Source organism: Eublepharis macularius, chromosome 5 (assembly GCF_028583425.1).
Source record: "Eublepharis macularius isolate TG4126 chromosome 5, MPM_Emac_v1.0, whole genome shotgun sequence".
Taxonomy (NCBI): domain Eukaryota; kingdom Metazoa; phylum Chordata; class Lepidosauria; order Squamata; family Eublepharidae; genus Eublepharis; species Eublepharis macularius.
Window position 1 is genome coordinate 117461142 of NC_072794.1, and position 67889 is coordinate 117529030.

General features: G+C 41.9%; 1 protein-coding gene across 2 annotated transcripts; it reads right to left on the reverse strand.

Annotated features, from left to right (window-relative positions):
* Positions 1 to 23898: 23898 nt before the first annotated feature.
* On the reverse strand, positions 23899 to 60094 carry CD34 (CD34 molecule). 2 transcript variants are annotated; one of them, XM_054981577.1, is made up of 8 exons: positions 59815 to 60094; positions 42012 to 42170; positions 41301 to 41536; positions 39449 to 39529; positions 30635 to 30770; positions 29792 to 29841; positions 27802 to 27963; positions 23899 to 25826 (listed from the first exon to the last, which is right to left on the reverse strand). In XM_054981577.1, the coding sequence occupies exons 1-8, from the start codon at positions 59891 to 59893 to the stop codon at positions 25635 to 25637; spliced, it is 1095 nt and encodes a 364-aa protein (XP_054837552.1). In that variant the 5' UTR covers positions 59894 to 60094; the 3' UTR covers positions 23899 to 25634. The 2 variants fall into 2 exon arrangements, with proteins under 2 accessions (XP_054837552.1, XP_054837551.1); XM_054981576.1 differs by having other exon boundaries at positions 42012 to 42173.
* Positions 60095 to 67889: the final 7795 nt, after the last annotated feature.

Genomic DNA, 67889 nt, shown 5'->3' on the forward strand with positions numbered 1-67889 from the left:
TTTAACATGCCAGAGTTTCACAATACATATGCAAAAATCCTGTTTCCAAGAGGGCAGTGACTGCAAGCTCAAAAGCTACCCGTTTTCTCTGGATGGTCTGTGCTTGAACTGTTTTGCTGTTGCACCATAGTCCTAGTATTTATGGTGTTCCTTGACTTGATACTCACTGAAAGACTTTAATTCAACTAGCCATTCCAAGCCCAATCACATTTTGTTCTTAAGTACATCTGTTAGGAAATAACTTTGAGTCCAAACATGCAATTTATCATAGTGCAGATGTGGTACTAAAGATATGGCCGTCTTTGTAGTTGAGCCAGAGTGTGTGAAGGAAAACAGAATCACGTGCTCTTTTTAAAAAGTTCCATCCCTGCGGCACACCCTGTTTCAAACTTTATGTGAAGGATGACAAGGACACAAGTAACTTAGTACCTCTTGTCTTCAGATAAAAGCAGAGGGTGTGCTGGAGCAGAAACTGGCAGGAAAAGGTATTCCTTTGGTATTCCTCATTGATTTCCATTTGTAATTAGCCTTCCCTTTCCTCCTCCCTCCCACTTTATTGCCGTTGCCATTCATTGTTATGTCCTTGGATCACAAGCTTAGATTTGGCAGGTTGCTTTCTGGCAGGGCTCCTGTGACTTTAACTCCTTCCTGGCATGCAGAAACTTAGAAGGGACAGTTTTTCCTGGCCTAGAGATGAAATGGTGGAGTAAATCTTCTAGATGCATGCAAGTTAGGCATATGTTAAAAGCAGTGGATCTCTGCCTGGGAGGTAGGGTTGCCAACTCCCAGCTAGGACCTAGAGTTCTCCAGGAATCACAAATGATGTCCAGACTACTGAGATCAGTTCCCCTGGAAAAAATGACAGATTCAGAGAGCAAATTATATGGTATGCCATAAAGTCTAAGTGAAATCCCTCCCCAGATTATCCCATCCACATGCACTATTCCTAAATTTCCAGGAATTTCCCGAGCAAGAGCTGGCAACCCTACTGGAAGCTGAAGGATTAGCAACTATGTTCAGACTTGGCTAATAGGAAGCAAAATTGTTAAATAATCCCATAAAGCGATTTGATGTTATGTTGAAATACTGCAGCAAGGTGAGTAAAATTATTAATGTGGCACATGAGAAGTACCAGATGTGATAAAATTAAAACAAAAACACAGATCTTTGCCCCTCTAAAACTACACTGAAGTTTCTTGCCTACAATAAGTCCAAATAAATATGTTTCCTTAAAGGAACTGACTGCATTCCTGAGCATACTTACTAGAGTCTTCTTGAATTCAGTGGAGCTTATGCTTAAGTAAGCATGCATTGGATATGCATGTATTCAAACAAAGACTAGTAAGATGAACAAAATGAAATGTGCAGTTTAATAAGCCCATCTTGTGGCGACTCTGGCAATCAGTTTGTTGTTTTTATATGAGAATCCCAAACACCCTGTTCACACTAGCAAGGGGCGGAGTGTTTTTGCACTGCCGGAAACCACAGTTTATTAATGGGTTTCAGACTGGAAATGGTTCCTTAGAATGTGTCATTAGCAGGCTCCTACAGACACACATTTATTCAGTTACACCCAGCTGTGAAATCTTAATAGCATACAATCCCACCAATAGGGAGGAATGATTATTAAGAGTTTCCAAAGTAACAACACACAATCCATTGATGTTAACAGCAGACTTTGAGTCAGGCTCTTATAATATTATTCTGACCAAATGTTTAATATCTCTTTGCAATTGTCAGTCAGTTATGGAAAATTGATACCATCTAGAGTAGCTGTGGGTTTGATTTTTGAAGGCCACCATTTAAAGTTCTAGAACAGGCCAAAGGAGCACATAATGTGACTCCAGAATCCAATCCAAAGATCTTCAACCAATTTCTGTCATCGCTGAATGAACAGTATTCATTAAATCATAACATCTCATGTGACAAAGTCCAAAGTTATTTATTAGAGATAAAATTATTTGATAGCTTTTTCTAAAAACCAGAAGCATTATTATTATAAAAACAAGAGGATGGCCCACAAAGATTTCCTCTTTCCCTTTCCTGAAAGCCTCCTTTACCAGCTTCCTTTTCTCCTTCCCACCCACCAGCCAACCTAGCTTTATCTGCCTCCCTGACTTCAGTTTTCCCTCCTTCCCTCCCTCTGGCAGACTTTACTCAGGAAAACTATAGCCCAGTTCTAGCCAGCCACTGGGCCAGGCCCAGTTGCATAGAGGGGAATTCACAAGGACTTGCAAAGGGCACTTCATTTTCCCTGCTATCCCCTTCCTCACATTTTTTCCTCTTTGCTTCTTCCATCAACATTTCCCTGACTCCTTCTTTCCTTCCCACACACCCACGAACCTACATTTTACTATGTTTATTATTTACTTAACCCTTTCTCCACAATGGGGACCCAAAGCATCTTACATCGATCTCCTCTCATCCATTTTATTCTCAGAACAGCATGAAGTAGGTTAGGCTGAGAATGTGCAACTGGCCCAAGGCCACTGAGCATGCTTCCATGGCAGGGTGGGGATTCAGACCTGGGTTTTCCAGATCCCAGTCCCAAATTCCAGCTAGTATACATCACTAGCTTTTGTGAGATGGCTGCTGTTGAACGGTAGCAAGGAGTAGAGCCTGGGTGAGTCATGCAAGTTGTGTGGTAGCAAGTTCCCCAGTGGTTGTTGCCAGGTCTGGCCCCAATGAGTTCTCTCTCAAAGGCCAAAACAGGCCTGGAAAAGGCCTTACCCCTGCCTTTTACGGACAGAGGCTAGGACTTAAAGGCTGGCAATACTATTATGGTTGCCTAGCAACCCTCACAATAGTCACTGAGGACATTTGTATTTTAAAGCTATAAGTGCTGCTGCTATTGGGGGTGGGAAGAGTGTTAACCCTCAATGTATTTTTAGATTTCAGATTTTTCTGCAAACCTGGGGCTTTTCAGTTTTGCAAGAAAATCTGTTTTGTCTATTCATGGCTCCATTCTCTGGATTTATCTACAGATTTAGATAATTAGATACATTGATTGATAGTTGCTGGTTTAATCAAAGCAGAAGTCATCAAGTATTATTATTATCTTCAGACTTATATTTCCCTCATGGATACACACTTTAACATGGTGAGAGGGTTTGAGTTTATCAGTAAAGCTGAGAGCAACATCATCAGGAGTGCAGGCTTGGAAGAGTCACTCAATGAGGAATAGTCAAACCTGAGACTGTTCCAATGGTGATGGGAGCAGAGGAATTCTTCAAGGCTAGGTACTGGGCAGCAGCAATAGTGGAAGATGACACTGATGGAGGATATTTCATAGACAACAGCAGTATCACTTCAGCTAACCCTAGTTATTCCTGCACAGAAGGCGGCAATGGTAAACCACTTCTGATAATCTTTTACCTTGAAAACCCTATGATGAGACAATGCAAAATGAAAGAAGATATAGTGCTGGAAGACAGAACCCCCATGTCAGATGGCACTCAATTGGCTACTGGGAAAGAGCAAAGGACAAGTATGAATAGCACTGTTCTTAATGATGTGACTGAATTAAGGCTGAAAGGACATCCAGTTACAGATGTAAACAGATGCAAAGGTAACATCCAAAGCCGTGCAACACTCATAATATGAACATGGAATGTGAAAAGTATGAAGGCAGGTAAGTTAGAAATCGTAAAACAAGAAATGGAATGTTTAAACATTGCAATCCTGGGTGTGAGTGAACTAATGTGGACTGACTCAGGACATTTTCAGTAAGAAAATCATAAAGTGTTTTACTGTGGAAATGGCACACTCAAAAGAAACAATGATGCTCTCATAGTGAGCCAAGACATGGCACAAGCAGTCAAGAGCTACAATTAATATCAATCAGACTTCATGGAAGGCCTGTTAACATAGTCATCATTCAAGTTTATGCCCCAACTTCAGATACTGAAGAGGAAGAAATTGAAAACTTTTACTCAAATGTCCAAGAAGAAATTGATCATACATCTAAACAAGATATGCTGATACTCATAGATGGCAGGAACACAAAAATAGGAGACAAAGCAGAACCAAACATGGTTGGAAAATTTGGACTAAGATCATGAAATGAATCAGGTGAATGATTCATAGAATTTTGTGAAGCCAACAATCTGTTCATTGCTAACACATGCTTCAGGCAACCAAAAAGATGATTGTATATGTGGTGACTAATATAAGAATCAAATAGATTACATAATTGGAAGCAGAAGATGGAGAAGTTCTATTCTCTCTGCTAAAACAAGATCTGGAGCTGATTGTGATACAGATCATGAGTTGCTAATATCAAAAATTAGAATAAAGCTGAAGTGAAACACTAAAAGAATCATAGTGCCAAAATACAACCTAAATTATATTCTTGAAAAATTTAAAGATCTGTAAAGAACAGATTTGCAATGCTAAGTTTAATTGATCATGAACCAGAAGAACTATGGGCTGAAACCAGAGATATTATCAAAGAAGAATGTACAAAGACTATTCCTGTAGCCAAAAGATAGGAGAAGCTTAAATGGATAACTGAGAAAACTCCTAAAATGGCTAAAGACAGACAAGAAGCAAAAGCAAAAGGTGACAAATAGAGTCAGAATTTTAAATGTAGCTTTTCAGAGACTTACACACAGAGACAAAGAAATCTGTTATAATAACCAGTGCAAAGAAATAGGTTATAACAACAAAAAAAGGAAGAACAAGAGATCTTGTTCCACAAGATCCTGGAAATCAAAGGGAAATTCAAGCCACGTCTTGGGATGCTGAAAGATCAACACAGAAATACAGTATCTGATCAGGACAAAATAAAGGAAAGATGTAAACAATACAGTGAAGAACTATACTGAAGAGATGAAAAGATGACATACCTTTGAATAAGAATCTTTTGATGAAGAACCAGAAATCTTAGAAAGTGAAGTAAAAGCTGCACTCAAAGAAATTGGGATAAACAAATCACTTGGAGTAGATAGAATACCAATAGAGCTATTTCAAGTGACAGAAAGTGAGTCCATCAAAATCTTTACAAGAATCTGTCACGAAAACAAAACAATAGCCCACAGACTGGAAACGCTCAGTCTACATTCCAATTCCAAAACAGGGAGATGCAAAAGAGTGCAGCAACTATTGGATTATCATGTTAATGTCCCATGCAAGCAAAGTGATGCTCAAATTCTACAGCAAAGACTTTTACCATATATGACATAAGAAATGCCAGCTTTTCAAGATGAATTCAGAAAAGGAAGAGGCACCAGAGGTCACATTGAAAATTTATGATGGCTAATGGAACATACCAGGGAATTTCAGAAGACAATCATCTTGTGTTTTATAGATTACAGCAAAGCTTTTGACTGTGTGGATCATGAAAAGCTATGGAGTGTCTTAAAAGAAATGGGGGTGCCATGACATCTGATTGTTTTGATATACAACCTGTACTCTGGACAAGAGGCTACTGTTAGTACAGCACATGGGAAAACAGAATGTTTTCCAGTTGGCAAAGGTGTCAGACAAGGATGCATATTATCTCCCTACCTGTTCAACCTCTATGCAGAGCATGTAATAAGGAAAGCTGATTAGATCTAGAAGAAGGTGGAGTAAAAACTAGTGGAAAGAAAAGTAACAATTTGAGATATACAGATGACACCATTACTGGCAGAAAATAGTGAAGACCTGAATACAGATAAAGGTTAAAGAAGAAAGCACCAAAGCAGGATTACAGATGAACATCAAGAAAAGTAATGACTACTGAGGAATTACACAATTTTAAAGATGACATTGAGGAAATGGAAATTGTTTAATTTTTTCCGATAAAGTAAAAGCGGACTCTATGTTTTTGCATCAGTATATTAGAAGAAGCCTTTTCACAATCTGGAAGAAATACAAGGACTATATGGAAGATGGTATCCCCTCATGGGTGGTACCATACGAAGTAATTGATCCGAGAGCTGTTTATAATGAACAACAATGTTTAACCTATAAAGAGATAACATTAATGGAACATAAAATGTTAAAAATAAAAACGGAAGAAGAGTTATCTCCCCATTATGGATGGTTTCAATATAGGCAAATCAGAGATCTTTACAACTCGGACTGCTCAAAAGGAGGAATAAGATTGGAAAATTCGGAACTAGAAGAAGTGATTTTTCAAGAAGGTAAAAAAGAAATCTCGAAAATTTATAAAATACTTCTAAAATGGCACACGGAAGATGAAACAGTTAAAGTCCAGATGGTGAAATGGGCAATAAATTTTCATAAAGAAATAACAATGGAAGCCTGGGAGCATTTGTGGAAAAATACACTGAAGATTTCAAATTGTACGAATATTAAAGAGAATGTATATAAAATGATGTATAGGTGGTATTTAACACCAAAGAAAATTGCACTAGGAAATACTAATATGTCAGACAGATGCTGGAAATGTAAAAAGCATGAAGGATCATTATACCACATGTGGTGGACTTGTGAGGTAGCTAAGCAATACTGGGGAGATATAATTGAAGTAATTAATGAGGTTTTGCAAATCCAAATAAATAAGAACCCAGAATTGCTGCTACTGAACTTGGGAATGGAAGATGTTCCAATGCAGTACAGAACATAGTTATTTTACATGATTACAGCAGCAAGACTTTTGTATGCGCAGAAATGGAAAGTACAAGAAATACCAACTATAGAAGATTGGATTTACAAATTGCTGTACATGGCTGAGATGGACAAAATGACAAGAAAACTCAAAGATCTTGATCCAGGAGAATATATTGCAGATTGGGGGAAATTGAAACAATATTTAGAAAAAAAATGGGATGTGAAAGGAGGACTGTGGCAGTTTGAGAACTATTAATTTGTGATGTTTTAAATAGAACAGAGAAGTAACTTTACCATTAATGGGAAAATTTAGCTATTAATTAACCTAAGCTAGTATTACTATTAAGGAGACTTTATCAAAAATATACAGTTTAAATAGTGATGTAGAGAATGGATATATTAGTGGATTTGATATAGAATATATAAGAGAATTTGAATATGCTTAGAGTAAGAGATATAATACATATATGATTTAGAAGAATATAATCGAAAATAAGTTAAGTAATAAGATAGGTTAAGGGTTGGAAAGCTGTTGGAAGTCTACAAGGAGGGGGGAGGGAAAAGGTGGGGGTTGAAATAAATTAGGTATGATGGGGAATGTATGTATTAACTATGTACTCATCAATGAAAAATTTTCAAAAAAAAAGAAAAAGAAATTGTTTAATTGTTTCTATTCCTTGGTTCAATCATCAACCGAAAGGAAGACTGCAACAAAGAAATCAGCAGAAGATTGAGACTGGAAGAGCAGTTGTGAGGGAACTAGAAAAGATCCTTAAAGATAAAGGTGTCTGGGGACCAAGAAGATCACGATAATCTAAACTCCCCATTACTATGTATGGATGTGAGAGTTGGACAATGAAGAGAGCTGACAGGAAGAAAATTGATTCATTTGAAATGTGGTGCTGGAGGAGAGTTTGATCATGGATGGCCAAAAAGACAAGTAGGTTCTCTATCAACTCAAGCCTGAATTTTCCCTAGAAGCTAAAATGACAAAACTGAGGCTATCGTACTTTGGTTACATCGTGAAAAGACAAGATTCTCTGAAAAAGTCAATAATGCTAGGAAAAATGGAAGGCAGTAAGAAAAGAGGAAGACCTAAAACGAGATGGCTTGACTCAATAAAAGAAGCCACATCCTCCAATTTGCAAGGTCTGAGAAGCCACATCCTCCAATTTGCAAGGTCTGAGCAAGTCTGTTAATGATAGAACGTTTTGGAGAGCTTTCATTCATAGAGTTGGAGGAGACTTGACGGCACATCACACACACGTGCAGACATATCCTTTCAGTACTAAGTGCTTGCAAAGCAGCCCACAACCATCAAAATTACACAAGATTACAAAATAAAATCTTTTAAAAAAATCAATGAACTAAAAGCCTAGCACAGAAAGGCACTAATCAGACTGGAGAATAAAACACAATCAGCCAACCCCTCTCAGAACAAGCAATTCATACACACTCTTAACAATCTAAAAGATCACAGAATTGAAAAAAAGAAGACACACCAAAGCAACAAGGAGAAATTAAAATCAACAAACATAAAACAGCAGCAATTTAACATCAAACAACTCACCTGCAGTTAATTTAAACCAAAATCCATGCAAAACAACTTTTCCATCCTCCTAAAAGGTGTGAGGGAATTTGCCAAGTATACTTTTCAAGAGTGGAAGTTCCTTGAAAGTGGTTCAGGATCAGGACTCCATTAGCAAGCCACAGAAAACTTTTGCTTGGGTTGTCATTCAACAGTAGATACTAGTGACAGGAAGACTAGATATGTCAAATATACTTGTAATGATCTGGTTTGAAATGCAAAGCAGATGGAATTCTGAGCTTACGTTTCCTTTCCTGTTTGCAGGTATTCAAGTGTGGGTATAGGCAGAGCCAGAAGCCTAAAGACACTTGCCCGGTGACTCACACAGCCTGGAGCCCTGAGTGAACCAGCCAATTATTATTCCAGGATGTAGTCTGTTGCAATTTATTGTAGTCTTTATTTTTTTTTATTATTGTATTTTTATTTTTGTAACTTATATTTTTCTGTTTGTTTATTTAAATTACATTTCTATAAGCTCCTTTGCATTCCAATTGGGGAGAAAAATGGGCTAAAAATGCCAAAATAAATAAAATATAGCTGGTTATAGCTGGCTATGTTGACTTGTTCCTTTTTTTCTCTGCAAATTTCTTCTTTGTCTTGGAATGTAAAATTAGATTCTTCATATGGGCCTTCAGTGTTCCACCAGACTGGACCACGCTGTGTTGGATCCTGCAATCTGTCAGCAGAAAGTGTTGATGGCATGCCCCCCCACCCGAAAATGTATGCAGAAGACTGTGATTTTCCCCCTTCCCCATCTTCACAGACTCTTTCAGATCCATGCGGATAGTCTTATGACTCCAGGAATAAGCTTTCTGGGGGCTGGAAATGACTGTTGGAAGAGGGGAGAGCCAAGAAGATTGAGAGTTCTTGTGTGAATAGTGCAAGGTCCTTATACTGGATTCAACTAACTGCTTTGGAGGTATACATGCATTTTGTTCTTTAATATCCTCTTACTCTCAGTGAAACTCTCACTGATCTCTATAGAACTAGGCAAACTTCAAAAACTTCTGCTTTGTAAGCTCAGAAGTTCTTTCAAGTTGTCAGCCCCTTACTCATTAAAAAAAACCCTTGTTAATTTCTGTCAACTGCATGGTCAGAAGACCCAACCTTTTTTTTTTTTGGTCTGTATCTTTTCTATTTTTGATGGATTCAATTTGTCTCTTGCAAATGTTTTATGTAACTGCTGTTCCTCATTAGTTCTGCCTTAGTGGTGGAAGATATAGCTGGGTTCAAGTGATTTCTCCTATCCACATCTAGAAGCAAAGCCGACATTCAGAATTCAGTTCTAGGATGGAGAGAGTGTTCCCCAGTTCCAGTGCAACCTCCACTAATAAGGCAGAAGTCAGGGCCTCTGCTGTCCCAGCATTTCTTTGTTTTCTGTTTTAATGCTGTCTAGGCAACTCTTTTTTTCTTTCTCAACTTTCTCTCTCCCATTTAGTTTCAGTGCAGGGAAACAGATCCACTCATCTGAGTCACTGGCTCAGTAGCCCTGAGGAATGTGGACAAAGTTGAATGACATGCCTCATCCTCCCCTGACCATAATGTCCATGAATAGAGGAAAATAGCTAACACAGCAGATCTTGCTTCTGCTTGTCTAACTGAATCCCAACAAATCAGAGGTGCTACTGATGGAGGAAGATTGGCCTCAGCATCTTGGATATTTCCTGTTCTGGATGGGGTTGTAATCTGCCTATAGGAGCATCTTGAGGGTACTGCTGGACCCAGGCCTCCTGTTGGATAAACAAGTGGCAGTGATGGCCAAGGGTGCCTTTTACCAGCTTTGGCTGGTGAGCCAGATGCAGCCCTTCCAGGGAGGCTGCCCTCGAAGGCTGTCTAGAAGCTAAAGTTGGTACAGAATGCATTAGTCAGAATGTTGACTGGAGTGGATCATAGGCACCACATCACTCTAATCTTGTTCTATCTGCACTGGCTCCCAATTTACTTCAAAGTGCTTTAAAGTCCTATACAGCTTAGGGCCAGCATACTTTAAGGTCTGCCTACTCCCATATGAACCTACCTGTTCACTCTGGTCATCTTCAAAGCCCCTGTTTTGGGTGCCCTGCCATCTCAGGCTAGGCAGGTTATGGCACCAAAACTGTTTCCCCCAAAACAATTACTCAAACCTCCCCCCGCCCTGTGACAGGCATTGTCATGGAGAGCTACTAAGAGATAGCATCACTCCAGGAGCCCCTCTTTCCCACTCTAGGATGGGGGGAATTACCAAGTCCTCTAATTTCGAACATGAAACAGAAAGTGGCAATTAAGGATCTTGGTACAGACCAAGGTGTTAGGAACCAAGCATTAAAAGATGTAGAGGTGTGCATACAGAAAGTTTTCATTTCAGTTTCGGGAGTTCCGGAATCATCCCATTTCATTACTAGCTTTTCATTCATTTATTTATTTTCAGTTTTTATTCTGCCTTCCCCACATTTCCAGCAGGCTCAGGGTGGATTCGGTTCACCTGGTCCCAGCTCAGAGCTGATTCATTTGGGGTGGGGAAACAAGGCTGAGTTTTCATGTTTAACCAAACACAGCACCAAGCATTAGTCCCCTTCCTATGCTAAACCACTGATCATCTGAGTTTTTCCTCAAACATAGTAACACAAATACAACAATAACAACAATGGACCCATAGAAGGTGAGTGTTGGCTGGTGGAGAATGGGGGAGTTCCTAAGTAGAAGAATGCTGCAACAAGTGCAAAACACAAGCCTGCTTCATGTTCATTTTTTTCTTTTTCTGTAGTGCCAATGAAGAACCCCGTGGCACAGAGTGGTAAACTGCAGTACTGCAGCCCAAGCTCTGCTCATTACCTGAGTTTGATCCCAGCAGAAGCCAGGTTCAGGTAGCTGGCTCAAGGTTGACTCAGCCTTCCATCCTTCTGAGGTCGGTAAAATGAGTACCCAGTTTCCTGGGAGTAAAGTGTAGATGACTGGGGAAGGCAATGGCAAACCACCCTGTTAAAAGTCTGCCAAGAAAATGCCATGATGCGACGTCCCCCCATGGGTCAGTAATGACTTGGTGCTTGCACCTTTACCTGTATAGTGCCAATGACTTTTGCATTCTACTCTTGTCTTGTTGCCAATCTTCTTCATTGCCCAAGTGCAGGCAAGCAGACAGACAGAATGATTGGCTGAATTCCTTCCCCTTCCACAAACATATCTAAGTTTTTCTTTTGCTGTGGGGGCAGGTGGGATTGTTTTTTAAAGGGAGGAGTTAACATGTTTGCCAATTGATTCAGAAAAAGCCCTAAACAGGTTGTAAGTCCCATGCTATTAAGTAGGGAAGTCTTTTTAGAGTCGCATCTTATGAGTGAAGTCTTCCAAGGCTTTTATCAAGTTGGATGAATTGAATTGAATTTACGGCACTTTTCCTCACAGTGATTTCAAAAGCTCTGTTGGGGGGAGGGGGAGACAGAACAGTGTCTGGGTAGCAATGCAAAACAAACCAAGATGCACACCAGCAGGTCTACTCAGATATAAGTCCCATGTTATTCAATAATGCTTACTCCAAGAGAGGTGTCTTTTAAATTGCAGTGCAGCCCATTCCTTCCCAACATTTCCAAAGCTGATAGGAGAGAAAGGGGTCTCCTTGGATTGGTAGGAAGGGAGACTCTTGGATAGTTGCGGGGTGGGGAGTGGGAATATGCACTCACACCATGCACATTGGTTTCAGTCCCCCTCCCAGCCAACAGAATTAAATAATAATATAAGGTCTCTTTACCCTTGGGATCTGATTAGCACTGTTCAGGAAAACACCAGGAAGGTATGAACTAAAATGAAACACACAAACTTTTTAGCAGGAGAGGCTTGTTTGAATTTATTTTCCTGGGTTTGGTTCAGCATCCTAAGGCTGCTTTAACAAGCCAAACCAGTGAATTCTGTGTGTAATTTTGCCTTGTTTTTCCATTATGCGCACTCCTCAAAATATGTTCCACTGACAACACAGCACCTCTTCCACCTCCTCCTCTACTGATTCCAGCTTCAAAAGGTTGAAGCAATCAGTCCTAACCCCATAGGTCATGGAGCAGATAAAGAAGTTGTTCCAGGTACTCAGATACCCAGCTTTAGTGTTCAGAAGGGGCAGAGGATGCTCCATAGGCAGTAACACAAGCTCCAACTTCCAAAGAAACGTGTTATGGTAGCAAACAAAGACTGAACAGAAGGGTGGGGCACTACTGCTCTGTACCAGGAATCCTTTACTTCAGTGCTAAATTAAGGAACACTGAAATTCCTGATTGCAGAGAAAAATCCAGTATCTCACTTATGAAGAGAAAACTGGATTATTTTCAGGCTAGGGTGTTCCAAAGTCATTTTAAACCATTGTTTCCACCTTCATTTTTCTGATTCCCACGCCCTTTAAAAATAATCTGAGTTTGATTTATATAGTTAAATATGCTTTCTCTGGCTATGCTTCCCTGCAGAGGCCTAACTCTGAATACTGGCGCTTCCTTTAAAGGTGGATGCCAATAGAAAAAGTAATCCAATCCAAAATCTTTTGTTTATTGAAGAAAATGCCTACAATTAGTAGTATTGATCTCTCTAGGTATGTGGGTTTGAGGAATTGAAATTCCAAGAGTCTCCCAGCTATGACTGATGACATCCTCCATACACATGTGCTATCACTGCAAGGTGAAGACACTTGATAAAGAAGACATATTTTCCCTGAAAACTCAGTGAGAAAGTTCACAAATACCAAAGTGTTGTGAATTAAGTTGAAAACAATTCATTTATTATTTTTAGATTGGTATTGACATGAGTCCAAAAAACATACAAAATTCCATCACTATAGATGCCGAGGAGTAGAAACTCAAAGGAAAAGAATTGCACGTTCACTTTCACTATGTATGGCAGGAAATGAAATTCTCCAAGAAAAGCATATGAGCTAGTGAATATTCTTCACAATGCATTAAAAAGAAGCTTTATAGGGGATTGTCAATACAATGAACCCTGAACAATGTAGAGCATTGTCCCAACCTTAATTGCTGGCTGGACATGACTTAACCAGAGGAGTCAGATGAGCGTCTTTCCCAGTACCACATCTTGAACTCCTTTAATCAGAGATTCAAGGGGCTAAACGTATGGCCTTCTGGGTGCAAAGCAAGCTCTTTACCACTGGGATAATTGGTAACATAATTGAAATTGAATAAAATATTTACTGAATAACTTTTTTCATATATGAAGTAATAGGTAAGTACAATATTATCCTTTCCACTTCATATTTAAATAAGAAACTGGACCCTAACATTTAATCGAAGAGGGATGTTTTAAAATTCAAACGAGATGCTTCTGATTGGTTCTCCCACATTCTCCTAGCACCACAGGAACTTAGAGGTTAAGCAGGGTTAAATAGTAATCTGCATCAGTTCAAAAGCAAGAGGTTGAGGAAGAATTTTTCCAAGGAAGAAATGAACGAAGGTTGATAAAGCAGGACTAATGGCCGTCAGTTTTGTTCAAATCAAGCCTGTCCATGTTTATACACTTGGAGAAAACTTCCTGAAGTTATGAGTGCAGCCTTTCCGGGCTGGAGTTCTCGCCTGTTCTGCCCTTCTTCTGGCACCATACGCTGCATTTCCTTTGGCTTTGGACAGTTTGGGAACACCTTTGTTTTCATACCTCACAATAGATGAGGGCACTTTATTTCTAGGCTGAGAAATTTGCCTAAGGTGGGTTCAATCGAAAAGAAACTGAGCCATAAATTGAGTCTACCAAAATAACAAGCCTTTTTTATAAAGTTATGTCAAAGTGTTTACTAATCTGCCAGGACAGGAAAGATTAAAACTTGTAATTGCATTCATTTTCTACATTTATTCTAGTTGCAGGGTAGTGACAGCAAGCAGCAGCTCCTGACGGCCTCAGGGGGCCTATCTTTTGGGCATCATCTTATGTCTTCCTCAATTTAGTAAGGGGCATAACTAGTCTGTGGAAGTACTGGGCACAAAAAAGGGAGGGAGGGAGGGAGAGAGAGAGAACAAAAGCTCTTATCTACAGGCTGTGGGAACCATCAAAGCATGCTGTCTTTTTGGAAGAATCTCACAGCATTCCTGCTGTGAGTACCAGGGGCCTCCCTCTCCCTTGTCTCTGGTATTTGTGCAGAGATCATCTGGCAATCCTAGGTAAGACTACTGGAGTAGTAGGAATGCAGCCTTTTGTGAGCCTTTAACTAGTTTCATATAAATGGAAAATAGGTGAGGCCCAAGTTACACATAATGAGAATAATCCATCATCCTTTGCTCCTGTACTTGAAGATTCACCACTAAATGAAACTTCCTGTTACTAGTTTCGAGTCTTCTCTTACATTATATTCACAATGTGGGAGGTAGATCCTGGACAGTGAAAGAAAAGTCCACCTTCTGTTTAGTCTAACCAGCATGGGCCTAGTTTCTGGGAAGGTTGACGCAAGTGTGGGGAGGAGCCTAAGCATAGATTTTCCCAGCTTAATTAGTAATACAGGAAGGAATCTTCTTTGCTGCAACTCCCAAACAATGAATATAATGTGACAAAGTCAAATCATGGCCCATCCCTCGATCAGTACAGCTCAAGGAGATGCAGTTTTTAGATAGTTCTGTGCTGCCACAGGCTCAGGTGTAACGTGACTGCTGAGCAACCCATGCATTGAGTTTTAGCATTCAAACACTACTGAATTACTGCCCAGAAAGTCTGTTGAGTCTGAGAACAAAATCTGAACAACACAGATTTCTCTGTGAGCCCATCTGCAGTCATGCTGTAGCCTCAGCCGGTGGCTGCACCTTATGAAATTACACCTGCAGATTGCTGGTAGAATTACTAGATTAAGAATTCTGTAGCACAGTAATTCAGGTAACTTTTTTGTTATCTCTCATGGAAGTAACAAGAGCACCTGAGAGTTTGACCTTGGATGTCACCCCAAAGCTAAGTCCATGCGCAGAACTACTCTTTCACAGCTGTTGCAAAGCAAGATATACTGAACGTACACAAGATTATTCCATTTTCTTCTCAGACTTGAGCAGACCTCAGGGCTCCAACAAGCTAATTAAAACCCAAGCTTGACCCTGATAGGTTTGCTTGTGTTGATTTGTGCCCAAACCATAATCAATTACAATGATGTTGCTAATATAGCAATTTTCAGTCATTTACTATGCCAAGAAAGGAAAGTTTTTGCTTAATGGCTACCTTAGTAGCTTTTAATTGATCAGTCTTCTTAAGATACTGTCTACTAGAACATTCAGGACATTATGCAAAACAGAGTTATGTGGAAAGCCTTTTTATAAGTAGATATGTTCTGCTGTGTTATGGCTGTGATCTGTTTATAATAAATAGTTATAAAGCAGTATGTTATAAATGGGTTGCCAGTCATGGTCTAACAACTGATGGGAGATTAGGTAGGTGGAGACTCACAGTTTGGAGGGGGTGATCAGCAGCCACAAAGCAATGATGTCACTTCTTGCACAAATGATATAATTGTGCCGGGGGTGGGGGGTGACACTCTAGCATTTGCCCCAAACTCTATGCTTTAACCACAGTTTTGAGAAAATACTAAAACATTATCCAGCATGATGGTGTCATTTCCAGGTTGTGTTGGAAACGATGTTGTCACTCCAAGCAACGCCACTCATGTCCCCCCTTATTTCACCAGGGAATTTCCTCCCACTGCCAAGCTGAGCAGTGGTGGGCCACAATAGCAGGGGGTAGGAGGTCTCCTGGCAGCCCGAGTTATAAATGCTGTTGTCTGTGATTGTTTTTAATTACTCTGAGCCATCTGGGTTCCTCAGTAGATAGAAAAGGGCAAAAAAAGTTTTAAACAAATAAAATAAATTCTCTTTTTTGGGAACTAGCTGTCACAAATTTGTTGGTGTGTACCAAATTCTGAGATCTTGAACATTTAAGTGATTGAGATATTACATGCTGTGTTACACAGAGTTTACAGATAAATGTATTATAAGTGGCTTTTTCACAGGCACAAGCCTGATAGGCACAGATGAGTTCTATAAACAAATTTCAACTCCTGTGTAAGCTAGGGAATTTGATTATGGTAAATTTGTCTAGTGATAATCCCTTCATGTCTATGAGCAAAGCTACAAGTGACTTTCTTCACATGGAGAACACTAGATTTTTCTTGCAAGATTACCTGGGAAGTGAAGTCCGAGTGGTCCTTCCCCTCTTTGCTAGAATCACTGCCTGAAGAGCCACAAGAGGGTTTGGGGGCGGGCAGCTGCTGCTTTCTCTCAGGGCATCCTGCGGGCTGCCTGCTCCCAGGGAGCTGCTCTGGAAGTGTCAGCGTTAGTGAAGCTTCTGCCACAGCAACAGCGGAAGAATCTGCAGTAGATCCTTCCACTGTCATTGCGGCTGGAGCTTTACCAATGTGGTGGCTTTCTCCAGAGCAGCTCCCTGGGAGCAGGCAGCCCGCAGGACGCCCTGGGAGAAAGTAGCAGCTGCCCGTCCCCAAATGAAGCCCTCTTGTGGCTCTTCAGGCAGTGATTCTAACAGGGAGGGGAAGGACATTCGGACTTCACTTCCCAGGTAACCTTGAAAGAAAAATCTAGTGTTCTCCACGTGAAGAAAGTCACTTGTAGTCACACTCTATGTTCTCAGCATCCCTGGTACGAATATAGCTAAAGGTAAAGGTTGTCCCTTGTGCAAGCACCTTGTCATTCCTGACCCATGGGGGGGACATAGCATCACGACGTTTTCTTGGCAGACTTTTTGTTGTGAGGTGGTTTGCCATTGCCTTCTCCAGGCATCTGCACTTTACCCCCAGGGAACTGGGTACTCATTTTACTGACCTTGGAAGGATGGAAGGCTGAGTCAACCTTGAGTTGGCTATCTGAACCTGACTTCTGCCAGGATCAAACTCAGGTTGTGAGCAGAGCTTGGGCTGCAGTACTGCAGCTTACCACTCTGTGCCACGAGGCCCCTGGTATGAATATACTATTACATAATTCAGGAAATGTTCTTTGTGTTGCAGAAATATATCTGTTTTGAAAGATGTTGAAAAAAACCATCCTTGGTGGGTTAAAATGTTACCCCCCCCCCAGGTACTTTCACCTATATTTCAGAAAGTAACATATGCAAGAGCTATAAAAATGCCGATTCCCAATGGCTAGCAAAACTGGGTTTCTTTTTGAGTGAAGGAATAGTTTCCTTTATATGTTCCTGAGCATTATCCATTATGTTGCTAGTTGCTAGACATTTTTGTGAACTTATTATCTTATCCAGATATCTGATTTCAGTCCACATGTCCAATATGCCTTGAAACTAGTGGTTAAAATAAGTAGCCATGGCTGGTTCTTTCAGCTGCACCTGTCAGTGTTCTAGTTGATATGGCGCCTTTTCCCTCACACATGCAGACATGTAGTACCTTTGCCTTGATTAAGTCTCAGGGACAGAAACAGATATATTCATGTGCTCTCTCTTTCTCTGAGAATCCTCTATGCTTTTTTCTAGGCTTTTCTAGACTCAGCAGGTAAAGTTTTTCCAGCATGCAGATCAGGAACAGAGTGGCCATTATATCTGCTGGGACTTTTCTCACTGGGCCAGTGACCTTCCCCCCACAAAATCTGGGTCAGGCCAGCCAGTGACAGAAGTGCCACACGTAAGCTTTTTGTGGTGAGAAGGATGTTCTACCCAGCTGCTGGGCAGGCAAACTGCCTATCCCACCCTTCTTGCTTTGGGTGGGTGGGACAGGGGCAGAACAGGCAGGCTGCCCCTCCCCCCTACTTTGGGGGTATGACTGGGTCAGGCTAGGGCCATTTCCCTCTCCCAGTCCATCCCTGATGGAGATACACTGATGAGGAAATGCCACCTGAGTTCTACCCTTACATAGCTAAGACATATAACATCTACCTGCGTAGCGTTTATTAGTTCCACCTGACTTCTCTTTTTTCACTTGCCTCCCCTCCCTTTCATTGTCAAGGATGAGTGTGCCAATGGGGGAAAACATCAAACCAACAAACATACATATGTGATCTCATTATGAATTTAGAACTGCAGTCTAGGAAGCCCACTGACTCAAGGCTGGATGTCTTTACTCCTACTTGGAGCCACAGATTTTGTGGTATAGCTTACTGACATTACTGGGTTCTTACAAATGTTATGATTTGAGATCACAGCCAAAGACTTCATCATAATTGCAGGTTTCTGCCACCCAAATCCAGTCCATATGTTTATTCATAGTCCTGTTGTCCTGGCTCCTTTGAAAGCAAATGAGACACAAAGCACTGATTGAGAGGCGGCAAACAGGAGAGCATAGAAATGGCTGTCGAGTTCTCATATGGTTTATCTTTTTGTCTACTTAATGTTATTTCAGGATGATTTGGGATAATTAGGCCTGGTGCTAGGACTGGTGCTAGGAATGGTTAAACCAAAACTATGTCAGCTGGAATAGGGTGGATTGCTTATTATAGGTTTGGTGAAGCGGTGTGCACCCTTGGACTTCATGCAGTGATGGAGGGGGAGGGCTGTTCCTGAACAACCCATGACGCATTCTATGGCAAGGTGGGTTTGGAAAGGAATGCCCCAAGGGCTGAGTGGCATCAACCAGACTGTTGTCTGCACAACACATTGGGACAGGGAGATGAAGCTGGGCACTTTCCCACACAATAATAGTTCAGGTGAGGATAGACAAAGCCTACAAATAAATTGCTGGCTGTGTTTGGAGCCATGGAGGTAACCTTTATTCCTTTATTCCCCCTATCCATTGTGGAGGGCATGGGCTTCCAAAGGCTGCTTCAGCACTTTGCCCCATGGTTCTCCATACTGTCACAGTGCACCATTGGGCATCGAGTCCTACCTGCCCTCTACCAGTCTGTGCGAGACATGGTGATCAGGGAGCTGTCGGCCACCAAAGGCCGTGCAGTACACTTCATGGAATACCTCTGCAGCGGCTGCCATCATGGCTACCTTGCCATTACCGCCCACTGTTGGCAACCAGAGGACCTCCGCCACCCCAGGCCAAGAACTGACACCCAAAGAAAGGTACCATGCTTGACATTGGGCTACAGGGTAGTTCTTTTCCAGGCCCGGGGGATAGACGAGGTCCATACTGGGAAGAACATCGTCACCACCGTAAAGGTGACACTGATGGAGTGGATGGCCGGGGGTGGAGGGTTCATCCATGGCTTCATGGTGACGGACGCAGGAAGCAACATGTTGGCAGCCCTGAAAGAGGCATCCCTCCCGGGTCTGGTGTGCATGGCGCAGAAGCTGGATCTGGTGATGAGGGACGTGCTCAGGTTGGGGAGCAAGCCAGGGGACAGCTGGGACAAGGGAACATTGTAGATGCACAATCTACTGGACAGCTGCCACCGTATTGCTTCCCACTTCTCCTGCAGCATCAACTCTTCCCGCGAGCTGTTCCAGAGGCAGGGGGAGAGGGGGACCCCAGCAACAACTCTTTCAGGACGTGCTCACCCACTGGAACTCCACCTACGACATATGTCGTCTGGTGTAGCAGAAGGGCCCGTTGCAGGACATCCTTTCATCTACAGACGTTTTGAGGAGGGGAGGGGAGCTGATCCTTAGCTCCATGGAATAGAGAGTCCTTGCCCAGATGTCCCAGATGCTGAAACCCTTTAAGGAGGCCACCAAGCTCTTGTGTTCGTACGAGGCCAGCCTGGGTCAGATCACCCCCCTGATCCACAGGCTTGATCAGTTCCTGGCCAAGGAGCTCAAGGACAAGAAAGAGCTGCTCTCCAGGTTCAGGGACTTTGTGAGGAGGATCCAGGCATGCGTGGCCGAGCACTTGCATCCTCTGTGCCCCGAGGTGCCATACCAAATGGCCTCCCTCTGTGACCCCTGGATCAAGGGCAGCATCGCCATGCGGGTGGGTCATGCAGTGCTTAGAAAAGGAGCTCCACACAGCAGTGCTCTGTTTCCAGAAAGAGAAGGCAGGATGGAGGGAACCAGTCAGGGCTGAGGGGTAGGCGGCGAAGGAGGAGGAGGAGGAGGGCGGGAGGAGGTGGGAAGAGAACCACACCAGGAGAGACCCACCCAAATGGCCTCACTTGATCTCTGGGCCTCGTCGGTGGGCTGTGTGGTTGGCTGCAGCACAGTGGGCACATCTCTCGCAGTGGAGGACTCGGTGGGGGCTATGGTGTAAGAGTACCTTGCGGAGCCCACCGAGCTCGCCCATTCCAACCCCTTGGAGTATTGGGTGAGTAAATCTGTCATATGGCTGGAGCTGTCCATCCTGGCAACCAATATCCTGTCCTGCCCTCACACCAGCGCTGCACACATCAACCTGAACCTACTTGGGTATCCCTCCTTGGACCTGGACCTACCTGGGCTCTGAGCCACCCCAAGTCTACTGTGGTTCTAGGCCAAGCTTCTCTGCAGCGGGCTCCAGCCCCCCTCAGTTCTCGTGGCTTTTCCCACAGCTGGTAACCCTTTGTCCTCCTCTCCCAGACAAGTTCCTGTTCCTTCAAGTTCCTGTTCCCTCTTTCAATCTCTCCCTGTCTGGATGTGCCCAAACGACCTTTCCCCACAACTTGTCCTGCCCATCGCGTCCTCTCCCTGACAAGTTCCTGGTCTCTCTTTCAACCTCTCCCCCTCTGGATGGAACCAATACGACCCCTCCCAACAACCTCTCCTGTCCTGCCCAATCCCGTTCTTTCTTCCAAGGCAGGAAGGTGGGTCATATCAGCTGCTGCTGCCTTTGGGCATGAGGGACTACCATGGCACTGCTGGGCCTTTGAGCCTTCCCGCTGCCACTCCACAATGCGGCTGTAACAACCCTTTGTCCCCCTCTCCCTGATAAGGTCCTGGACATTCCCTCTTTCAACCTCTCCCCCTCTGGATGGAACCAACACAACCCTTCCCAATGACCTCTCCTGTCCTGCCCACCCCGTCCTTTCTGCGAAGGCAGGAAGGTGAGTGATGCTGGAGACAGCCTCCACTAAGACACAGGAGGGGCGGACAAGCCTCTCCTGGAGCAGTCTGCATAAGCCTTCACGGTGGATGTTGGGGTCTTCCTTCCCAATCTTTCTCTGCAATGCGGCTGTTAACCCTTGGTCCTCTCCCTGTCAAGCTTCTGGTCCTGCTTTTGACCTCTCCCTCTCTGGAACCGCTCAGACCCCTCCCAACAGCCTCTCCAGGCCATCCTGTCCTTTCTGCAAAGGCAGGAAGGTGGATGATGTCAGCTGCGGCAGCTTCCGGGCGCAAGGCACAGCTCAGCTGCTGTTGCACATACAATTGTGCGATACTGTGGACCCTGTCAACGGCACTGGCTGTCTCCTCTGGGCAGGGGAGAATGGGTCCCACCACAACCAGTCACATCCTTTCCGTGAAGGCAGGAAGGTGGGTGATGTTTGCTGCCGCCACTGACAAGATCAGTGGGTTTCTTGGCTCATGGCTCGCAATTGTTGGGGGCTTCTTGGTCCTGCGGCGCAATGTGGCCAGGAAGCCTTTGTCATCCTCTCCCTAACAAGTTCCCTAATGGTCCCTCTTTCAACCTCTCCCTCTCTGGAACCTCTCAGACCCCACCCAATGACCTCCCTATGCTGTCCATCCCATCCTTTCTGCAAAGGCAGGAGTCCTCCTCTACCTGATGAGATCCCACCTAGTCCCTCTTTCAACCGCTCCCTCTTCAGAACCGCTCAGATGCCTCCCAACGGCCTCTCCTGTCCTGCCCATCCTGTCCTTTCTGCGAAGGAAGGTAAGTGGGTCTTATCAGCTGCCGCCACTTTTGAACACAAGGGGCTGCTCAAAAGCTGTTGCTGATATGGTTGTGCTGCAGGGTGCTCCCCATTCCTTGGCACCTGCTGTCCCCTCTGAAAAGGGGGGAATGGGTCCCTCTCACCCTTTCTGTGAAGGCAGGGTGAGTGCTGTCTGCTACTGCTGCTTTTGGGCATGAGGGGCAGGTCAGGAGCATGTGGTTGTTCAGCACATGTGGATGTTCGGCACGGTGCCCCCTCTCAATGGCACTGGCTGCCCCCTTGAGCAGGGGGGGAATGTGTCCCGTGACTCCCACCCTTTCCATAAGGGCAGGAAGGTGGGTGCTGTCTGCTGCTGATGCTGCTTTTGGGCATGAGGGACAGCTCAGCTGCTGCTGTGCAAATGGTTGTACTGCACGGGGGCCCCTATCCATAGGCACCTGCTGTCCCCTCTGAGCAGAGGAAAATGGATCCCGGCCACAACAGCCATCCTTTCCGCGAAGGCAGGAAGGTGGGTGATGGTGGCGGCAGCCAGCCTGTACTGCCTGCACAAGTCAGCTGTCTCTGAGTGGTGCGGATTCTGTGGAACTGCCATCTTCTGTAGGGTGTTCTGAATAGACTGCCATGTCTGTGATGGCAGGCCGGTGGATGATGCGGGGGGCAGCCCACAGCTCCCCACATAGGCACCTACCTGTCTGCCCACAATCCCCTTTCCTAGGGGAACCAACGCCTCCCCCATGACGGGGGGAAGACATCCTCCACCGCCTCCATAGCCAGCACATTAGCCTCCACTTCTACAAGTTAGGGGCGGGCCTCACCTCCCCCACCTCCCACCCGTAGTTCTTTCCTTCCAACTTTCAAATGATAGGATAATGCAGATATTTATGCAATCCACGTCTCCCCCATATGCCTGTACACAGTATATGTCTCTCCTGTCAATCCAATACAGGTATTTAATGTAACCATGCATCCCTCTATCCTATACACCTATCCCACACAGCTATGCACCTGTCTATTGAGAAACCTGTCTATCCCATGTACCTAAATGTCCAATGCTTCATGTCCAGCCAGTGTGTTTGGGCAGCAACAGCTTCTGCACCAACGAGGTGTGGACAACAGCATTGGCCCCAATGCCATGATGTCCCCATCTGGTGGATGTATGTTGGTGTCTCTGACCCACCAGGGTGTGTGTTTGTGTGAGCAAGGCCTCTGTGTACGCCATCATGTCTTGCTGGTGGGTTTTCTTTGCAGACTGTTGCTGGGTCATTTGGTTATGCGGTGGCTGCCAACATCACCCATCATTATACATTGGCAGAAAGTAGCCTCTGGGAGGCCTGGTGGGCAGGCACATGGGGGGTGCTTCTGGTGAGCAGCCACACCCCTGCCCCCTAGAGCAGAGTGGGCCTACCACCACCTCCCCCAGCCCACCACGCCCGGCGTCTGATGACATCTCCCACCATTATACCGTGGTGGAAAGCAGTCTCTGGGAGGCCTGGTGGGCAAGCACATGGAGGGTGCAACCAGTGAGTGGCCAAACCCCCACCCCCTAGAGGGGAGGCAGCCTGCCACCACCTCCACAGCCTGCCAGGCCTGGCATCCACCAACATCACCCACCATTATACCTTTGCAGAAAGTAGCCTCTGGGAGGCCTGGCAGGCAGGCTCATTGGGGTTGCCACCGACGAGTGGCCAACCCCCCACCCCCTAGAGGGGAGGTGGCCCACCTTCAAGTCCACCATTTGTACACGGGGCCAAAGTCAACTGGTGGCTCCAATTGTGTCGAATGGGAGTTTCCTGGGGGTGTCGGATTTGGGAATGTATAATTCCAAGATCCGTACTGCAATCTTGACCAAACTTGAGTGATGGCTGGAGGAGAGCCTGCTGAACACTCCCTGTGAATATGGGCTCTCTAAGTCCAACGGGAGGTGTTCTGGCCCCCACGAACAATGAACATGTTCATTAACAGGACATGTTCATTACTGTTCATCTGTTCGTGTTCATTGTCAGCAACGAACAACGAACATTCCCCCCCCGTTCATGCCCATGTCTAGTTACCAGTTTTTGAACACATTGTACCATATCTTTCTATTGGTAGCACAGTCTGAAAGTGAATTAAGGGGGCCTCAAATTCATACTAGAATTTTATGTATTGTTCCTAATGATAGTCCATAGGTTTAAATGCAGGCAATAATACCCATGCTGACTGTGCAAAAAATAATTCATTTCAAATCCTAATCACATTCTTGGTACTTTGCTATATACAACATAACCAAAAAACATACAGTGGTTAAAAAAAACCCTAAAATGTCATTGAACATGGGGAGGGTAATAAAACACAAATTGGGGAAACAGCTTCTTAGCAGGGCAAGTAAAAGGTACAATGAATGTATCGGGTTTAACCAATCCACAGAACCTGAGATACCAAAAGTTATTAAAGCCGCAACTTAGATTTATACGCGTATACATTCAAAGACCCAATCCAAAGAAAGTTACAGTATGATCCTAAGTAGATTTACACTCATCTAAATCTATTTAAATCGATGTCTTAGAAAGGTGTAATTCTGTTTAGGCTTGCACTGTTAGTTTTGCTTAAATCCTATCACACATAAATGAGACTTAATTTAGTTGTACATTGTCCCATTCATTTCAATTGGACTTAAACATGAATAGGATCAAGGCTGAAGTTTTTAAGGACTGAGTTGTCTGCCTTTCAGCCAAGCATAAGTTATCTGTGGCACTGCTTTTATTTGCTTGTTCTTACATGAACAATGAAAATTGAGTCCCCATGGAGACCTCATGAACAGACAGAACACATTAGTGACATTTGCAATTTCAGGCCACTTGCCTGCTGCAGTTCAGTGTTGGTTTTGGAAGCTGTCTCACCATACTTGATACTTAGCTTTGTGATGAGAAGGGAATCTAATAAAGAACTTTTTCTATGTAGTTCAGGGATTGCCAGATTAGGTAATCCATGAATTTCTGATAGGTCGTGGATTTGCTGCCAGTAAATTGTTAAGATTGATGCAACACAAAAAGCAGAAGGCAAGGGAGAGATTTCTGAGCTGAGTATAAGAATGCCAAGTAGAACCCAACTGTAGAAATAACAAAAGGGTTTTGATACTTTTTAACCATCAGGTTGACCTTTTGGGTGGTTTAACTTGGTAAACTAGTCTAATAAATGTATCAGTATTCACCTAAAAGGCAAGTCTTCACATCTTGAAACATTCAAAATGTGTTTATGGCCATGCAGTGGAGCATTTACAAGACTGAGGGTGCATTCCCATACATACTTACCTGACAGTAAGCACTGATGATGGTCACGGGACTTATTTCTCACTAGATATGCATAGGATTCATATGCACTGTGATTCATTGTACCACATAAGGACAATCCCATGAGCCAGAATTACTGACCCAAGTGTGAAATGTTCCACTACTCATTTGAAGCTACATCTCTTTACATCAAAGTTCTTTCTCCTCCAGCATTGGAGCTGTTGAACAATGTCCTAACAAATGTTGAATCTGATCTAGATTTCCAGACAAAATTCCCTATATTTTCTTTGGATGGTTATGAAGGCCAGTCACATCTCACTTGGGTCTGAAATAGAAAAAGCAAAGAAGATACATGCCCAGTCTGATAAGAAATCCCACTGAAGTAGCTTACTAAAGAAATGAAAACTTGTACACAGCTAGTCCTGTGGCAGCTCTTGAAAAAGGTATACTTTAAAAACTGTTTTTTTGAGATGTTTGCAAAAAAAAAAAAGATTATGATGCCATTTATAATATGCTTTGCATCCTGGCTCCTCTACGCTTCTAATCTGTTCTTTCAAGCTACTTTAATGAGGCTTTTGACCATGGCATTTTTCACAGTTCAGTATCAGCAATAACATGGGGCTTGCATGACTGTCCATTTTTTGAGGCTGGCTGGCCAGTCCCGTTTTCCCGGGTCCCTCCATTGAGGTTTTGTTTATCCTGCAGATCAGACTGTTCGTGTGAAGCCACAGAGATCACAGTGTTGCCATGGCTACCATTTTCTGTGTAATATGGATCTTCACCCTAAATGAGGGGGCATAAATAACAACAAAATGAAGAATTAGGCAAAGACATAAAATGAGCAACAAACTGGTTCAGATTCCACACAGGAAAGGAACACTAGTCCTTTCAGTTGGGCATTTCTTCTATTATGAAAGTTTCCAGTAGGTAGTGATATCTATTTGTGTGAAACAGGAAAACTGAAGAACCTGATAAGGGAGTTCTTATAGTTGTCAATGGCTGATTTCAATAAAATTGAACTGTATTCATTGCAAGAAAGACAGTAAACAAAAGAGGGTTTGCCTGAGGATTGTAACAGAAGTAGCTTTGTACCCTGGTCTGGTGCACCCAGGTTTCGTATTCAAAGGAGGTTAGTTTTTTTTCAAGTCAAATGTTCATCTCCCCCCACCCTTTAAATAGCTTATATCAGTGGTGGGCAGTTTCAACCAGCAAAGACAGGCAGGGATAGAAGGCTTAAACTCCCTCTATCCTCTCTGTACAGCCCTAGTGCAAACTGAGGCTCTACAAAGCTATAATTTAGCTTTAAAGATGAAAAGATCTCTGACCCTTCACAAACTGTACATGCTGTTCTTTTTACCAGGAATCTGGTCCTTTCACATAGACATTGTTCATCCATAGAGTTCATGTTTTCAACAAACTTTCACCCTCCATACAACGTGAAGGGAATTAGGGAAATTCACAGTGTGATCCTAAGCATACACCCTTCTAAGCCCATGGATTTAGAAGGGTGTAACTCTGTTAGAATTGCTCTGTCAGTTATTCACAGAATGCCATTTCTCTTTGGAGATTACTTTTGAGGAGTTGTTTAGAGGAGGGAGTTGTTTAGAGAAGGGAGTTGAAGTGGATATGGGTACAGAACTATTAAGGGCCCTCTTCCTTGGTGCATCTCCAAACTTCCCTTCTCCGGTTGCTATTAAAGAAGAGGGCGTCAGGAGTTTGAAGAATACAGATTTATAATATGCAGTTAGACTCTCTACTGCTGGATTTATGTAGCAACAGTTGAACATCCCAAGACATAAACATGCAACTATAACTGTAGTGGCAATTGGATGTAAACCTGGAGGTTTTCAGAATGAGTACACATAACCTTAAAGACAGAGCAAAAAGAAATTAAAAGGTAACAAATGCATCAAGGAAGATATGTTCTTTCTTCATGTCTTTTATTGTCATAATCTGTTAGCTATATAATGAGGAACAACCATTAATACAGCAGAAATACAAGGGGATTGTAGAACTTGATTTAAAAACCTAATAGTATGGGAATAAATAAGGTCTCCATGACATGTGATTTTACTGCTGAGTAAAAATAAGCATTAAAGGTGAAAACAATAGTTATATGTATTTCCCACAATTAAGAGGTACACAGCCTATATTACCAGAAGTGGAGAAAGCTTCATCCACTCATTGGTGTGCTATAGCAATCATTCTTAACTAGATTCTCTTGTCCTCATAGAAAAATCTAATTCCAAATGAATGCTATAGTGCAATAGCAGTTCAATATTAAATGTTTTCCACAAGAGAGATTACCTACAGACTATGTTTGTTTTGTTTCCAATGCAGATACTGTGCTGTTGTTCTGGGAACTATAGGACAGTAGTAGAATTACATGCTGATTTTATGCCCCCGCCTTAGATGGTAATGTATATTTCAGATGCAGACCTACAGCCTAATTTTGGGATCCCCCTGCTGAACACATGAACTGGGGCCCTGGACTTCCATCTGTCACTGATAGTACCACTGTTACAGAGTCCTCAACCTTTTCCAAGCTTAGTAAGATATATTCTTGGTATACAGAACCTATGGGAACACTGTTTCTCATTTCCATTAATGTGCCCTGACAGTTAGAAGAGATTGTTAGTGGTATTTGGAAAGTCTTAGTCAGTGGTGATTCCCTAGAAAGCATCTGACATTCTTTCCTTCACATTGGGTTCACAATTTGGGGCTCTCTCTACTTGTTTTGCCAGCTATAAGCACTAACCAGCCTCTCTCCCATGGGACTCCAGCTCCGTCGTTTCATAAGGCAGTATCCAGCCAATCCCAGAAATGCTAGCAGCAGACCAGAGGTGACCAAGGCAATAAGCGTCTTTCGAGTATAGCTCTTGTGATTTTCAATGGCCTGTTTTTCATAATGTATCCCTAGCTGGAAAGACAAAACAGAGCCAAAAATATAATAAACAGGAAGAATGTTATATTCTTAGGGCCTCCTATTTAAATCCAAAATACTCAGTTCCGTTTCTTTTTTCAGCTTTAATTCTAAGGAGGGATGGATAGAAAAATGTAGACCATTTCTAGAAGTAGCTGCCTCATTCTGTCTGACCCACACCAAAGAAGACAAAACATGAGAAATCAGTTATGATAGAAGATCAGATCTTCTATTGGAGGGGAAACTTGACTCAGAGAATGGCCGATTCAGGATTTTAGCTGTCACAATGTCTGACATTTCACATAAAAGCACGAAGTAGTTGCACCTTTTAAATACAAATCTCTCTCCGCCCCACCCCCACTATTTGTCCCTCCTCCTGTAGGGAACAAACTATCACTTTTGTTCATAGATAACAGAACTGGGTGTGTGTTGTGGGGGATGCCTGTTTTTAAACAAAACTGGATTGTACGGGTCAGTGGAGCTGAACCCTTCCCGATCTTACAACTTGCTCAGGTGCTTGAAGTCTATTTTCCCCTGAACATTTATGGGACATCTGCCGGGCTATAGGGAAAGAAATTGAGCATAGTGAGATTGTGTGTGTGTGTGTGTGATTTGCTCCCCTAAACCTCCACTTATGTAAAAAATAGACTCAACCCACACACCAAGAACAAGAAAGCTTACTCATGTTCCCAACTTACACTTTCTTGTGTCTGCTCTGCAAATGGAAACTTGAATTCCTTTCACAATAAGCACCCATTCTTCCATATCTCTGAAGTTTGAGAGAGATGCTCCTTTGGGTGAAGCATGCAACCCCCAAAATTTCATCCCAGTTAAATAACAGGAGGGAACGTTGCATCCAGAAATTTATTTCCCATGGAAACCAGTTGAAATTACTATCAGATGGATTCCCTAATGCATGTAGCTTTACTTCTGATATTAAAGAATCTGATGCAGATGACTTTGTTTCTGAATCCCACTTTTTTTGCACTCCCTTAATTTTTAATTGTAAAAAAGTCTCCTAAGTGCCATTTCCCCCTTTTTAAAATGGCCTAAATCAGTTTAAAGAATAACTTGTACACTGTTAAGTGATTTTTATTTTGATCTCTTCCCCACATCTCCTGTAAGAAAGCTTACATGGCAGAGTGGGGGTTCAAACTTGCTTCTCCCAAATCCCAGACTGACACTTAAACCACTACATTATGCTGGGTCTCCAAATTCTCTCTCTCTGAATATCATTTCATGTAATCCATCTGTACAGTAAAAGGAGGGGTGATTTTTAAACCAATTAGAGCCTCTGTAAATAGAGGGAAAGGCAAAACATAAGAATTTTAATAAATAATTTGTATACAAATGCTCTTTCACACACACACACAGTAAGCCAGCATGTGGTAAGCAGGCATGTATAGTATGTGTCATGGCTGTGCATGTCTGTATGTAGGCCTGTAGGATGGTTTCAAATATCATCATCAAGAGGCCACACAGATTTTCAGCCCACCAGGGCAAAACCTCCTGAAAATCACTTACATTGAATAGGTTTTCTTAAATGGCATCCCCAGAATTCTAGGTCCCCTATATTACTGATGACTAGAAAAAATGAAATTCTATCTTGGACTATCTCAAAATATAGTAAATACAATGAATTGTCGCTTGGTCTGCCAGGGTTTCATCCAGCAGTGGTGTGAACATGGTTAATACCCTCGTTTTAGGTTCCTGATCCATACATCTACACAACTTCCTTGACAGACAGTACATCCTAAGGCGTTTCATACAACTCTAAAAATACTTCAGATACTGTTCCTATCCTAGTTCCCATGAGTGTTCATACCTCTTTCAAAGCAGATTGCTTCTGTAGAAAAGCATCTAATGCTTCCGCACCTGCAGGTTCCAAAACAATAAAAAGATGGGTTAATTACATGACTAAATTAATTTCCATCTGTTATATTTGGTGGCATCCATTACTGGAAAAAGTGGAAGATGTTGTAAAAGCATCATGCATTTTCATACATGAAAATAAAATTTGTATTGAGTCTCTCTCACACTGTCTTTGAGACTGTTGTTCATGCAGAATACATCTGTAATGTGAGTGAGCATGATAGTCAGTGTAGAATTGTACAATCATATCCCTACCCAAAGTGACTATGTAATCTTTAGGCATCATGTGTCTTAGCTAAGAAAAAAAGTGCAATACAATACATACTGAAATGTGAGTGATATTTGCAAGGAATAACAACTGCAGTGGGCTGCTTGGTGGAAGGAACAATTTGCAGCAACCCCCAGAGCCATCACTCACATATTCTTCATATACAGCTTTAGTTTAATGCTAGGGTATTTATTGTAACATAACAGGAAATACTGGTTGTGAGATACAGTCATGACTGGAAGAATTTCAGTGCCTCATTTTGCAAGACATAGATGATGATGCCACAGAGAGGGAGCAATAATTGTTGAGAAAAGCCCATCTGGAAAATACATTTTGCTTTTGTGTACTTGCATTTCATCTGATGGTCAACAACTCAACACCCTCCACTCTGAAGGTGAAGCAAGAATATCTTAAACCCACACAGACTGAAACAGAAATTCCTCAGTCACAGCCAGCCATTCAGACCTTGAAATGAATTTAAAAACTTAGTAAATTCATATCTTGTTAATTGTAAATGATCTCACTGACCTTTCTTGTTAACTTCAACCAACAGTATGCATTCCTTCTTCAACTCTGAATCTGCCAGTTTGATGTCACATTGATTTGCCTTCTTTTCACAAATCACGTTTTTAAAGTGCTCACCTTTCTTCTCTTTAAACTGTTGCTACAAATGGCCAAGGAAAAAAGGAGCTATTAAAACAGATGTCAGGCTTTCTCTTTAGCTTTTATTATAGAATATAAATATCAGTTGGCAAGTTGACTACCATGGAGTTTTGCAGTGCTCAAGAATCTTTCTAACACAGGCCACACGTCTCGGCATCATGCAAAACTCAGGGAATGAGGGCATCTTCCCAGTGCAATTTCTGACATCATCACACCACGATTTTGGAATCATGGCATGATGATGCCAGATATCATGCCAGAAAGACACCGTTGTTCCGTGAGTTTTGTGTGATGCCAAGATGTGTGGAAACAGCCATGAAGGGAACATTGTTTCCCTCAGTGCCAATTGCTTGTGGATTTCATTGCCACAGGGTTGCTTGAAGTGAAGCAGGAGCAGAACAATTCACTCATTAGGAACAAGGGACAATAGCCCAGTGGCACAGGCCATGTTCCTGGCTATGACCCTCCACTGAAATAGTTTTCCACCTCTGTTTCAGTGGAATAATATCTTTTATTTAGTCACCAGGATGTCATGGAAATTGGGGTTGGGTTTACAGTTACTGATAGCAAATGAGGGAAGAGTTTCACACCTGGAAAGCTATGCTGTTTTATCCATGGTAATGCAAATCTTGTACCATGGCAACTGCAATGGATGAACAGGATAAGGCTTCCCTGCAGGTGACAATAAAAGGTAAACTATAAAAAAGACTCTAAGCATTTGTCAAGGCAGTTAAAATCTGTGCATATCCATTGAAAATATTGTTGGGTTACAACAATATTACAAGTCTAATTTTATGAAGCTGATCAGTAAAACTGTAACCCTTTTAAGAAGGCAGACTTTTTGTTTTGAAGTTACAAGCAAGAATCACCTCCCTTTTCATTGTCACCAGGCAGGAGATGAGGGAAATAACAAAGAAATGTTTGGCCTTCCTGTTTAGGAAATGCCTTGAGTGTTTGAGATGGCTGTTTTGGATCACAGGTTTCACAAGGGATAAAGTCTTCCCACACTGTGATTTAAATAAAACGAGCCCTCTTCTCTCAAACAATTATGACTGTTAAGTGGGAGGAGATGGGAGAGAAAGTCAGAGGGTGAAGCTTTTTCCTCCTTTTGACCAATATGTGTTTCAAACAGGATGGAGCTTCTGGGATTCAATATATACACGTCCTCTGGGTTGGGATCAGGGCCAAGCTTGGCTAGAACGGAACTAAAAATAAATATTCTAAAGTAAGACAACCATTCTAGCATGGGCAGGCAGGTTTGAGAATGCTGAGCAGTTTTTCATGTTTTATGTAAGTCAGTAGCTTGCTGGCTCCTGCAGAGTAGCTCATACATTCCTGGAAGACCCAGGAAAAGATCTTTCTGTAGTTTTTTTTTAAAAAAAGATTTCTTAGTATTTTTGTGCTGTATAGCTGATAGTTTCATTCTTTCTAATCCATGTTCTGTTTCTAGGACAGAACAAAATTTGGCAACGGGGGTGGGGTGGGACATGACACCTGGCATAAATTCAGCCAAGATAAGCAACAAATGAAAAGTCACAGCTGTGACAGGTTAGGAATCTAGAATTTATATCTAGAGAGCCACATCATTCTCACATGAAATTCCCGTTCCTTGGATCATTTCAGACTCTGGGGTGAATCCAACTATCTTCCAAGGAGTTTTCTTCCAGCCTCCTTCCTCTAGCAACAGAAGTACTACTGAAGTTGGAGGAAATCTCGTTAGGCTGGAAAAAGGCTTCAAACTTTGCTCAGTGGAGAGGTAGGACTGGAGTAAGATTCCCCCCCTCCCCGTGACCCATAAGAGAGTAAACATTACATCTGAATTTGACTGCAACAAACAGAGAACCCACAAGGAGGTGGGCGGGGGGGAGTCATTTTATTTCCCCCTGTATATCGTCCCAGACACTACATTCTCTTTCTGTCCTCCTGGCAGCCCCTGCATCCTGTTTTCTTTTCCTGCTTCCTTCTTTCCTTCACACTCATCAGCCAACCTTTCTTTTATCTGCCCCCAGTCTTCCCTTTTATTTATTATTTATTTATTTAATTTATACCCTACCATTCTCACTAATGGGAAACCAAAGTAGCTTACATCATTCTCCTCTCTTCCATTTTATGCTCATAGTAACCCTGTAAGATAGTTTAGGCTGAGAGAGAATTTATTTATTTATTTTTTCATTTATTTCAAATTTCTATTCTGCCCTCCCTGCGGTGGGGCTCAGGGAGGATAACAACATATTAAAATACAATAAAAATTCATCTACATTAAAATATCATTAAAACAGCAGTGTATTTCTATTAATACACATTTAAAACAGGATGGTGGACAGCCTTCACAGGGAGGGTTAAGATTTTATACACCCCTTTTTTTCAGGCTGGCGGCGGCCCAGCCTCAGCCATGTGCCTGGCAGAACAACTCTGTCTTGCAGGCCCGGCGGAAGGATAGTAGGTCCTGCCGGGCCCTGATCTCAGCAGACAGAGCATTCCACCAGGTGGGAGCCAGGACCAACAAGGCCCTGGCTGTAGTTGAGGCTAGGCAAGCCTCCTTGGGGCCAGGGACCACCAACAGCTGTTTGTCCACTGATTGGGGGAATATTTGGGGAGAGACAGTCCCATAGATACGCTGGACCCAGAACTTTGAATCTGATCCGGTACTCCACTGGCAACCAATGCAGCTCACGTAAAATCAGTGTTATATGCGCCTTATTTGGCACTCTCATAATAACACACGCTGCTGCATTTTGTACCAGCTGTAATCTCCAGGTCAGGTTTGAGGGCAGCCCTGCATCGAGCGAGTTACAGTAATGTAGCCTAGAGATGACCGTAGTTAAATCATGGCTTGACAAGTAATGGACAAGTTGCCTGGTCTGCTGTAGATGGAAAAAAGAGGACCTGACAACTGCTGTGACCTGTGCCTCCATTTTCAGGGAGGCTTCCAGGATCACCCCCAGGCTCTTAACGGTGCCCCATTGAGGGCCAGGAGCTGGAGTCCCGAACCTAATCCCCCGTGGTTCAACTACAGGACCTCTGTCTTTGTTGGGTTGAGTTTCAGCTGACTCTGCCTCAACCAGTCACGGCTGCAAAAGCATGTTCCAGGACATCTGGGGCTGAGGTGGGCTGGCCGTCCATCATCAGATACAACTGAGTGTCATCTGCATATTGATGTCACCCAAGTCCAAATGATGGCCCAAGGTCACCCAGAAAGCTTTCATGGCAGAGTGGGATTTGAACCTGGGTCTCTGAAGTCATAGTCTGACATTTGAACCACTAGAACATCTGGCTCTCAGTTGTCCCTCCTTCCCTCTCCCTGGCAGCTCCTCTCTGGGAAAAGTCTGACTAAGCTGCAAAGGTCACTCAGGTGAGTTGTGTGGTGGCTACTGGCCACTGCATGGCTGCTTGTGGCAAGAATGGAATATAAATTTAATAAAATAAAAATAAATTGCTTAAATTGTGTGGAGATTGTGGCTGGGCCCAGGTGAGTGATGTGGCATCAAGTCACCTGGTAACTAAAGTGATCTCATGGTAGCAAGTACCCAATGGTTGCTACTGGGCCTGAACCCAATGATTCCTCCCTCTAGAGCAGGAGAGCAGAGGTAAAGTGGGAGGCCAAAATATCCTGGAATGGTCCCTACTCCCTCACCCTGCCTTTTACTGATGGAAACTAAAGCTTGAAGGTGGACAATGTTGTTGTGGTTGCCTAGCAACCTCCACAATGGTCACTGAGATCACTTTTTTAAAAGGTAGAGGCACTGCTTCAATTATTTTGGGAGTTTTAATCCCTTATTTTTAGATTTTTCTGAAACCTGGGGTTTTTCTCAGGGTTGTAAAAATATCTTTTTTGTTCGTATTCACAGATGGGGCCATGATGAAAATTAGATACATTGACAAATGGGGGACCCACTGGGACTTGTGAGGAGCATCTTATTTTCTCTCCCCCCACCAATTCCATTTTTTCCTTCCCCAAAGTCCCTCATAACCATTCCTCTTTTCCTGCTTCCTTCTCTCCTTCTTACTCACCACCAGCCAACCTACCATTATTTCTCCCCCCCCCCACACACACACTTCTGCTTTGTCTCTTTCCCTCCATTTGGTAGCCTCTTCCAGGGGAAACTCTGGCTGAGTTGTGTGCGCTGGCTGGGTGTTTCACACTGAAGAACTCACAAGAGCTTGCTGCACCTCTCTTTCTCCTGTATCCCCCTCCCCACTATTTCCTCTTTCTCTCCTGTTGGCAGCCTCAATATCTTCCTCTTTCCCTGCTTTCTTCTCTCCTTCCCACACACCAACCAAACTACATTCTATCTGCTCTCTATCTTCGGTTATATTTATTATTTTATTTACTGCATTGATACGTTACCTTTCACCACACTGCCAAAGCAGCTTATGTCATTATGTCTCCTCTCCTCCATTTTATCCTCACAACAACCCGTATGTATCCTAGATCTTAGTCTGAAACTCTAAATGCTACACCACACCAGCTTTTGTGAGGTGGCTGCTGTTGAACAGTAACAAGCAGCCAGAACTGAGTCAGTTAGGCAAGTGTGAATCAGATTTTTCTGCAAACTTGGGGCTTTTCTCGGGTTTGTAGGAAGAACTTCTTGTCTGTTCATGGGCTCTGATCTCCGAATTTAAGTATCCACAGATGGGGCCACATTGAGAATTAGCTATATATTGATAAGCCATCCAGAAAGCTCCTCCAAATACTTTTTGATTACATTGGATTCAAGCCAAACAGAAGATGAAGGACAAAGAGAATATATATAAAATTATAATTAATATTGTGATTCAAAGGCAATTTAATTCAAAGGTATATTCCAACTACAGTGTATATTCATCCTGTTGGGAAAAGGACCAAGCAGAACTTTAGAAAAAAGACAACGAATGAATGGATTATATGAAAGTGATGCTGTGCACTTCCTTTTTAAATTTGTTCCCAGTCGGTAACTGTCTGATCCTGGCTGTTTGTTCGGCTGCATAATGTTTTGATTGGGAAAGGCCATTCTCTCTGGTCTTCTCTTATCTAGACTGGTGGAACTTTCTGTTTTTCTTACTTCCCCTCTCCAAATGACTTCTTATTAAAAGCCATCTGCCATGGTGCTCACTAGGTCCAAAGCCTTATTTATTTTTCCTGGGTTACCGAAGTCTGATATTATCTGCTGCTCTACCTTTACTTTTCTCAAATTCCATCCTTGCTACTCTTCTTCTATCCCTGCTTTTTATCTGTCTAACATGATAGAATGCAACCCACATGGGAAGGGACTGTTTCACTTTTTTCTTCTGAGCAGGAATGGACACACAGTACAACCCCGAGAACTCTTATTGTGGGGTAAGTCCCATTCTGAACAGACCTGCTTAGGGTTACTTTCACAGTGCAGGTGCAAAAGCAGAAGTAGTTGTTGCTGTTTATATCACCCATTAGAATTTCAAAGCATTTACTGTCTCAGAATCCTTACAAGAGTCATGAAATGTTGTTCAGTAAGATTATCCCTGTATTTGACACAGAGCTGAGAAATAATAGCTTGCTTTCTAATAAATTCATGATGGAGGCAAGCCATGAACTAGAGACTTCCTGATTCAAATAGCTCAGTCTCTTAGCCACTGTACTATACAGTCTCAGTTACTAGTTTCACGTGCAATAACCAAGTTCTTGTGTTTTTTTTATTATCCTCCTTCTCTTTTTATATATGGTTAGCATTATCCCCACCATTGTGCTTTCCTCACAGTGTGGCAAGTGATTCCTGAGAACTGTAAACAAATTGCTCCCAAATGTCCACTGGGGAAGTTGCAACATGGAAAACACAGCTGTTTCTGAAAGGATTAAGTCATCTGGCAAATGTTCTTTGCCCATTTTTCCTGTTATTTTCAAGCTCCAGATTTCCATCTTCAAGCAAAACAAGAGAACATTAGTATTTACCCACTAAGCACAGAACTGGCACCCACATTGAAAGATTACATATTCTTGAGATAAGGTTGGTTCATGGGAAAGTTTTGATAGGATTTGTCTTATCAAATAAACTAGACTTTGGCTGCTTCCACACAAGGATTTATCCTTGCATGGAATGCAGGAAAACCCCAGATTAAAGGGGGATGTCCATATGATGTTGTGCTCATTACAATCATGACTTGTGGTGTTTGCAGGAGAACCTGGAGAACAAAATCTGATTTACTCAAGTTTAAAGGGGAAACTGTGGTGGCTACAGGTGAAGCATACATCTGAATGCTCTACTAATAATCACCAAAGTGGTGCGGGGAGGGAGAGGTGGGGCTTAGCTCCATTTTTAAAATGGAGTGGGGCAGGTCCTTGTTGTATTACGTTCAGTTCCCTATTTTAGCCCCCTTCATTTCCCTGCTGAGCTGAGCTGTAATATTACAGTGTAGCTCAGACAGGAAGTGAAAATGAGGGGAAAGGGTCCCCTGACAAAATTGCTGTTGTGTCAATGATTTTGTGATAGGGAAAAAGGAGCAGGAACAGCAATTACAGATGTAGAAATATAGAATCATAGAGTTGGAAGGGACCTCCAGGATCATCTAGTCCAACCCCCTGCACAATGCAGGTAATTCACACACACTCAGAGACCATCTGTGCCTCATGCCCAGATGTAGTGGGAGCAGTGAGCAGCAGAGGTTTGTGGACATCCTCATAAGCTTGTTCTCATGCTTCTCACTGCTGCTATCTTCCACTCCTTTCCCCCTATTTTTTCCTTCCAAAAATCTTGATCTGTTTATACAATTTTTAAAATACAGCTACACCACATTGAATTTTATCCAGCACAGAAGATCTTATGCCTTGGACGCTAGAGGATTTAAAATAAAATCCTGTCAAACTGTTCTCAGGAATAATTGCTCTGGGTTTTGTTAACGTGGAAAAGAAAAAAAAACTCTTGAGAGACTGTCAGAGTTTCCTTTGTTCTAAACAGAGATGTAAACCAATTTACAAGGAACAGCCAACAGGAAAATGGAGAAGTTCCTCGGTGCCTTCTGTCTGGTCATAACTCAGACACACTTATCAGTTTTCCCAGTATATAACAGCTGAGATACAGTGAGAAGCCAGAGAAGCTTTTCCTAGCCAGAGATGAACTAAGACAGTAGTTTGCAACTTTGAAAAATTTTATAAGGTGTCAATTCCTAGAGAGATCTGACATCACTTCTGGGTTTTCCTAGAAGTGATGTGACGCCAATGGCCGTTTCTTAATTTTATTTTTCCCCCCCTCTGCCAGCTGGCAACCCTAGAATAAATGGTAATGTTTCTTAATGATAGAGATCTCCCCTTAATGGGCCTTGAGTGCTGGGAAATGTTTTTGTTCAAGTCCATCAGGACTTGGAAGAGATGATCTTCCTGCCTAGTTAAAGGGAGAGGGGAGGCAGGTGTGTATCTGTGTGAAGAGAAAGTACAGTTTTGGTGCTGGAAGGGACAGAGAGAAAGAACAAGAGAGCCATTACTGAGAGTTGCCTGGAACACCTAGGGGACTCTGCCTCTGGGGATCTGCTGCCCTGTAGAGATACCTGTTTGTCTTTGCCTGTGCTTTGCTTGTATATTTGTAAATAAAGCAAATGCCACAAAATGCCATAAGCCTTCAGTGCTCTGTCTCTCTGAAAGGAACCAACCCAGGTAAGCAATAGCCCTTGTAAATTCTCACCACCTGGGGAAGCTGGATGCACTTAACAATGCATATATTTTTGTAATCAAAACTAATAAATGCTTCATATCTCTTAGCACTGATATAATAGACCCTACCAATTAACAGATAAATAGACTGAAAAGTAGATATATTGATTTTTTGGGATCATCATGAGACCAAATGCGTTAAGCGCACCCAACTGCATGTGATTTGTTTTTCTACTCACATTACCCACTAGGTGGCTGTAGTGTTACAGCTATAAACTCTCTTGGGAGTTTATTTCAGGAGCTGTTTGGCACGATTCTCGTTGATCTGTTTCCAGCATATGTAAACAGGCCTCCTTAAATGCTATTTGACAGGGGGGGGGGTTACAAGATAGAAGATGAGAACTCAGTATTAATGTAGATCCAGTGTCACTCTTCCATTGCTATGACATTTATTTCACACCAACTGGATCCCCACATACTTCTAGCAAGTCTTTAGCTTGATGTGAAGACTGAGCTTTGCTTCCCGCAAATCTAGTGAACCATAATTTTCCTTCAGTCTAAATTAATCATCATTTCTGTAACCAACTGATGATAATCTACAAACCCAAATTACATAGGTCATAGACTGAGGGCCAAGCTACACATGACGAATGACACTTGAATGGCAAGTGGATTGAGTGGAGGGCAAGTGAACAGGGAGAAATACACTTGCCGTTCAAGTGTCATTCGTCATGTGTAGCTTGGCCCTGAGAGGTGCGTTAAGAGCAAGCAGTATGCCATTCACCCCTTTAAAGAAAGACTGTTGTTGTTGAGTAAAGAAAGAAGTTTATTTTGGTTACATGTAGTGGTCTGGAAGTTAGAATATAGGTTCAGCTAGGTGGATGGCAGGAGATGATGCTGAGCAAGAAAGGCAGGGCAGACAAGAGGTTTGCCTGGGGATTTTGCTGCAAAGAACTTCAAGTTAACAGGTAGTGCAGTATCTTATACAAAGCAAATTACAACCAAGTTCTGTTTTCTTAAACTAGGGCAACAGGCTCTGCCCCCAACCTTTGTCCACTCATTGCTGTCTGGATGTTACTTACACATGAGTAGACCTCATTGAGCTTCAAGCATATTACTTGTGAAGTAGTCACTTGCTTGATATTCAAGCATGTAATGTTGCCCTAGAAAACAGAATAAAACTGCATGTTATCATTTCAAAAAGAAAGGTGTTAGAAATAGAAACCATGTAACAGTTGTTTCTACAGTCATGTGACAGTATTACCATAAAAGTGCCCTTAATATTTATACCATCCAACAGTTCAAACACCCCACTCCACTATGCCTACTCAAAAAAAAAGTGGTAAGTCAGATAATATGGTGTCCAAAAGGCCTGATCTGGTCAGATCTCAAAAGCTAAGCAGGGTCAGCCTTGGTTGTAATTAGATGGGAGACCTCCAACAAAGACCAGGGTTGCAAAGGCAGGCAATGGCAAACCACCTCTGTTAGTCTCTTGCCATGAAAATCCCACCAGAGGTCACCATAAGTGAACTCTGATTTGAGTGCACTCACCACACAAACCCTCTTAATGGAAAATCTTAATTTACATTGGAATGAGTGAAAATTCCGTTTTTGTTTCTTTTAACACTTTATATGATTGTCAACAATTTAAATTCTTTGCTACTATCTACTAGTTTAGTAGATTTTTCTGTATTGTGCAAACCTATTGGACATTTTATATGCAATTTATGCATACAATGTACATTACTCATTTAATATATGTATGCTGGGGTATTATCAAATAATGCTGAAAATATGTATTTTTGAGGAAAATTTGCTATGAAAGATTATGGTATGAAAATAGAAAATCACAAATTTAATCTGCATAAGGGGAAAATGAGGGGAATACGAAATTCGAAATCATCCCAACTTTTGTTGCAGTTAACAGAACAGGATTCAGATAATAAGGAAAGGCACAACACTAGTGAACATAAGGTGAACTAACTGTAACTTAAAAAACAAAGCTAAGAGATGAGTCCACATGCATAGGGGAGTTTTATGGCTGAGCTGGAAATTCATCCATTAAAAATAATGGGCTAGGATGCATTAAATGTTCAATGCCACATATTTATTTCACAGAAAGAATACTCCAGGGAACAAAATGTCTTCTGCAAAATTCTCCAATATCTTCTTTCATACCAGTTGGAACACCTTCATAGCCCCAATCAGCAATTGCAAGTTTCATTAAACTAGGTCTTTTTTTTGTACAAAAAGGTGAATAGTTGGCTAGGAATAGATATACATCACAGCAAACAAATGTGATTCAAAGAAAAGCCAATGTCTACTCAGAAAGCATTACCCTCCATCAGCATTCGTTTCCTTTGGCCTCAGTGAAATCATGAAATAGTCATTTCTGATAGGCTATGTAATAACTCCTACGTTCCAGCAGAAAACAAATAGTAGCAGCAGCAGCAACCAATAAGGGCTGTGAAAATGCTCACCCTGGAACATAACCATCACCATACCATACCATACCATACCATACCATACCATACCATACCATACCATACCATACCATACCCAGCCATCTGAGTGCCATGTAATGGGAAAGGGAAACTGAAAGTGTGTGTGTGTGGGGGGGCAGACTGTAGTGCAGCAGTGCTGTAAATATTTCCTTCCTTTGAGTTGCCCTAAGAATTACTAAAGAGGGGAGGGCTCACAGAGTCCCCAAATAACATCACTTTGGCTCCAGCTTAATAATGTGAATGACCAATACAAGGTTACAACTTGCAATATTTTCCAAAAAAGAGCTGAACGAATGTAATGGTTAATTAGTGAGACCACCAAATGAATGGCATGATCACAGATTTAACATAGAATTCCAAAAGTGAACAAATTCTGTTCTCCCCTTCCTTTGTATCCTAATCAGTAATCAAAATCCTTCACGCTTCTTACCATTGTACTGCTATCACCATCTTGGGCTGTGGTAGGTAAGTTTGAGAAGTTATTTGGTTTCTCAGTTGAAGCATATGGCAGAACTGTAGTTGAAATCAGGGATGAGATGGTTGTCTCACTGATGTGAGCAAATGTTGTATTGCCTGTTGAAGTGAGCTGTGTAGCAAGTGTTACATTGTTGTCTGGTGAAGTGGGATCTGTAGGGTTGCTGGTGACATTTGAAATGTCTGAAGGTACTAGATAGGGAAGAAAAAAAGTACACATATGAATGTGTGAGACCTTTTGGAACCAATCCATGCCATAGCAGTGACTAGAATGCAATAATAATTTGTCATAGTAAGTGGTGTCAGGTTTGTAGCATGGAAGATTGACTCCCCTGTTACTCAAAGCTGCAATCCTCTATGGAGGCTGCTGAAATTCCATTCAGTCCATGGGATTTACGCAGCATAACTCTGCATAGAATTGCAGTGCAGACTGCGGCAGGTTTCTCAAGCATCAGGACTCTGAAGATGGTAAGATTTGCAGAGCTGTCATATTTGCAGTTCTGGAAAGCGCCAGTGTTTTTGTTGGTTTACAGCTTTGAGTTTAAGGGCCATTCACTGAAACACCCTCTGTTGTACTTCTTCCTCATAGTGACAAAATTATCACCAAGTAAAGCCTATATGAAGAAGAAGGAGATCAGGAACCAGGCCAATATCAATTCCCTTTTACCTCTTGATGATGTGGTGCCATTTATAGAGGCAGTGGAAGTCTCTGCTGGGTGAGAGCTGAATGTTATTGTTGGCACGTTAGCAGTGGAAAATCTTGAATAAAGAGTTTCTGAAGATAATGTAGTAAGCGTGGTTGTTGAATCATCACCTGAGACTTGGTCTTCTGGAAAAAAAGAAAGATTTACTAGGGATGTACACTCAGATACTGACTAAAGTAGTAGTTCTCAAACTGTTTGAAATGGGATCTACTTCTAAACTTACTCTGTTTTTCAGGACCCGTTTTCTAAGTAACTCCATGCAGCTTTCCACTCCTCTACATAATGTCACATTAGTTCAACGAGCACATTTAAATTTTAGTTTGCATATTTAGGCTGTTTTCACATGGCCACATGCCTGGAAGATCGTGCGAAACTCACGACATAAAAGCGTCTTCCTAGTGCAATTTCCTGGCACGATCTTGTTTAATGGTGCTTTTTCTGATGTCATCGGGTCATTAAAGGGGGATTGTGCCAGGGGATCGTGCTAGGAAGATGCTTCATGCTGTGAGTTTGCGCGATCTCCCAGGGCACGTGTGAAAATGGCCTTAGTGTTTGGGAAGTGGGAGAACAGTTTTAACTTTCTCACCTGTGTCATTTTGGGGATTGAAAACTATTTTTGCAGTTAATCTTTGGCCAGGCTTTAAAAAAATATAATTTCTGGACTAATAACAATGTGGAGGGAGTAATTTCACTGAATGAAACTGGATGTGGAGGAAATAAACTTCTCTTTCCCTTCTTTCATGGCCCCAACCCAAATTAGGATCTGCGTGTCTTTTACTGTAAAATTGATGAGAAGATCCTGTTAAGAATCTTGTCTGTTTTGACCTTCTGAAAAGAGCAAACCTATGATCTTGGAACTCTTGCAATAAGAAAAAAATGCTAAGGCTTCCCCTTCTGTACTTCTGCTCATATATTACAATGCCTCTTTATTCCTTTGAAAGATCCCCTTACGAGAAGATGATAATTTCCAAATGGTGTTGTAGAAGGAATACAGTGACCCACGTATATTTCATGGTTCCTCTATATACCAGTGTGTGGTTTTCTGGCTAGAGTAGGATCAGGGAGACCCACATTCAAATCCCCACTCTGGAAGTTCACTGAGGGACCTTGAGCCAGTCACTCTTTCTCAGCCTAACCCACCTCACATATTTGTTGTGAGCTTAAGGAGAGAAGACTGGTAAGTAGGCCACTTTGTGTCTCCACTGCAGAAAAAGGGAGGATATAAATATTTAAATAAATAAAATAAAACCAATATACTTCTATATCCCCTCCTGTAGTTTGAAAATAGTCATTATAAAATTCTGAGTATTTTTATTCTGGATTTTATTGTCTATAGTTCAAGAGGCTAGATACAAAAGAAGAAATCAATTATTTCCCTGTGTTTGGTTAAGTTGTTTATTTATACCCACAAGCCTTATTAAAAGAACATTCTGTTGTGCAAATGGATAGGGTCTGTCTGCCAAGAAGCCTGGATTATCTTAAAATTAATCTAGAACAAATATTCAAAGCCAAGTGCCTGAGCCTGAAGCAGCAGTCTTGATGTCCTGAATGATACTAGCAGAGATGTGTGTAGTACACATGGCTGCAGATTCACCATGCTAACACAGGATCTGAAATCAGGATCCTCCTGAAAAACTCTGTTCATGTTTTTTAATGTTTGTTTGCAGCCCTCATGGTCTTCTTTACTGCTATGTACTCAAAGCTTCCTCCTTTCCCCTCATATTTACGACTTCTTTTTGTTAATGAGTTTAAAAAGGTAAAATAACAAATGAAATGAATGGTGACCACTGTCATATAAAAGTGGTTCAGATCCTTTTCCTGTAGAACAAGAGGGCAACTTCATGCATTCCAGTTCTACCATGATATTGTTATAGATCATAGGCAACAACAGTATTATTTGTGAAAAATATTCACAAAACATTTTAGGACAGAGGCTACAAAAACATAATGTGCTACATGTTCAGAGCAAACAGATTTGCACAAAGAATTAGCTATCCTTCATAAGTCTCCCCTCCAGTGAAAAGGAATTGCTCCAAGGACATGTTTTAGAGAGCAATGAGTTCATAGAGAGCCTGGAAGATTCTAAAAGCATTCAAAACTGTTTCAATGTGCTTGAAGGTATTCTAAATTAGCATGCCCACTAACTATCATCATGGTAAGTTTTGGGCACTGAAGACCTTTGGTCCAAATTCAGTTGCAGTGGTACCTTTTGGTTCTCCAGTTGCCAACCAAGGCCATTTTCACACATCTTTAAAATAGTATGATATTCACCAAAGGCTGCCAGCTTCCTCATGCAATTCTTGACGGCATCCATTTATAAAACGGAGACAGGCAGTGATGATGGGGCTTTCGTGGTGTTTTGTAAACAGGTGGCATCAAAAATCATGCGAGGAAGCTGGCAGCCTTCCGTGAGTATTGTGCTATTTTAAAGATGTGTGAAAACAACCATGGAAGGAGCAATGGAGGCTTCCATGGGAGTTACATTGAAAAGATTTGTGGAATCATGGTTTTTTCACAATGAAGAAAGTATCATGACAACAGACGTACAGCTTACACTGATGCCAAGTTGAGACTTGGTACAAAGTTGTGAATTATATTTAAGATTAGATTTAAAATACCATCATGAGAATTCTATTATGTCTTAAGTACAGAGTAGACTATAAGAAAGCCTCAGTTTGCATACTGAGCAAAAACGCCATTTAAAGTAACTCTTGCCAATAGGATATATACTGTTAGTTAGCATGCAGCTATACTTTAATTACAAGGAAGGTCTGCAATGTAGTGGCTAAAGGAGAATTCATGGATTCTATTCATGGTTTTGCAAAGAGAGGGAGGTGACCTTTCTATACAGATGACAAGCTTCCTCCAAATAGCAGAAACACAGAGTCACTCAGGTATCAGTCATTCTCTGTGTGTAATCTGTGCTTGTTTAGATTAAGGAAAAGGGCATTTTTGATTACACTATAAATAATCTTTCAATTTAGGTTTCACTTCTGACCAGTTTAATATAATGTAAGAGGACTTACCAAGTAGAAAAAGGAGGTGATGTGTGTGATACTTTTGGAAAATTCTGCATTAGTAAGTGTTCTGCATGACTAGTGGATAATATAGGCTAGCCTTCCTACAGCATTGCAAATGCATTTTACTAAATTAAACAGGCCATCGCTTTCCCAAGCTACATGTTTAGAGATTGCATGTAATAATATCCTATTAAAAAAACAAGTTTAAAAAATCCCTCAGTGCAAACATTAACTGAAATAGCAGAAGGTTGTTCACACATCCTACCTGCTACCTTATTGCAATCTTATGGACAAACAGAAAGTCCTTACTAGAGGAAGGCACTAACTGAAATACGAACCGAAGTTCATCGAACTGCTGGTTTGCGAACCAGCAGTTTGTGGGAGCTCATTTCTCATGAACTGTGATGAATTTAGCCCAGTTCATTTGGTTTGTATTTCAGTTCCTCACTACAGACAGCTTGGCAGTGATGAATCAGTTTCCTAGGCAACAGGCAGGGGATGGGGTCTCTGTAGACTTACTACTGACCTGGAAATGACGTTTTCACAAATCGAACGAACCAGTTCACAAACTGGGGCAAGTTTGTGAAAGTTCGTGGTTCATGAAACACAATGAACCATGAACTGCATGATTTAGAATTTTCCTGGTTTGTACCCATCTCTAGTCCTCGCTGTAGTTCATATTACAGTACTTCAGAAGGAATAACTTTTCTTTTAAAGTTTGCCTTTAGGCTGCAATTAACAAACTTTATAGCAGTGGTCTCACTCTGTGGGTTGCAGAGAACCAGATTCACAGTTACTGTTGACCAGAAAAGCCACATTTTCTTCCATCCCTACCATGAGGCTTGCACCTCAGGGAGGCTTACAGTTTTTCTATTCTTTTGGTGGCAGCTGTTTCAAGGTAAGAATCATTTGCCAAACACTATTTAAGAGCTTTCTCCAGTTTCCTGAAATATAGGACGGATGGAATGCTGGGGACTGGTGCTCATGTAGCTTCTATGCCATTGAGTATCACTGCTTTATAGGTTCCTAAGGCTGGGCTTTTACATCAAGCTTGTAAGGCCTATGTGCATGGCCCCTGCCACTGTCTGTTCTGTACAGCACTTAGCACACTTTTTAATCAGTAGATTCTTTAAATAGCCCATTATCTTTAACAAATAATGGAGAGAGAATTAATAAATGATCAACCCCCCATGAAATCCAGAAAATTAAATACATTATCTAGATGGCACAAAGTTACCAGTAAGAGAAGCAGCACCTACAATTAAATTATTTAAATTTAATAATCTTTCAGGTAGGTTATACCACTTGACTGCAACTGCAGATTGATGAAACACACCCAAAACACTGGAAACCAAGCATAAGATTACAAATACAATATCAAATGAAGAGCATTGTGTAAGTGCAGTCCATGGCCTGCTGCAACAATTTGTATTATACCACACAATACAAGAGATAAGAGCATCAGGAGCATTTCTGTATTGGTTTCTGATTGTGTGGGTGTGTTTGTTTACCATAAGTATTGTACAATTGACCACTGAGGAAGACCTTAGGGCCAAAACACATACAATCTGTCTTTGTGTTGGTCACTGGACTATATATGTGTATGAAGAACATTCTAGCTATTTTTAACATATGCATGTAGCCTGCTATTCAGGCCCTATGTTTTTAACTTGAACTTTGTGCACACTCATAATAAATACCTTTTTGGAATATTGTCAGGCTTAGGCACACCCCGCCCCTCACATGTCTCTTTCTGCTGTGGTGGTGCTCACTCACCACCTGCCTGACTTCTACTTCTTGGCCTTTGGGTCTACTCCCCCACTGTGGTCCCACTAGCCCCTCAGCTGCAGGGATATTGTCTCCTGAAGGTCTCAGAAGCAGTGATTGGGCCTTGGGTACTTCCCAGGAGCCCCTCTACAACCCTGAGTAGACTGACCTCCTCATCCTACACTCTCCTCTCAACCTCCTCCCTCCCTCCCTTTTATCCCCTCACCATTCCCAGGCACCACCTCCTAGCCCCACCCCCGACAGCTTAGCTGCTGCCCTGGTTGCCTTAGGTAGCCACAGCTGTGCCTGTTTTGCCCCCAGCCTCTCCTGGCCCTTTCCCATCCCCTCTAGCCCGTTTGCTGGGTTGTTGGGCTGTAGTCCTTCCCGTGCCTGCCACTGAGTTGGGGTGCGGCCCTGTGCCACCGGTGCTGCCCATGATCTGCTGCCTGTGGTGGCATGGGCTGACTGTCGCTGCCCCCTGTGCCCTCTTCCTCCAGCTAGGCTGGGCTGCTCTAAGGGCCTGGCTGGAAAGCGGGCAATGGCTAGGACCCAGGAGCTGCCATCTAGCCTGCCTCCTGCCAACGAGAGCTTGTCAGCACCTGGGCCATTTAGCCTGCCTCCTGCTGATGAGGGCTTGTCAACACCTGGGCCTTCTTTGGCGTTCCAGTTCTCTGTTGGTGCCTTTGCTGCCTGTCTCCTCCTTGCTGCTGGTTGTTTCCTCCTTGTCGGGTGAGTGCCAAGGGTGGCAAGGCTGGATGGTGGGGCTGCCAGTCTGGGTTCTGGGTGTGGCTCTGGGAGGGTTCCCAAGTCCATCCTGGTTGCCGAACAAATATATTTCATATTTTAGTTTGTAACTTGACCCCTGAATTTTCCCCTGCTTGTTTGGGTTGGGTTTGTGGTGGCTTTCCTCCTCACCTTCTCTTATTCGTTGTTTGCCGATCGCTTTTTAGACATGAGAGGCAGGTAAGAGGCAGCAGCTGCTGCTGCTTCTTTGAATGTAAGCTGCCTTGCAGCATAGTCCTAAATGCAGTTACACCCTTCTAACCCCTTGAGTGTGATTGTGCTTAGGAGTGCACAGTTAAGCAGGAGCTTGTCTTTTTGTGCTTGTTTACTAAACTTTTCATAGTGTGATATACAAATGGCCTGATGTAAATACTAATATTTTCTGCTTAACCTTTTCTAGATGGATTTATGTAGAGCACAATCTGGCTGGTAAGTGGGACATAATTTAAAGCTCTTTCTACAGTGGCCTGCTGAAAATAGTGAGCAGTTCTTGCATAGTGAGCAGTTTTTACCACAAAGAAGATTTTTCTCACATGCCACTGCAAAGCTTCCCCTCTCAGAATATGCTAGGTGTTATGCCAAAGGGATGTGGTGCCTGTTGAGTGGGTTTACAGTCTACATTGGGCGGTAAACACAGAGAATTGATTTAGATGGCAGAATGTGGGAAGGTAGGATTTCAGGCTTACACTTTTTAGGGTGGCATTTTGACTTCACTAATTTATTGGAGTTATCTCAAAAGGCGCTAACATAGATTGTCTCCTATGGTTTGTTATTTGATCTAGTTTTACTTTGGGTGGGAGTCAGATATTTTTACCGCTTCCACTCAGCACCGTCATGCTTTCATGTACCTTTCAGCTTTTTTCCAGCTTTCCCAAACCTGCTTTAAAAAATGTTTAGAAACAATCTCAGCAAAGTTGGGTTGGCTGCCCTATGTACAAAATATACATTGTACCTACTCCCATCCACATTCACCCCATTTCCCCTGCCTCAGTCCACCGCAGTGGCTATTACCCCCTCCACACCACTGGGAACTCTTGTTTTAAATATTGGTAAAATGTGGGGCAACCCACCATGCAGAAGCCTTGTTGCTGTTGTGCTGAATCAATAACTGCAGCTGCAATGAAAAAGTTTATGAGAATCATCTCTGTGTGGGTCACTGTAGGTTTAATTCAATGTACAGGATGCCCAGAATGTGTTTAGTGAAACCAATGTGGCATCTTAACTGTCTTAACAACTTAACAACCATCTCCTCTCATCCTATGCAGCTCTCCAATTAAGTTCGGCCGCTCAAGCTCTGCTCTCTGTGCCCTCCTCTTCATGTGAGGCAGGTGGCAAATAAAGACATGGCATTTTCTGGTGAGGCATCCCTTGAGGCTCGCCTGGCACCTTCTTTACTTTTGTTTAGATGCCAAGCTGAAACACATCTTTTTATCCAAGCTTTTAAATAATTAGGTATTTCATTTTATCATTTTAACAGTCTAATCTATTTTGTGGGCGGTTTTTATGCTGCTTGTTTTTAATGGCTTTTAATGGCTTCTTTCTATATTATGTTTTTTAATTGTAAGATGCCTCAAGCAGGACTCTGAGGATGCAGCATAGAAATATTCTAAATAAATAAATATTTCATTTTCATCTATATATTTTTCATAACCTGGCTAAGAAGTGACATCTACATGCTTTTTTTAAAAAAAATTCTTTATCTTATTGCCTTCCTTTAGAGGTTGGTTTACATTAGCCACATTAAACTATTGTAAAACATTCTACCAACAACATCTATCTAGGCATATTTCTTCCTCTTGATATCTCAGAGGAGGATAAGTGCACACAATGTTAGAAGGGCAACATTAGAACAGCTGTGCACACACAGCAGCCATAAACCCATGTGAAGAAAGAGAATTTATTATTAGTTGGTGGCAGTCAAAGCTGCTGTTAAGTGGGTGGGGGATTAAGCCAAATCAAATGAAGATGAGAATTTAATTTGAATTAAGCACATATATAAACATATTTCAGAGCAAGTGATTTACTCCATTTTGTTTACATCAAGAATAGGATTAAGTGAGATCTAGTAAATGTCTCACTACAACCGAATTAAATAAAATTTAAATCTAAACACTAAGCGTTGGCAACATGGTAGCCTGCCTGATTGTTGCCGCTGTAGCATGATTGTGTGACTTGCTGTTTTGCTTAACATAATGTAATGAAGATGCACTGGAAGCCAATGGGTCTCCAATGCTAAAAATACATCTTCCAATATTTGAAAATGTATATGATAGTGGTGGATATAGTTTCTTCTTACACCCAGCAAGTATACAGCTAATCTTTTGAATTGATTCACTGCAATCCGAGAGACACTTACGGGGAAAGGAAGTCTTTAAAATACTTTATTTCTGAGCAAACATGCTTAAGATTATGCTACATGTTGCTCATTTTAATCTTTGCAAACAGCTCAGTTCATGCAATGTTAGCAATTTCCCCCTAAAGAATCTCAATAAAGAATCAATATGTCTAATTCTCAACATGGCCTACTCTGTGGATACTTAAACCCAGAGGTTGGAGCCATGAACAGAATACCCCAGGCTTGCAGAAAAATCTGAAATCTTAAAAAAAAGAAAGATACATGGGGGAGGGAACCCCCCCACCAAATGACAGAGGAAGTGCCTGTAGCTTTAAGAAAGGCATGCCCTCAGTGTCCACTGCTAGGCAACCACAACAGTATTGTCAACTTTCAAGCCTTAGTTTCTGTCAGCCTGGGGAAGGTTTTCAGGGCTGTTTTGGCCTTTGAGGGAGGAGGCTGGGGCAGACTGGGAGTGAAAAGGGGTCCCATCCTGGCACACCCTGGCCCCACTCCCTTGACGGAGGCAGGGACAGAGGACTAGGCAGTCTGACTGCCCCTGCCCCACACCCAAGAGGCTGAGTGCTCTCCCAGTTGGCTGGGCACTGCTAAATACTGGGGGTGGCAGATAAAGGTAGGTTGGATGTTGGGTGGAAGAAAAAAGGAAGCAGAAAATGGAAGAGGCTATGAGGGCTTTCAGGGAAGAGAAATAGTGGGGGAGGGGAAAGTGAGATGCCCCTTGCAAGTCCTTGCGGGTCCCCTACTTATAAAATAGTTAGTAGACCTTGTGATAGACAGGAAAGGAAAGAAAATGAAGTACAAGGAAGTAAGATTTAAAGTGGATAACAATTTAAATTAGCTCTACCAGTGACATTATGCTTTCAACAAAGATAAAATAGGCAGAACTGTCTTGTAGTTGAAAATCAACAGCTCAGTTCTATAACTCAGTGATCTTCAAAGCAGGGTTGCATTCCACTTGCTAGGATGCAGACTTCTACATAGATAGAACACTGACAGGACCAGCAAGCTAGTGAGATGAAATCACTCAGTGGTAGAGAGGATTCTCTTTAGCACAGGTAGGTTCAGAGACCCCCTCCCCACAACAGTTCTACTTATATTCTTTGTCTTCCCGAAGTCTGGCCTGCCCCATGCCTCCACATGTCAGTTCTTCAGTGTTCTATGTATGCTTGCCATGAGGAGCCCCCTATCCTTCCAGAAAGGTCACAGCGCTGGTTCCTTATTATTCTATAGTCTAATTTCACATGACTTCTTTAACATGTTGTGAGCTCAGTGGGTCCCATGCTGCCACCTGAGTGTTAAACGTCAACCCTGGCTTTGGAAAATTTGAAGTCCAGAGTACATTAAAATGAACAAGGATTGTAAAAGAAGGCTGGCTTCCAAATGATTCTAAAGCTGATAGGAGGGGAGTCTCTCCTTGTGAGGATCCGATCTACAGGGAGGCAGAGAATGTTATTTGCCAGGTAGCTATGGGATGGAGGTGCAGAGATGTGCTCACACACATTGGTCTCATTCTCCCTTCCTGCCAACAGAGTTAATTAATAATGTAAGGTCTGTCTCCCTTTGGGAACTGATTGGTGCTGTTCAGGAAAACAAGTTGCTGCCCTGACTGCTGCTGGAAGGTACAACCCAAAACATAAAACACATACTTTTCGGTGGGAGGGACTCATTACAATTTAGTTTCCCAGATTTGGTTCAATTGCTTTAACAAGCTGAACCAGTGAGTTCTGTGTTTATTTTAGGCTAATTTTTTTCTGATATGCATCAGATATGCATCAGATTTTTTCTGATATGCTTAGTGACTACCTATCTATGAATTCAAGTTTTAGCTTTATGCTCAAGTTCTACATAAATATGTATATTTTCAAAAAACATTGAATTGCTTTGATATGTTTCCCCAAAGCTATCTGTGCACAATAAAACCAGTGGACATGCTTCCATGGGAAAGCACGCAAGACCTGTTTTCATGTTTATGTGTTTACAGTTCTTCAGCTTGACTTCCTCAACTGCTACAACCATCTCAACAAAAACGTTTTAACTTTTCCAGCTGTTTTGAGATCACCAGAGATCTTGGCAAAGATTTGCATCCCAGCAGCCACTGTAAAAGGAGGTCATGATAATTTCTTCATTGTCAAAGGACAGAGTAGACAGAACTATCTGAAGATTAGTCTGTCACAGTGTAAATTTAGCAGTTTTTAAGCAGTGCTCCAGTCCAGAACAGGGTGTGTTGAAATGAATAAGGTTTTCACAAGAAGACTTGACCCTTTGCTCCCCCTCCCCAACTTTAATAATAACAACAACAACATTTGATTTATATACTGTCCTTCAAGACAACTTATATGTTATTATTATCCCCAAAACAAACACCCTGTGAGGTGGGTGGTGCTGAGAGAGCTCCGGAGAGCTGTGACTAGCCCAAGGTCACCCAGCTGGCTTCAAGTGGAGGAGTAGAGAGACAATCAAACTCTGCTCTCCAGATTAGAGTCCCACACTCTTAACCACTACACCAAACTTGCTCTCAAGCTTATACTGAAAAATATCAAAGCTTCCTTTCTGTATTCCAGTTTAAGGGACCACGAATGATGATCACTAAGTTATCACTATTTGTATATACACAACACATTATTTGGGGTTTCCCCAAATATCCGCAGCATTTCTTACTCACAACTTGTTTTCTTTATTGGTGGTGTGAATGTATAGCACTCATCATGGTTTGCCAAGTAGATGTAATAAACTTGAGAAACAATTAGATTCTGGGGCAGCTAGTTGTCAGAGGGGAAAGAAGAAAGGGGTCACATTTTGCAAATGTTAATGTACTGTGCTTTCTTCAAACACAGTTTATTCAGAGTCCTGGCTCCCCTGACAATCCAAAGAAAACAATAACTTGACAGAACTATTTATCCCAGATTGAATAAAATTTGTTACTGGAAAGGATAAAGATATCTTTAAAATGTTTTGTCCTCATGCAGACAAAAGGAAGCCCTATATCATGATCTGTCTGCACAGAGACAAATGGAAAACTTTAATCTTTATGGAGTGAAACCATGGGCCTCAAGGCTATCAAAGGAAGTTTGTGTATTTAGTTTCCTCTGTATAATCAATTATAAACTCACAGTTTTTCAACATATGGCAGAACATAATAGATTTAATTGGCTTTTGGGGGTTTAAATCTCATAAAAACAACAAACATTGATGAGCTATACTAACATACAATATAGGGTTGTTGTAAGAACTGCTGAGATAATGTGTAAAAACATACATGCTAATAATTATAATTCTCAGTGCTAATAAAGATGCTCATTCTGTTAACTACCTATGGTATACTGCTTGCATGCAATGTTAGCATTTAAAAAATAAATGCTACTACTAATGAAGTCTCTCATGCTGCCAATCACCTATTAGTCCCTCTTTCCTATCATCTTCCTTCTACAGTTTCTTCCTGTTGACCCTGTGAGAAAAAGTGTTCCCAGGACCCATCTGTTTTGAGAGGGTGTACCTTAGAGATGCCAGACCCCCAGCTGGGGTGGGGGATTCCACACCTCCCACATCCCACCCACATTTACCTGGCTCCCCTGCAGTGCTGCGCACTCCTGTGCGCAGCCGCCGCCTGGATAGGACCCATTTTGCCCCAAATTGGGCTCATTTGGGGCCTGTTTTGGCACAGATTGGGCCCGTTTGGGGCCACTACTGCACGCAGGAGCATTCCCGAACTCTGCAGTAGCCCTGATTTGGGCCAAAATGGGCCCAAAATGAGCCCAATTTGGGCCACTGCGGAGTGCAGGAGTGCTCCTGTGCTCTGCAGTGGCCCCAATCCAAGCCCCTGCAGAGTGTGGGCGCACTCCCAGGCAGCTGCATGATGATGTCACTTCCCGGAAGTGACATCATCGCATGTGCGGGAGCATGTGCTTTGGGCATGCGCACCCCCACCCCAAGAGGTAAGTGCAGGGAGCCAGTCCCCCGCTGGGAGGTTAAGAGGGACTGGCAACCCTAGCGCACCACCCAGCATAATGCATGCATATACTGTTTACTGAATCTTTGGATGTTTCCTCAAGGGCGTCAGAAAAATAGCTCCTGCTGTGGAAGCAGCAGTGAGTGGGGAGGTGGCTCACAAGGATGGCCCAGCTGTGGTGAACTGGGGGGAAAAGCCCAATAAAGGCTGGAAAAAAAATGTGTGGTGAGATGCAGAGTTGAGCTTTGGCATTTTAAAGCAGAACTCAGCTCTGCATCTCTCCCCAGACTGACTGCAAGTGGAATGTCCACTCAGAGCGGAACTACAAGTGACAAAAGGCACAGGTTGGACACTTGTCAGCTTCCCTCAAGTTTTGATGGGAAATGTAGGCAGCTCGGTGGAATGTTGGACAAGTGACAGTTGAAAAGTCCATTGGACAGCAGTCAGAGAGCCAAGCTGCAAGACTAGGATGCCTACATTTCCCATCAGTACTTCAGGGAAGCTGACAAGTGTCTAACCTGTGCCTTCTGTCACTTGTAGTTCCGCTCTCAGACACTCCATTTACAGTCATCCTACCCTTCTTCTTTTGAGCAAACGAGGGTTTCTCCTTGCTCTGGCTCAAAGGCAAAAGCCCCACCAATCATGGTCAGAAAAAGCATGATGTTAGGTTAAAACTCCCCTAGAATGCAGGGGCACACTGCATTTCACATGAGGACAAATCCCTGTGTGGAAGCAGCTTTTATTTATATTCCAGTTACATAAATCAAATATTATTTGCCAGCTGGCTTTTTATACCCGTAAACTTCATTTGCATTCAGTCACTTGTTTCTGCATTGGCTGCATTACTTGTTCCTCCCTATGGCCTATGAGATTTCTACATAGCTGAGGTACATATACAGCAGTACTATCTTGGTATTCTTATTATCTTCTTTTATCATACACTTGCCTCGTCTGTTCATTGATGGTGTCTCACCCCTGAGATCTCAAACACCCTAGAGAGTTGCACCTACGTCTGATGCTAGAGGGGAAAGTGTAAGAAATGTCACACCGATTTATCTATCAGAGAAGCTTAATAAACTCCAGAGTCCATTTTTGGAATTTGTTGTCCACAGAACTTCACTCAATAACACTTGTTCAGTTAACTCTCACATTCTTTTAACATTTGTCTTCTCTTCCCAAGGATGCAGATGTTTCTTTAAAAAGCAATATTCATTCCTTACCCTCCCCCCACCCAAAGTGTAGCCCTTTTATTTAATTGTTTGATTAGTAAAGTCGTAAGTCTGAGGCAGTGGCTAGAACCACTCATCTTCCTCCCCCAGGCATTGGGCTGACAAAACAGCACCACCTTGATATCATATAGCACTGACAACGATGAGGCTCAAATTCAGACTTCTCTGTGCTAGATTAAATGGGAAAGTAATGGAAATTAAGAGGCCAGGATTTTAATTGCATCAAGGTTTCACTATTCCTATTTACATATTGTTCTGCCAGCAGTTTTAACAAGCACCACCTTTGGGGACTCAGAGCTACATTACTCCTCTAGCTTCTCTTCTCTCCTTCCATACGGCAGGAGTTCAAAAGGGTGGAGCCACCTTCCCATTGGAACAGAATTTGAGTCCAGTGGTACCTTAGAGACCAACAAGATTTTCATGATATGAGCTATCTAGTCAGAGCTTCCATCGTCAGATACCCTCTTGCTGGTCTCTAAGGTGCCACTGGATTCAAATTCTGCTGTTTTACTGCAGACCAGCACAGCTACCACCTAAAACTAACTCCCCACTGGAAATATCTGATCAAATTCTACTCCTTCCCCCTCCCTTTTTTCTTTTCCACATGGCCCCAGACAGGATATGGGTGTGGGTCTGCATTCACAGAATAAGCAAAGAAAAGGGCAAAGAGAATGTGGGTGGAGGGAGAGAGGATCACGGCAGTTTAAACTATGACATCACCCTGTTAAGAAGCAAGCACGCTCACCGAATCAGCACTCCGCTTTGCTCAGACACAACTTATAATGTTTCATTTCTTTTCTTCTTCTTTTGCTTGACCAATAGACTGATACCTTGCTGGTTTATCTTTCAGCCAATGCATTGCACACCATATAGTCATCTGGGTTTTGTAATCTCCACAAATTTTGGAATGGAATCAGAAATAATTTGGGAATGACAGACTGAATGATAGTAGGATATCATCTTTTAAAATCTGAAGTGACCTCAGCTCAGGCCATGTGACTAATATTTTTATTAACTATTTAATCAGTAATGAATAGCATGTTATGAATTTTTGGTTCCAGAGTACATTTTTGTTCAATTGAACACATGCAAAATCCAGTAATGATCTTAAAAAACCTAGACCAAAGTGCTGAATTTCTGGACCATTTCAAGTGTCAAATTCCCTGTACTGTAAAACTGTGTGGAACTTTTTGAGATTATCAGGCATTACAATAAGTATGTGATTTATACTTTTGAGGTCCTTTTCCCTACATTAACATAGGCTGAATCCACACACCCTAAAAGCGTCCCGGCATTGCACTAAATGTTTGCTAAACACACGGAAGTATAGCGTCTTTCTAGTGCGATTTCTGAATTGCGCTAGAAAGATGCTACACTTCCGGGTGTTTAGCGAACATTTAGCGCAATGCCGGGACGCTCCGTGGGTGTGTGGATTCAGCCATGGTTTCCATATAAAAGATGTTTCAGGACAGAAAAGGATGCATTGCATGTCCACTAGCCATTTTCAGCTCCCTGGCACCTATAACATACAACACAGATGTCTGTGAACACCTCTTTTGTGAATCCACACATTATATTTTTACATATACATGTAGAAGTTTACATTTTTAATATTTTCTATTTTGTAAAGTGATTTTGTTTTCCTTTTCCTTGCTTCTCTAAAATGCCTTGACAACACAGTACTCTTTCACTCTGGAAGAGTATGGTGTGTATGAAGTGGACTTTATTCTCACTGAAATCAGTGGTACTTGTGAATTGCTAATGTGGTGCTGAAGATACACCCTCCCTGCAACAATGGCTTGCAAGACCTGATAATTTCCCCATTGATAATGAGAAAGATGGTCATTTTTTTAAAAATAAAATCCTAGCAGTTTATACAATTTCTAGGAACATAGAATATGATAAACTAGAATGGCAAAGACTCTCTTACAGAAATGTTATGGGTTAAAAAGTCAGGTTCAATAGTTTGCTTCATGCTGGGGACCTACTATTGATTGTTCGACCCAAACTCTGAGGGTGATATTGAAATAGGAAAGAAATAAGAGATGAAACCCAAGGAAAAAGTTTTATAATAATAGTTGACTCAGGGTATATCAGTTCCAAAAGTGACATTATCACGTTGCTGGCCTGCCAGAACCACTCTGTTTTTTCGCAAAAATATCAGGCTTCACCTGGCAACATGATGACATCACTTCTGGGCATACAGGAAGTGACATTGTTGTAACACCAGTCACATCACACAACATTGCCTGGAAGAGCCTGCTGCAAGCCAGTAAGTCTCCCATTTCCCTCCCTTTCTTCCCCTGCTAGTCAGATGTGTGGTGACAGGGGGTGTGGACTGGGAGCAGGGTATCCAATCCACAGCAGATGACTGGCAACTCTAAGTTGACTTCAGCGAGTTCTACATTGACTAAATGTTTGTTTAGGTGACAAGAAAAAGACAAAATTCCTGGATACCAAGGAGGAGTGTGCCTTGGACCAGTTGGGCATGGATCTGGCTAGAAGGGAGGTAATCCTGAACTTGATCCCAAGCAGTGCCCAGCCCCTTGTGTGAGATAAGTGTTGTCCTACCAGATGGGAACAGCATTTATGCGAAAGGAAGGTTTCTCATGAACCTCCATGCTGGATTTCAAAAGAGGAAACTGTAAACAAATGAGGGCATTAATTAATGTACAATTCTCTTTTGCATTGAAGTGTTTACCAACACAAACTCCAGTTTAGGCATGGTAAACACAACCAAAGTGAGAGGGGAAATTTCAACCAGGAATTAAGGAAGCAAAGGTGAACTTTAAAATACATTGGCTAGATTTTGTATCAAGAAACAAAACACATATTTTTAGCCACTTACTTGCTAGGTCTCATTTTAAATGGAAAGTGCACAATTTGGCATTCAACAGCTCAGTTTTAAAAATACTGAGAAGATCCAGTCAAAGGTATCATAGTCTCACCTAGTTTATCTCAGATGAATTATTTGTTACAGGTTTATCCTGAATTTCTTCAGCATGGAATTCACGGCAGTGCACAAAGGATTTCCAGACGGTCTCCTCTCTAGGCACTGACCAGATGAAGATCTACTTCGTTTCAACAAGGCTGCTACATCGTGTGCTGGAACCTTCCCTGACTAAGCAAATGGTGGGGGAGCATGAGACTCTGGGGGTATTTATAACTCTCACAGTATCTTCAATAGTGTATTAATCTTTGCTAGTTGCTGAAAGATTTTAAGCCTGGGAATAACTTGCAGGTATATTCCCATGATAAAACAGCCAATTAAAATATAATTTCCCATTGTTTTAGTTGGGGGACATTTGGTATGTTCACAGCCAAAGGAAGGATTACTATAAAGTTTCCTTATAACTGTTCTCATCCCCTAAATTTGGGAAATACACCCTTCTGCCATTGCTTTAGCTGTGTGATAGCACTTCTCATGTACACATTTCTAGGCAATAGGCCAAAGAAGGCAAAGTATTACTAACATATTGTAGAAGAAGGAGCCAAGTCACACAGGTGTAAAACAACCTTCTTGAGAACAGTTGCCAGGTATTAATAGGAGCCAAAAACCATTGTACAACTTCTTTTAGTATGAAAAGCACTTGTTGGAATGTCTCTTTAACCATGGCTTCAGTCCAGCCCCCGTCACACATAGCAGCTAGTAGCCCTGAATGCACGTTCCAATCTATATCAAAAGAAGTATTCAGCCTGTTCAATGAGCATCATGATGCAGATACAAATGCACATCCAGAATTCCAAAACAGCATCTCCATCTCCATTGGCCCCACACAAATAAACAATGTTCCACATGTGGTCTGCCCTTACTAGATCAGGCACTTGGGTAGTTTGAAGCATGAAGTGTGGGTTTCTTTTTAGGTGACTGGAGAATTGATTACTTCTCCAATTAAAGAATAAATCTCAGAAAAGTATAATTAGTTTCAATATAGTTTCAACCTTTTTCTCTGCTTAAGAAAATATACAAAATACCAAGGTATTATTATTAAAAAAGTTTGGGGGAAGATCATGCATAAACAATGGTTTTGATAATTGATCCAATTTTTTTTAAAGATGAGACTGATTTGATAATGGCTTTCATAAATGACCTGCCTATGAAAAACAAAAACACTAATTTTCAAACACAAGACAATATTTGCTCTGTAGGTTAAGCCTAGGTTGTAAAGGTTCATTAAAATTGCAAAGTTACTATTTGTAGGATTTGATAAGCTATGTGTTTTCAGTCAAGTGGTCTGGGATTTCCTGTTATATATGATAAAAAGAATGCAAATCCTAGGTATGTTGAAAATTGCCAACAATCCTTTGGAATGTCTATCATGGATCACTGCCAGTTAATGAATGACATTTGTGCATCCAATATACTTCCACATTCCACCACTGCATACAGGTGGGTGATTCATATCTATAGCAACCTGCAAAATTCCTTTTCTGCATGCCATTAGTTTTGGCATTTCCAGTTGTGTGCATCTTTTCTTTACATGTATGCATTTATATTTAAACATAAAGATGTTTTGAGCTTCCAAACAAACAGCAATCACAAAGCATAAACTTTCTTCTCCAATATTCCAAGATCTGTGGCACAGACAGGAACAGTATTTTGTTTTTTTCCTGTCTGCTCATAACACAACAGTCAAACGAGTTTTTAAAAATATATGTAATACTCACCCAATAGGCTTAAAACACAGAAAGCTGTCCAGAAAAACTGCCTTCCTTCCCTTGCTTTCAAACTCCACTGTAACATCATTCCCAGTGGTGAATTATTAAGCAATGCCTGTTTATGAGTAAAACAGAATGTTTCTCCAAACTTCTCTCTGCATGTAGTTTTTCTGCAGTACTGCTGAGGCTTGAGTGTTTTGTCCTTCTCGCTCGAGCCTTTTGAGGTCAGTACATTGTGGGGTAGGATTCCCTTTTAAAAGATGTGCTTGTGGCTTAAGATTCTGAGGTGGAGTTTTCTCAAGTCTGATCTCATAGCTTTATATAGTTCAGAGCAGTCTCTCATCATTACATTGTTAAAACTTCCTCCTCTACAATGTCACATCATCTTAACTCTTTCCTGGAATTTCCTAATTTCTCTTACTATAGATAGGCCATCCCTAAACATTAAACTCTGCAAAAAAATGTGAGTAGATACTTTAACACCAACTTTGCAGAAGGATGGAAGGTAAGTATATGTTTCTTGGCTAGAATACCAGCATGTCGATGCTGTATTTTTTAAAAGCTATAACAAGGTCACTGGAGGAAACATTAAGCAAAACATTCATCTATCCAAAATAAGTTATCTTCAAGCAAAATGTTATTGATAAAGCCAGTGGTTTGGATCCAGCTAAATATTTCCATGAACAGAAGGATTTCTGCCCATGAAACATGACTTTCTCATCTACCCCCTCTTTCTACAGCCCCCAAATGCCACTAAAATCTTGTTCTGTAGGCAGAAATTCTCCCAACTGTGGAAATATTCCACTGGAGGCAAGCCAATAACATGATGCCTCTTCGGGGCAGGTAATAACTTGCCAAAAACTCAGGTGATTCCCTATCCTTGGATACTACATTGCATTCTAATTACTTAACACAATTATTAAATGCCAGCTTACCAATTTTAAAAATATCATTTAAAGTTCCATAAAATTGTCCTGGGGACTGATCTAAATTGTGAGACAAAGCTATGGCACATTTTTTAAAAGGGAGTTGTCCTTGTTACTGTTTATATGATCCAGCTTATTAGTGATGATATAATAAAAAAAAACTTCAGGATGCCACCCAGTCAGATTTGAGTACCCATTGACAGCATAAAGCCAAATCAAAGCTAAAGCAATCTTCCTGATCCCATTCAGAATGGGAAAAATATCTCACCCAGTTTTGCAGCCCCCTCCCCTCGTATCGCTGAAATAGGAATGATGCACTTCCAGGGGGTGAAGTGTTACTTATTTATTTTGCAGATGAGCCCATCTGTTTTTGCTCAGCTCAAGTTCAGGCATATTCTCTCTTTAGCTTACAAATTACAGGAGAAGAGGAAATCTTTAAGCTCTTTAGCTGGTAGATCTAATGAGCCAGATTCTTTCTATGCAGCCAAATCCCAGGAGTGCCTCAACTATTATCAGGTTGTTTCCATGGTCCTCTATGAAGAAGAAACAAAAATTGGACTGAAAACACAAAGATGAGCAGTTGATGAGACATTTCTCTGATGCCAAATGAAATAATTATATAATAACTAATGGAATTTTCCTGTGTTCTGAGGATGTCATGACTATAATAATATAGGTGAACAGATGAACCACTATCACTAAATCTGTTCACACGTGCAGCACACTTCGTGATGACTAAATTCAGTTCCTACAATGGAACTTAGCTTGTTTGTAACTAACATGTTCGTTTTAGTGCGATAGTATCCCAACTAATTATAGATGGGCTGGGGCCACAATAGTTAGGAAGCAGAAAAAGAAGACCTCAGAAATAATAAAATGACAATACTTCATTGTGCAGATGCTGGAGAATTTACAAACAAATCTCTATAACTGGTAAGAATAATTTCCCACCATCTAAATGACCATTTAATTTTCCTGGCCCAATAAAATGCAAAAGTTCCATTGGGAGACCCTTTTTTTTTTAATGACTCTAAACTAATTTGAAAACTTATCCTAAGATGTGTAATATATGTTTGGAACAAAACATATAACATTTCTTAGTTGATATAAATTAGATGGAAAAGTATAAAATATTGCAATTAATGGTAAATAAAACATGAACTCGAAAAACTTTATACTGAGCAGAACCCCCTTACTGCTCCATTCAGTATATTTCTACCCAGAAATGTCTCAGGCACCCTAATGATAAATTGGTAAACATTTTCCTCCTGCAAGTGAGAAATTATAGAGGATATATATTCTTTCTGAGACTTAAGGTTGGTTAAACAGTGTAAACTAATACAATCAACAGGATGGGACACCCCATAAGCAACGTAATAGGATCAGGACAGCAGAAATCTGAAAGAAAGCTGAAACTAAGTATAAATATTAACAGGACATGATCAACAGCGGCCTGCACGTGTGCTTTCTCTGTGGTAGCCCCCACCTTATGGAATGGCCTGCCTGAGGCGGTCAGGAAATCCCCTACTCTCCTGGCTTCCACAAATTACACAAAACTGAATTATTTAGGAGGGCTTTCTACCCAGATTATAGGACTGTGTCATAAGAAGTACCTCAGAGGGATGCCTTAGAAGGGACTAGGACTGAACACTTTGCTATTGGGTACTGTCTGCTGATGTAGATATGTATCTACTAGTGAGTTTTTACACTGTTAAACATATCATAGAAATAATTTATGCTTTGTTTCAGATCGATTTCATCTCTGTGCTCAGCTTTATGCTTTTTTCCTGCTACCATTCCCTATCATATGTTTTCCTGTATGTCCTGTTTGCTTAGTGCAATTATATTGTATTGTCACTTAATAACATAACATTCAATTTATATACCAACCTTCAAGACCCACTCAGAGTGGTTTACAAAGTATGTTGTTATTATTATCCCCACAACAATCTCCCCTGTGAGATTAGTAGGGCTGAGAGAACTCCTAGAAGCTGTGACTGACCCAAGGTCACCCAGCTGGCTTCAAGTGGAGGAGTGGGGAATCAAACCCGGATCTCCAGATTAGAGTACTGCCACTCTTAACTACTACACCAAACTGGCTCTGCTGTAATCTGCCTTGGATTTCAGTGAGAAAGGTGGACCATGAATGAATGAATGAACGAATGAATGAATTAACGAACTGAGGTAGAAATTATATAGTAGGATAATATATGCAGCAAGAGTATGTGCTATAAATAGTATAGCTCAGTCCCTTTCCCTTCATTAAAACATCTCTCTGTACCATTCTGTTATCATATAGCTGTATTACCTACACAGAGGCAGGCAATGGCAAACCACATCTGTTCTCTTTCCTTGAAAACCATATGGGGGTAAGCTGGCTGTGGCTTGATGGTACTTTGCACACCCCTGTGTAAAAATGCTCTCCTGAATAATTCAGTTTTGCATACTTTGTGGAATGCCAGGAGAGTTGGGAGCCTTCCTGATGTCATCCAACAGGACATTCCATAAGGTGTGTGTGTGGGGGGGGTGGGACCCCAGAGAATGCATGTGTACAGGCCGTTGATCTTGCCCATTTGCAGAGTGGCACATACAAAAGGCCCAGCTCAGATGAGTGAAGCTGTTGTGGCAAACTTAGGGGAAGATGCAGTCCGGCAGATATGAGAGTCCAGGGCCATGAAGGTCTTTGCATGTGATAGCCAATACCTTGAACTGAACCTGTAACTTATTGGCAGCCGATAGAGTGACCGCAGAGTGAGTAATATGCATGCTTCTGCTAACTCCTGATAACCAAGCTGAGGCATTCTGCACTAACTGGAATCTCTGAGTTGACTTTGAGAGGAGACCAATGTAGAGTGACTTACCATGGAATGGATCCAAGTGGCCAGATCAGCTGAGTCAAAGTAGGAAGCCCTTTCCAGGCGAAACTGGGTTAGAAGAAATGGGGTTTTATTTGCATTTTAATGTAGTCATGATAAGCAAGGGAACGCCTTAGTTGTTTATGCTTTAATTTATACCCATAATTTACCGATATAATATAATAACTAGTATTTTTAGCTTAGGGACAGAAACCATCAATGCAGAGGAAACATCTGTTGCCATGATACTATGTTCAAACAAATATACTATGTTTCAACAGTTTAATCAGTTTTTTAAAAGTTTTAAACAGTTCAGGGGCAAGTAAAAATGCATAATTTTGTTTTTAAAAACATAGCATCTTTTAGTGGAACTTCTGCAATAAGAAGAGCTTAAACACATTTGCATAGCACTTGGGGAGGATTTGAAAACTACTATGTCTTATCCCAATTTAAAAGAATAAACAAGTTATTAAAAGCAAGGGAAGAGTGAATTGTTACACTTAAAATCACTATTAGGTCGATAAGAATGCATTGTTTGATTACAGATGTCTCGATGATACAGTCATCCCTGGGGGTATTATCTATTATAGAAAATACTTTAAACAAAGATGTAATAGCCAACCATTTTTTTCTTACGGCACTATCAGAGGTAGCATTGAAAAAGATTTATTTTGCATTCACTTATAAATTATTGGCAAAGATATTGCCATGGACAGTGCCACAGCACCTGAAATAGCTAACATATATCTGGGTCTTCTTCAAAGTGACCCATATATAAGTTAGCTACTTCAAGTGCCATATATGGGCCTCTTTGAAGAATGCTTTGTATTAGGGGTGTGCACTAAGAAAAAGAAAACAATATTTTTTGGATACAGGCTTCCAGAATACCATATATATTTGATATTCCTAATATTTGGATCCAAAAATATGATTATAGTATTTGGATTCAGGTTTTTTTTGAATTCCAAATATGTTTGGCTCCATTGTTCTCTATGGGGGAATATTTGGGGGGGGGCTGGGGGAACATTTTTCAAGCAGACTACACCAAAATTGCAGTGAACCTAGTTCTGTCTGTACACTAAAGATTCCCCCAAGTTTCAAATCATTTGGATCAAGGGGTCCAGTTCTCTCCAGGGGGGCATTATTCAATACTTTTTCCAGGGCAAAGATAGAGGCCTAAAAAATATCCTTAGCCAAACGCACAAGAGCAAACATCCTGGCCAAGCCTTCCACTGCAAACAGAACCAACAAAGCTGTAAACAGAACTATCATCAACCCAGAGGATCCCAGCAGAACCAGAAAATTCCAGCAGAAGAAAACTGAAGTAAGGGAGACTGTAACAAGCGCAATAGGTATTATTTGGGTATATTTTTAAACTGGATATATGCAATTGCTGTAGCATAGTGGTTAAGTGATTGGGTTGCAAGTCAGTACTCTAGTGGTTTGAATCTCTCTACTGCCATGAGCTCAGCGGATGATCTCGAGTAAGCCACTTCTCTCAGCCCCAGCTCCCCTGCTGTATTGAGCAGAGAATAATAACACTGACCATATTCATCACTTTGAGTAGGCACTAGTCTGTCTAAAAGACTGGTATATAAGCATACTACTACTACTATTATTATTAAAAAGACGCCCCTCTTGTTCGACAGTTTTTAGAACACAACCACAGCTCAACAGTCTGTTTTTAAACCTGAAAGCCACAGAGACAAAGTGTTATTGAAAAAAAGAAGCTCAACTTATTCTTCTACTGAATGCTTTGGAACCTAACGATTAAAATGAGAGTCTTGAATCGCTGGTTCTCATTTAAGATAAAAAAACAGAGCAGAGAAGCAGTATAGAAAAATCCCTCCCTCGTATGTATAGAGTGCCTTCTTTGCATAATTTTGCACATTATGGAGCAGATTTTCCAGGGCAGATAGTATAGCTTTCAGACAAACTTGAGCCCTTTTCTTTCTGAAATTAAGTACTTTGTATAAGGTCCTTTTCACACCGGGACTTTAAAGCGTTTCAGTATCTGTTCTGCTTCCCATATTTTCAGGAGTTTCACATTTGCAAGGTAGTCATGGGACACAGTATTGATGCTTGTCTGCAGCATCCCCAACTCCCCCCCCCCCGTGAACCTATCATAATTTTATTTTGAAGCCACTGCCAAGTCACATCTGGCCCGATTAATGTGTGTGAATTCTATACTCCCCTTCTGTTTCTCTTCTCCCCCATCTCCTTTTCCATGAGAACTGATTGGTCTGTGCAGAATTAACCACTCTCACCCTCCTCAGCTCTCTGAACTCCTTTCCTGCCATTTTTATCAGTAAAGCAGAGTAGGGGTCATAAGGCTGCTTCTCCATTGGCTTCCTCCTGGGTATGCAGGCACTCTCTTATTTTTTTTTCAAAGCCAAGAACTAGGGGTGTGCAATTTGAGTTTCTGATTCAGAATAAATACCCGAATTGGACCCAATTTGTAAAGATTTGGGATTTCCGAATCAGGCCCAGCATCATGGGCCCAATTCGAGAATCCTGAATCAAAGCTTTCTGAAGCAATATGAGTCACTTAGGAAAGCTTTGGGTGCATTTAAACCCCATGCCCTTGCTCCAGCTGACTGGAGCTTCCCCCATCTTTTTCACTTTGGTATGCTCCAAATCTTTATAAAGCATACCGAAGCAGTTTAAATACCTGAATCCCAGAGTGGCTTGCCACTTTGGGATTCAGGTTATTCCATATTGTTTTCCTGCTTCAGGTAAACCCAAAGTGGGAAGCCTGTGTACACCCTACCAGGAACTATTCCTAACTGTTGCTGCTTATTCCCTGCTAGCTTTAAAAGCCAAGAAAGGGTTAAATGCTTGTTTTCTCCTTCCTTCCTCAAGGGCATGTGCACACTTTCTTTTTTTCCAAAGCCAGGAATGAGTTGTAATGTTGCCGTGTTGTAACGTTACTGCTCATTTCTCCAGGCTTTAAAAGTCAGGAAAGGGTTAAATGGCTGCTTCAGATAAAGACCACCTTATACCGGAAACCCACCAACCAATACTCATATCTACATGCCTCCTGCTACCACTCAAAACATATCATTCAGCTGATTGTCTACAGCCAAGCCTTATGTTACAATCATATCTGCTCTAGTGCTCTTGATTGGGGCTCTCACTTAAGAGATTTACAACAAGCAGTTTTGGGGCTACAGTACCCACCAAATGAGGTGAGGAAACAAATCAACAGGGCCAGACTAGTACCCAGAAACAGCCTGGTCCAGAACAAACCAAAAAAATCAACAACAGAACACCACTGGTTGTCACCTATCCCAGGTCAAACCTATCCAATGTATCATCAGTGACCTACAACCCATCCTGGAAAATGATGCCTCTCTGTCACAAGCCCTGGGTGGAAGACCTCTCCTTGCTTACAGAAGCCCCCCAGCCTTAAACAACTTCTCACTAACAACCATGAACCAGCTAATAGTCACCAACACAGGAACTAGACCCAGCAACAGACCCAGATCCAAATCTACCCACATATCTACCCAGAAAATATGATTACAGGACCCAATGGCATCAACTACACAAACTCTGGCTCTTACAGCTGCTCATCCTCCAATGTAATATATGCCCTCATGTGCCAACAATGCCCATCTGTTGTGTACATAGGACAAACCAGCCAATCTCTGCCCAAAAGAATAAATGGACACAAAGCTGTCATAAAAAATGGCAATATTCAGAAACAAGAAGGATAACACTTCAATCTATTAGGACATTCCATCAAAGACTTAGAGGTCACCATAGTTCAACAGAAACATTTCAAAACCAAAATCCAATGGGAAGCTGCTGAATTGGAATTCATATGTAAATTTGACTCAGTGAGACTTGGATTGAATAGAGACTGGATGGTTATCTCATTACCTGAAATAACTGCTTTCACCCCATTCAGATTCAGCTATAAAGGGAAGAGGTCACACCCTACCTGGATTGCACAGTCCACCGCTTTCATGACTTTTGTGTCCTGACTAGAGATGGGCACGAACCGCATTATGAACTTCAAAAATCCACGAAAATGGCGTTCGCGCATTCGCGATCCAATGGTTCATTATCGGCCACGGCCAATGAACCAGCGGTCAGTAAAAGGCTGGTTTGGCGCATTTGGCCGCAGTTCGGGAAGCCAGACACTCAGGCGGCAGCAATCAATTCCCCTGGCAACGGAGCTGGGGGAATGCCTGAACTCTGTCTGCGCTCCTTCTGTCACCCTGGAAACCCGAATGGAAGCCCAGCTTACCTTGATCGGCAGGTTTTCCTTCCAACCACGGAGCTGCAAAGCAGTTAC

Coding starts and splice junctions, on each gene's coding strand:
- CD34 (XM_054981576.1), bottom strand. CDS start 59,893: ATGATGTTACAGTGGAGTTTGAAAGCAAGGGAAGGAAGGCAGTTTTTC. Junction 41,537..42,011: donor TGGCACCACATCATCAAGAG/GTAAAAGGGAAT, acceptor TTCCCTATCTAG/TACCTTCAGACATTTCAAAT. Junction 27,964..29,791: donor AGCAATCTGCTTTGAAAGAG/GTATGAACACTC, acceptor TTGTCTTTCCAG/CTAGGGATACATTATGAAAA.